Raw genomic sequence first — 59,993 nt, forward strand, 5'->3', positions numbered from 1 at the left:
TTTAGTTTGATATTGGGAGTCAAGATCAAACACTTGAACCCAGTTGCTTAGAAAAAAGTTTTTGTCGCTTTGAATTGAATGGGCGCAAAGTAGGCTGAACATTCTCACGTTTCAATCAATATGTGGTGGTTTGGAAAGATGTCCGAGCAATGTGCCGATAGTAGGCTATGTAGGTAAATTTGTAAATGAAACTGAAAAAGGTCCGTCACTTAACGCAATAGATTGCTGCGAAGCTTTGTAGGCTATAATAAAGATATGGAAAAATAGATTGCTGCGAAGCTTTGTAGGCTATATTAAAAATATGGAAAGATAGGATCAGCTCGGGCAACACTTCGAAATATCAGGGTTGTCAGACAGCTTTTGAGAAAAAGAGCCAAACAATGTCGAAAAAAGGGCCAAACTGATTAAAAAAGGGCCAAATTGTTTAATGATGTTGATAACGTTGCTAATAAAACATAATAACGTTAACAACGTCAATAACGTTACAACATTGCAACAACACAGTCTAAATTCTACAAGAACAATTCCAAATCTTCATCTTTTACAATGTTTCCACTCGAATCTTTGGCATTGGCATAAATATTGTCAGCCAAACACTGTCTAAAAAATCGTAATAACACTTTTCAGTCTCAATTTCCGAAAGACATTTATTTATATAGCTAGTTTGATAGTATGTGCCAACTGCTTCCAAAAAGAGCCAAATATTGAAAACAAAGGGCCAAGGGGCCAAACATTTTTTTGGGGGCCAACTACCTCTAAAAAGGGCCAATCTGGCAAGCCTGCGAAATATTGCTGCTGCTGGAAAAATCATAAAACTACACAAAAAAAGTTTGTGCGAATTGTGTTGCCAAATCTTTACGGAAATACCATTCAGATATGATTGCAGCTTTCTTAACAAATTTTACATGCACATCAGACAAGTAGCTCATTGCGTTTGTTGTCTTCTATTTGAATTTTGCCCACCTTTCCTTTATAAACATAGCCTATAGATAGGCTATATCTAACGAGAACTACTCAATAGGCTAAAATATTGAAGCCTTCTGTCGTCATCAAACAATGATTTTAAACTTAACTTGGTCAGCGCGTGACTTCGTGAACGAAAAAACTTCATGATCAAGCGGCGCTGGTTCGAGTCTCGGGGTGTGCGCTTGAGCAACGCATTCTAAGAACTGCTCTCCATTCAGTTGCACCTAGTGGATGGAATAATTCCCCGGCAACAACACATCAACATTTGGACACTTTCACTCTGTCAATCTCGGTAACCGGCCCAGCGTCAAAAGCCTCCACAAGTTGGCTATGCAAAACTACCAGGAATACCCTGTCAAGACTTTGTCAGTCCGAGGATAAAGATTCAAAATTCAACCGAAGCAACAACTTTTTAAAGCAAAATTTTAACTCCAATTTCTGCAGAAATCGACTTTTGCTTTGATGATTATAGTAGGCTAAGGACTTTATATTAGGCCTACTAGTGATAAAGTCCCTAGGTTATAGTCAAACAAAAAAATGTGAAACTCAAACAAAAAAATATTGGCTTATTGCAGTGGTACTGGTATGTATTCTATGTAAATTTGCATCAGAGTTTTGCAAATGTTTAAATTGCGCAATTTAAGTGATCTGTGACCCTTCACCCTTTCACTTCTGTGATTTAGTCACTTTTTCTAAACCAGCAAAAATTCAACCAAATTTTATCATTTTTTTTTTTTTTAAATATGAAGAAAAACATTATTGTAACTTCGAAGTGATTGGGGGCATTTTCCCTCCGATTACTCTTAGAAACTATACCCTACTGTAGCCTATAAGTTACTACCACTGCTAAGCTTTTGAGCAAATAGACTATACTGTATGTGTAGACTTACTCGCCTTGGTTCAACTTCATACGAAGTGTCATGGAAGTATAAACAGTTTGAGTTTATCTGTCCTGAGAACGTGATTTGTATTATAAATGTCAAAGTCGTAATCAATATTGCATGAATACAAACATATAGAATGGATTATAAAAATTGTTAGTTAAAAAAGTCTTAAAGTGTATCATCGATTGTTTTCTTAAAATGAATAATTTATGAGACTTTTAAATAAAAATAACATGTTTATACCAGAGACTGACAGTAGGCTATATATTTTACTCACGTTCTTAACAAGTATTAAAACGACAAGTAGGTTAAACATTTTAACGTAGAGCATATCTTTAAAAATATTTCAACACAACAAATACAAATCCACTAAAGTCGCTCAGTCATAAAAGACACAGATAACTACAGGCCGGCCATTTTAGATCAACCATAAAGACAAGTAGCCTATATCAAGACAAGAACTAATGAAAAACTTATCACAGCACATTCTTCAATAACTCACAGGATGATGATAATCTTAATAGGCTACATAACGGTGTACTACATCCAACTTTTTACGTTGCAAATTCCAGACCTAAACAGTTTATTTTGATTGTTATTAAACGATTTTTTTAATCTCAAATAGCTTTCCAGATAGCCACTTTATCTGTCTGGTTAAATCATTAGGCCTACCCGATATGGTAAAGATTTGGGCCAGATAAAGTGGCTGTCTGGGTTGGAACTGAAATAGGTTTATCCAGCAAAGTTTATCGTATACTGCACAGAAAGCATTGAAAAAACATTGTTTATGCTTGCCAACAGGTAATTAGGTTTACAATGATGTTTGTAAAAGGAAAAAAACTAGCCTAATCCTTCATATAGGGTGTATAGTTTTATGATAAACAGTGATCCCATAAAAATAGCGTATTAGGCTGCGATTAATACACGACTTTATAAATCAATTGTTATACGTAACCCAAAAATACAACACATAAAATACAATTAGCCACTTAAACTGATCAAACCCACTGTTTGTAGCTTCTTCGCAAGAATAGCCCTCAGTGCTATCTTTCTTTCATACATACAAAACGTGAAAGCATCTTGTTTTAATAATTTTCAAAAACGCAAATTAGCAAAATATTTAAATTTGTGCTTGATTGCTCCTTGTTACAAGTTAAAAAACTGTCTCCTTTATTTCAAACTTAGTCAACTTCATTTCCTGATAGTGAACCTTCTGACGTAGTAGCAATGGAAGCTGGAGGCGCAACAGGCATGGATGTGATGACCACTTCCAAACGTGATCTGTCGGTGAAATTTCTTTCAGGATTTTCCTCGTCATTGGATGGGGTTCCTAAATCAACGGAGGCGGTCATGATACGAATTTCAGAATTGCTCAATGACCCAGATGCTTCTTCTAGCACAGCTCCGGGAACTGTGACTTTAAAGGAGCGATTACTTTGAACAGATTTTGGGGTAGGTGGTTTCCGAAGAGGTTGGTTGACTTGCAGACGGTGATCTGTGTTATTGATGGCTACAGGTGGCGCTTCAAAAGATGTCGAAAGATGTTGGTTGGTCGATTTTTCAAACCGAGGTGTAGACAAAGTAAGGGAAAGCTGTGCACTTTCCTCTAATTGATTTACTTTCTGTTCAGCGGTCGGAGGTGGGGTGTTTTCAGGAATTTTCTTTTGAATGGCAAGAAAGTTCCCATTAATGTTTTCCTTTGGAAGTACAATATTTTTTGCTGTTTCTTTTTCAACTTCTATGTCATTATTTTTATTTTCTACACGAACTTGAGGTACAATTGTGGGAACAAGACCTTTCAGTTCTGGAACTTTGCATTTTTTACTTGCTTTGGATTTTTTAATAGTTTTTAGCATGTTGTCTAAATGCGATTGGAAAACAGAGTCCACATCAGGAATCTCATCCAAGGCGTCTGTAACTTCCTTGAGCGGATTTCCAGGTAATTTAAAGTTGACTGTTTTCACGAGGTCTTTTGCTCCAAGCCCCATCGGCTCCGTGTCGTCAACTGGAATAGGAATTTTTCCAACATATTCCAAGCTCTCTTGCATGGTCTTGACTTTTTCCAAACCACTTGTAAGAGGAGAAGGTTTATTTTCATTTTCACCTATAGCTGATAATGATGGCTTCAGTGGATATCCATTAGACGTTTGATGAGGAGCGTGGAGTTGCAAATATTCTTCCATGGATAGTAGCACTGCAAAATATAAAATATAGATAGATAAGTTTTATACTAAAAGATTATAGTTGAAATTAAAATGAAAAACATTATACAGTAAATATGAACTATAAAAGCTAATAAATTCACATTGGGCTATTGAAGCCATTTTAGCACTCGCATTGTCAAACTCTTTTCAGTCGATTGACATAATTATGTAAGTTGAAATTCTTTTATAGCCTACATAGCCTATAACAGTGGTTCTTAACCTTTTTTCTATCAAGCCCCCATTCAATAATGGTCATGTGCCTCGCGCCCCCCTAGATTTTAAGTAAGTATCATATAAAAAAATTGCATTTTTGTCTGTTTATTGTACACATCAGTGAGATACTTGACAATGCTTCTTAGCGACTAGATTTTTAATGCGAGGTTTAACTCCAGAGAGTGAACAATGTAAGTCTCCTTCAACTCTCAGCCTGTTTCTGTGAATAGTACCACGTGACTGCAACTAGGCTGGGGATAGGCCACTGAGCTAAGCACTCTTGTGACCTGATAAGGTGATCGAGCATTAAATAAAGTGTAAAAATGCAATCGAGCATTAAGCAAATAAAACAGGGTATTATAGTACCGGTAATATTAAGTAAGGTGATCGAGCATTAAGTAAATAAAACTGTAAAAAAGCAATTTGAACAAAAAAGTAAAAATGAAGCAGCGTTTAGAAAATTTGTTAAATCTGAAGGAGTTCAGCGCAAAATAGTTTTGTAAAGTTCTGGTCTAACTAATAAAGCAAGAATTACTGAATACAATATAAAATAAGATAAAATATAAAATATGACGAACAGCATAGGTCGTAGGACATTAAAGTAATTTAAAAAAATTGAAATTGTTGTTGAGCTCGCGCCCCCCCGGTTAAGAACCACTCGCCTATAACTATATCTATATCATATATGTTATTCAATTAAATAAATAATTAATTATTAAATTATTAAAAATATTTGACATTTTTATTTAATAATTAAATTATTATTTATTAATTATTATTAATTTAAATCAAATAGTTTTATGGAATACAAAACTTTCTTTTTAGTCTATTTCTAATCAAATAACCAACGTGTAATTTAAAAGTGTCAGACCTTTTGGTTTTGTTTTTGAAAAATCTTTCTCTTCTCTTGAACTTTCTTGCACTTTTGCGTAGTTGTTCATATTATGTGAAGGAAGTTGATTGGAAGTTTGCCAATGCAGTAGATGGCGCTGGTTTCCTGGATCCATGCCAGCTCCGAGTAGTGTTCCTCCTTCATGATTCCAATGATAATGGGGATGTCTGTTTTGTCTGGGGTGATGGACGTGAGTATAGCGAGTCAAATCAGTCAGGACAAAATCATCAGAGAAATCTGGACCTGATTTATGTTTCTCGAACAACGACAACCCTTCTCCTATGTCAATGCGATGGAGCCGAGACCGGTCTGACTTGGTATCGGCATTTAAAGAGTCGGTTACTTCTGACGCTGATTCATTGTTGCTTGACAGAGCTTGTGAAACTTTTGTTGCTGAAAAAATAAAATAAAATGTGCTTTAAAAAGTCAATTTTCTTTCTTGTAGCTTACCTGATTAGAAAAATGTTTTCCATTTCTTGGCAATTTTTTGTAGATTTGTATCAAAGAATTTGACTACGTGAAGTCATCCCCAGGACAAAAACTTGATAAAACAAATTTATTACTTGCAGAAAAAAGAACCCAACTTGAGTAAGAAAGATCTGTCAATCTTGTTTGTAACACTAACTCGAGACAACATAAAAATCTTCCACTTCGACATGCAAGCACAAACATAAACTTACTTTTATCATTTGTGTTTAAAAATTTCTTCTTTCTTTCCACCTCCCCTTGCTCGGAAGTTGCGTTTAATAAACGCGTGGTTGATGGGTTGACATCCACATGTGTTAACTTGGGTCTCATGTTATTTGATTCATCTCTGCAATACGTATATACTTCAATAATCAACAACTACTGCAGAACACAAAAATTGTACATAAAACTTAAAAAATATACTCCACTGAAGGTAACATTAAATGAAACTGTATATATTGCCTGAGTGGTAAAAAAACCTGAAGACGCTGAAAAGGAAGTTGGTTCGACATCGGTTGAAAACACACTGCTGTTTCTGGAAAAGACATTTTAAGACATTGGGATAGGCAGAATTTTTGAATGTAAATTTTTTGATGATTCCAATTGCTTGTTAAAATTCATCTGCCACTGCATGGTGGCCTACTTCTTACAGTTAAAGTTACTAGGAATTTAAAAATAAAATTGACATTATTATCAAAACAGTTAGACGTGAAAAGCTTACCGTATTAAATGAAAATGTCTTTGAGCGCTGTTTGCTAAGTTCACTTTATGAAGAGACAACACAGAAACCTTTTTCATGTACTCGTTGTAGGTTATCATGCCACTTTGCAATGCTTTGCTGTAGTCAGCTATTATATCCATTTTATTCATTGGACCAATCAAATGAGATTTTCCTGTTGCCGTGGTGGTTGCTCGACGAGGAAAACCGTTGGTGCCCCCAAAGTTATTAACTTCTTGTCGTACTGGGAACTGAACCGTTGATGCTTTGCTCCTTTGCTGATTTTCGTTCACAGTAGCCACGACTTTCCGTTTGTTAAACTTGACCCTATTATTGTCGTAGTCTTCATCTCGCTTCATGCCAATACGTGGTAAGTTGAGTTGTGTTTTTCGCTTTTGGACGGAGTATATTGCGGGCGTATCTTGAGCAGGAATATCTGGGTTGTAAAACCGCATCTGACTGGTTTGTGTCTGCTTTCTGTCCATACTTCCGATTAGTGAGTTTCCCTCTACTTTTGGAAGAAAAGTGAGGGTTGTGTTGCTGCGTAGACGATTAGCATTCCTTGATACTGCCGCGTGATGACGCGACAGAGTTAATGGGAGAACAACTCCGGAGTCCGAAGGCATTCTTTTCTCAAAACTTGGAATCTGAAACATTATAAACACGCTTTTTTACAGAGTTTTGATAAACTTTTACATTATTCACTGAACAAGTGCTAAATTTTTCAAGCATATCATATTCTTTCGTTTTTGTTAAAATGTTTTCTGCTTGACAAGCTGTATCTTTTTGTGAGGGTGGACGACTTGCAATCAATTTTAAGAAGAAGACCCGTTGTTGTGTTGCTAAGAAGATGAGGATCAGAAGGCAAAGCAATAATGGAAAGCATGAAAGTTTAAAGTTGACTTGGAAAGCTTAAGATTCGTTTTAATTATTTCAATTATCGGTATTCTTGTTATCTTGTAAACAACTTAAAGCAATCTATCGTTGTAGAGGTTTTAGTTTGAAAATCTTTGCTCAGTTGACTCTTTAAAAAGCATTTACTTGTTCAATATCATAATATGAATATGTCTACTTGTTATGCTATATTTGAATAATTGAATTTGTCAACAATGTTAATCGTGGTAACGATAGAAATCCAATTTGTTTTTCATTATGATTACAGGGAAATAAATCCAATCTTTGACAAAGAGTTTGCTTTGTTGTAAGCTGTCAGATAAACAAAACTAAAACAGCGTAGCAGAGTTTAACAAAGGGTGAGTGGTAACTCACTTTGTATTTAACGGTAGTTTTTGTTTCTGCAATATAAATTTGGATTATACGCATTTAGCCAATTTATACGTGTATTTAGCCATTGCAAATACAGTAGGCCTAACACTATAAACTCACATACTGTAGGCTATGTTGCAAGGCTATATCAAGTCACCACATTTCAAAATCTGCATGTTAGTTTTTGTGCGACACGGACGGTGTTAAGTAAACTTGAGTGGTCGCACTCAAACATGCAAGTAACACCAGAAGAGAGTGAAGGTTTTGGTTTGGGCAGTTAAAAGGACAGTTAAAAGAATAATATTGTTGATATAGCTATATAGCAATTTGTTTAAAACGTTTATTTAGGCAATGACGTACTTCCAAGAAAGAAAATAGGAGCTGTTTCTAGGTCTTTTTTAAAGTTTTTTTGCCTTCTCAATCGTACTCCGGTGCTTTGGTACGAAATATGACTAAATTTTTTACTGTACATGCAAACTTGGTAATCGCACACGTAATCATTTGTTCAGCATGCATAGTCTTCATTATATAGTGCACTTAGTAAAGTAAGGTTCGGCTGACATTTCAATTTTTTGTAGCGTATCATTGCCATCATACCATGATATCAACCACACGGAGTCCCACGTCGTTAAAAGTTTTGTTTTCAGGGTCTTCTTTTCCTTGCAAGAAAGACTTCAGTGGTTCATAGTATAATCTTTGTTCTCTGACCTTGATGATATAAAACTAAAAGTCAATGACCGCAACTAGGCCTACAGTTAAATAAGCATAATATGTTAAAAGAAAAAGGCATCAAATCAGCATTCCTTTAAAACTAGTGGCGGTCAAACATTCTAAAATGACACATGTAAGCTACATATTGTTACGTTCTTTTCTGCAGCATCAGACACAATACGAGGCAAGATACCTTGTGTAGCCCAAAGTTTGACCGGCTGGTGCTTTCCAAAAAAGTTTTGGTTAAAAATCACTTATTAATATCGTGACACTTAGGCATTGCAATATCACGGTAAGGCTGCTTTTGCTCGTGCCCCTCCCCCCAAAAAACGCCCGTGGTCTCCTTGAGTGGTTGAGAACACGGCTGAGAAACTCTTAACTAAATCAAAATAAGCTAGAACAGCGTGGTCCAACTACAGGCCCGCGGGCCGCATGCGGCCCGCGAGCTTTCACAGTATTGATTTAATTTGTATTTATGTTACAGAAAGCAATTTTAAATAGAACAAGTATAGCATTTGGACAAAAAGTGTCAAAAATTTAATTCAAAGTTGTAGACAGCAGGGCCTATACTGTTTCAACCTATCAGGTCTCGTCAGTACAACTGGGCTTCTTAAAGGCTGATATATAGCCTACCTAGTGTTAAAGGCTGATATGTACCTTATGTACCTAAACTTCCTGTGCAATCTTGCTTTCCTTACAGACATGACAATGCACATGAATGTGTTAAACCTAAATTTGCAGGGGCAAAATGAAACCTCAGAGTGCTTCTGGAAATTAGTCAGCAAGGATAGATTTCCCAAACTGAAAATTTTTGCATTAAAAATGCACTCAATGTTTGGAAGCACATAGCCTACATGTGTGAGAGTACATTTTCTAGAATTCAGCAAGTCAAGTCTAAAAACAGAAATCGAACGATAGACGAAACACTGGAAGATAGTCTCCGACTTGCTACCACTAACATTGAAATTGATGTAGAAACGATAGTATCAGAGAAACCTCGACCACAGGCATCTCACTTATAGAGCTTTGAAATAAATTTCAATTTGCTATTAATTTTAACAATTTCGATTTTTAACAACTTTAACAATTTTGATTACGCACTCACTATCATTTTATTGGAAATGGCCCGCATGTTGTCACGTTTTTGTAAAGTGGCCCGTAAGTTAAAAGTAGTTGGACCACGCTGAGCTAGAAAAGCATTAAAAAGTGTAAAAACTTTCAAACCTCAGGATCACCGATGGCTTCCAATACGCTGGTTGTCCCGGCACGAGGTTGTCCACGAAGATGGTGACGCAATTCTTCGATTATAACGCGATCCGATGCGGTTAGTTGACTTTCTTCGTGTCTTCTTTTACCAAACGCTAGTTTCTTAGAAATGATTGATGCAATTTAATAGGTTGCTGTTTCAATTAGCCGATTTGTTGTTTTGTTATTTGTATATTTTATAGTTGTTTGTTTGCGAAATTCTAAATAACAAGTTAGTTTGCAGGCAGCGTTACTCAAGATTATATGGTTACTAAAATTACCGAGAAAAGCGCAGAAGGGACTATAAATGAAAAGCCGAATGAAGATGAAATTCAATCAGACCATATCCCTTCGTCTATGACATTTGCACACAGAGATGAATCCATTTGCACCCATGCAATCCAGCTAATTGTTTTAAAGGGGGAGATGGGGCGATTTCAACAAAACGCAATGATGCATAGGTCTGCATTAATCTGACCTTGCAAAAACACGTGAATACAGCTACTTTTATGTGTTTTAGGGTGAGCGTTCGCCCCAACCACCCACCGTGGATTCACCACTGCTCGCACAATCGGCCTGTCTTTACCAAGACAGTCGTGCGTAACTGTCAACCCACACGGTATCGAGATTTGTTGCTGAATTAATGGAGAATAGCATCTTTCTCTTCCTGTAGAAGTGGCTCTGAGAAAGAAACGTGAACCATATCATCAAGGATTGCACCCTTTCCAGCAGCTCAACAACGCAATTGTGTGTTTGTGGTGATAAGAGACCAAAGACTGGTTGCTTTCCAGCAGCCTTTCAGCGTATAGAGCATGGAACTATTGTATATTAAACTATGGTAAAAAAGATGAACCCTCAGCCCCGAAGGCCCAACCTTAGTCAGTCCATCAAACCAAAAAAAGACAAACTTTTATCATTGAAATCAGATTAGACTTAGACAGTAATTAGAAACTACACTCGTCAGGTTTCCCAGACAGCAAAATCCGGCAAACCTAGACAAATCCAAACCCAAACAGCAAAATCTAGATTTAGCTGTCCGAGTTTGCATTGTGGTTCAAAACCTTTACAAGTCTACAAGTATGCAAAAGTTTTTTCAGACCAAAGATCGTACAATCAATCGAAAATAACAATTAGTTAAAGTTAGCTACAAGTTTTGCTCAAGTTTTGTTTTTAGAAAGAAAGTTCAAACTATCAAACCAAAAATTCAAAGCCTACCTTGTCGTGAGGAAACTTTATTTTTTTGCTTATCGTAAGTTCTACCGTTGGCAGCTGCTTGTCATTTCTTTCCGTTGAACTTTCTGGCTCAGTTTCTATTTTTGCTCTGCTCTTTAAAAGTCTTGATTTCAATTGCTCGCTTGCTGGAGTGGTAGATGAAAGAAAGCGAAGAGCATAAAAAGGAGGCGAAGAAGTCTCAAAAGCATCAGAATTGATCCCTGAGATTCTTGCAGTGGTAACACTAAGTAGAAAGCATAGATGGTAATTGTGATTATACGACGATGACTACTATGATTAAATATCAGCCTATACATCGTTATAAGTCTTTAGAACATAAATGAACTACTGAACAACAGTCTTCCGATGGTCACTCATTCAGCCTGCAGAAACAGTAGGCTTACAACTTTGAAAGTTAGTACTTTTCAATTTGCCGGTGAGGTAACATGTTCATTGTTCAACATCATTCACCTATTAAAAGGACTTAAATTAAACTGTTCTTCTGTAAGCTGTTTCAAACAATTGCGTGTTATAAATGCATTCCAAACACTGAATAGTGAGTCATTTTCGTATGAAATGAAAAATACTCATACTCTGTTAATTTTATGCCAACCATTGGAAGACAACTTAACCTACCTACATGTTAAATATAGGTGTGGCACGCAGACCAATTCGTTTAAATGTATTTGGACTGCAGATAAAAACACTTGCACACCCCTGGGCTAGACCGTGGTACATTAAAAGAAATCGTCGTTTATTCAACCCTGCTTTAACCTATTTTCAAGGTTTGTTTGCATCCTTTGACTAAGTCCTACCTTTTATCAGTTATTCTGCAATTAAAAGTAACCCTTAAAGCTGTACTGTATATTAATTCTAACTTGAAATATTCCCGCACTGTTTAGACATGATCAATGATTTTTATGACTAATTCAGTAACAAGCGCAAGCTTAGACTAATTAACGCTTTTTCACAAGCTGCTGATTGCGTCTTTGTGTGTTATGGGCGGTTGGGGCAGATCATCTATCGCCACTACAATGGTGCTTTGAGAAGAAGAAAAGTGTTGACGAAATGGTAACAATACCGCCTTTTATATTATGTTTCATCATTCCATTGCCAAAGAGATTTAAAAGCTATGTAAAGGTTATGTTATTTTATCTTTTAAGCGCCGCAAATCAACAAAGATTTGCTTCGTTTATACTCTTCTGTCCACACATAACTGTCTTTGACAAGACACGCATGTCACTCAACCTGTGTTGCTCCAATAGCTTAAGTCAGCACAAAAACTCTTTCGTGTCGTTCAGTGTCAGCTTCAAAGTTGTCATTTCTATTTTGATACATGAAAAACTAACAAGGAATGATTTCTTTTATCAGTTCACCTTTTGATTATAGCCTAGCCTACATGTTTTAATCAAAAATTTATTTAGCTAAGATTTCTGATATAATTAGCCTACTAAACAAGTTGTATAATTCTATAAAAATCATGAATTATAAAATCATAAATTATTTCAATTGTTTATTTGATCCATTTCTTCAACAATTCCGCTTGCTACTCGGCGATGATATTAAAGCATCCATTCGACGCAAAAACATGCGTTTTTGTCTTGACACGACAAGTGACAGCTATCTGGTGTAAAGTTTACAGTACGGTAGTTCAGTAAATAATAATTTACAATGCGATAGTATTCAGGAATCATAAGGCCGTTTTTATTACCCAGTCGATTTGGCTGCACAACTTTTCCACCAAAGTATGAATATTTTGTAGACAGATTCTTTTCAATATTCTCGAAATGCACTAGCACACACAAAAACTTACTTTCAGCGGTAGGCTGCGTTATTATAGCCTACCTATAATTATTTCTGAGAAAACAATGACTCTAAGCAAATTCTAGGCGGAAAACTGTCATGTTAGAACACGGTTCATTGCTGCTAACACAAGTCAGATAACAAGCGATAAAACAACTAAGCTAATGAGTAATGACATTCACATTTTGTGTCTGTTTTGTTTGTTGGTTCTTTTTTGACTATCCAACTTTTCTTCACAGTACAATTATTATGTTTTACTTAGTTACATAGTTTATTCTTATCGGAAAGTTTTTCACTTTAGTTTTTATTTAATTTGATTTGCTTCAGCACTGCTGCGCTCTACAGTAGGCCCATGGCGACCTTTATACAGCCGTGGCCGAGTGGTTAGCCGAGTGGTTAGGCCGAGCCGAGTGGTTAGTGGGTTGGGCTCGCAGTCGAGAGCCTGCATGTTCGACTCCAGCCACCCGCACTTGCTGTTGTTTCTCTGGGCAAGAAACTTTACGATAATTGCCTCTACCTAGTGATCGATTTCGAGTAATGGGTAGTACCAAATTTAAGTGATAAGTAGAGTAGACAACCGGAAACAGACATTGCCGTCGGCTGCAGCGTGGGTCAGGTGTACGTCGGAAGGCGTACACCGATGCATAGCGCTCAAGTCCGCTTTCCCGCAATGCAGGATAAAGATAAACAAACAAACAAACAAACATACCATGACAACGTGCAGCTTAAAATTTGACTAAATGCCGATCTGTTAATAGCCAAAATCGCTAGCATAAGTTGGTAGTTTGAGTGTTAATTAATAAATATAGTCTTTGTGTATACTTTTTGTGATTTTGAGTTATTTTTGTGCTATTGTTACCATTCAGATTTTGGACTAGAATTTGGCACTCGTTCTGGATATCCAAAAAGCGTCTGGCAACACTGGTAAGGGAAAAAAAATTGTCATTTGTGATCGTAAAAGGAGGAGTTTTGCCGAGGTTTGAGATTCAGTGATCACACTTTAGCAATTTGGATTCTCAAAACATCATTTCAAAGAGATATAAAGTAAATTTAGGCTTGAAATCAAAATCGAAATTACATCCGCCCTAAGTCAGGCCTCCAGTTCGCACGTTGTCAAAGCCTGTGTATATAGATTGCTATGAGTATACCCTACACACAATGCCAGGCAATGCTGAGTAAGTCATTGTACCTACCTTGGTTTAACATCAATTAGATCAGGAGGAAACTGTAAAGCCTTCGCCTTGATCGCTTCAAATCCAGCAGCTGTCTTCACTGCGTCCGATTTCATGTTTTGTTTAGAAAGACTTACTGACGTTAATCACACAAAAAGCAATTTTGGAACCTTTCATTCATTGTATAAGTTAATACACATTTAATGACAAATACTATTGTTCAAACTTCTAAAAGATCAATCTATGTTAGTGTTAAATGTAAATCGCTGTCAAAGCGTAGTAGAATTTACACCATACAGCAAATTCTTTTACAAGCATCAATTAGCGGTGTTCTAATTCTGCAATCATCTCAATGTTCCCCTTTGACACAGCGCGGTAGCTGACAGAACAGAATAACCAAACCGAGGTCATGTAGTTTTCACAATCATTTTTCAACGTCAAATGCCATGATAAAAAGAACTAGGCGACGTTTGACAAAAGCAACATATTTATACAAGACAAGATTTTGTCATGCTTTGCGATAAAGGCTGAGCGTCGTCTGTGTCAACAACTCTTCAATGGTAACTTTGTGCTACCAAGTGTAACAATGAGGTGTTTCGAGACGTATGAAAATTCTTATGTGATTAAAGGAATTGATTTATTGCAAAAGCAAGAAATCTCAACATTTATCTCATATCATGTAACACAATAACTCAATTCGCGAACCAGCTTACACTGAAAAAAAAGTACTTCGAATATTTTTATTTATATTTACTTTCATCTAAGCTTTTATTTTTAAACAAGCAAACAATAAGTAGGCTAGGCTAGATTTAGAAACTGCCGGAGTCTTTTACAGATGTTTACTACAAAACTACACCTGCAACTGAATTTGGTGTATGATTTTCTGACGAGATTTAAGCAAACTCGTTGACTCGTTCAATACCGTTTGAACTTAATGATTTTTCAAAGTTTGAACTAGGCTATTTTGTTTTAGATTGCAAAAACCTGACTAATACTGTTACAGCGAATAAAATGTTTTTGTGTTTGCGTTGACCTGATCAATTGATCTGTGTCCTCAAATGGATACATTGTTTCCTTGTAATATATTCTAATCATCAGTATTGTCAATACAGAAGATCGACTTTTCGGATCAGTGACTTTGCATTCATTATTTCATAAGAAATATGATCCTGATCACACGTTTACTTTATCGTTCTGTACCGCCCAACTTATTACGGATGAGAGTCACTTTTCGGCTATTTTTGAAATTAAAAACATATAATTCTATTAAGTTTCTTTGGAACGCCAAATTTGTATCAAATTACATGCCACAGGTAAACATACAGTAAGCTATTTAGGTAGGTTCTGTAGCTTTCTATGCGCTAGTCCAATGGTTTTCAATCTCTTGGTTTTGGTGGACCTCTTTTGGTGTCTTCGTAACTGTCGCGGACCTCTAAAAATGTTTGTCTTAGTTTTTGGTACCGTTATATCGCATCTCCTAATGAAAACAACAGTTTCAAGGGGACGTAGACTACTTGAAAAATTTGCTGAACTCGCGACGCACTGATGAGTTGACGATTGATATCATTGACGAAGTTATGTTATGGACTATATATATTGGAACACAGGATCAAAAATCAGTAATATTTCTGCTGGTTTAATGTTTTTCTATAAAGCTTATCGAAATTAAATGGAATTTTTGCGACCTTTAACTGACACTGGGAGAAATTCTCCCTTTTTTCATTTGTGAATCAATCTGTCGTTGTAATCGCGATAGCCGCCGCCACGATAGCTCACTTGGTTAGCGCGTGACTTCTGGAACGAAGAAGCTTCAAGATCAAGCGGCGCTGGTTCGACTCTCGGAGTGTGCGCTTATGCAACGCACGTTAAGGACTGCTCTCCGTTCATCGGCATCTAATTAATGGAATAATTTCCCGGCAACAAAACTTCAACAATCGGAAACTTCACCAGACCAATCTCGGTGACCATACCTGCGTCAGTGATTCAAAGCCTCTGCAAGTATGCGAAACTGCCAGGATTAAGCTCTGCAAGAAGCTTTTTCAGTCCGAGGATAAAAATTCAATCAATCAATTACATATCATGGCAAAACTGTGCTGATAGACTGCTGCACCGCACCATAATGCAAGGTTTTAGCATATGATTTGTATTCAGGACAAAAATTGGAATAAAACGGCAATCAAATCAACTCAAACAGAAAAATGTCAATTAATTTGCATACAAAATCAATGTCAGTGGAAAATCTCCTACTGTTACGCTGCCTGTAGCCTATGTGAGGAAGACGAGATATCAAAGAAGTTTCTAAAACACGTAGCTCTGTTTCGGCATCCAGGCGATTTCTTTGCTTTGTTGTTAAAGCTAGAGATGAAAAAGAATTGTCGTAGTTGAAACAATTACCATCATTTCGATGGTACGAATTCGTTTGCAAGAGATATCCAAAAGTGTTACAATGATGTTTTTCAAATCTTGACTGCAAAGTAGAAGCACAACATATTGTAATTCAATCAGACTTTCTTTTTCATGAAGATTAAGGTCGCATGTCTTGATATCATTCATCGATGCATGGATTGTTTATCCAAAAGTTTCCATGTCGAGGATCTTCATGTTACGCAAAATGATCGTCAAAATTGTTAGCCAACTCTTTCAAGTGTTGACTCACAATGCTCAGCACCTCTTTTTACTTTTTTCATCACTCCATTTTAACAGAATTTTCCACAGCAAATCGGCTTGTCTTTATTCTATTCTGAAGAGCAATTTTCCGCATAGTCTTTGAAAAACAAGATCTTTGCTTTCTCAAACTCCGGTTTTGGCAAATTTCCATTGTAGGCCTGACTATCCCGGAACTTCAAATTTATCTAATTCCAAATTTCTGTCTCCAACGACTTTAAAATTTTTTTAAATTAAGGACAAAATTCCCCATTTGGTTATGTATTTCTGTGTTTCAAAACTTTTTCAAAACTACGCGCAACTTGTCACAAAAACATTATCAACGGCACAGAATTAGATCATCAAAACGTTCACCTTTATTATCAAACAATTTTACGTGGAGATATGTTAGTTTTACAGCTGTGCATATTTCACAGTGCAATCACAATTTTACAATATAATAATGACTTCACATTAAAATAAGCTCTGCAGAAAGTAAGATCTTCTGCGGACCGGCAAAATAATTACACGGACCGGCGGTTGAGAACCACTGGTCTAAAGCATGTGCAGATTAAGAATTACCGAAATGAAAAAGTGAACTTATTATTACTATCAGGTTTCGATCAAATAGGTTGAGTTTATTTTTATCAAACAGCATCTCAATTCAATTGAAATTGCAGTTTCATAGGGCTATAATTTTGATACTTTTTTATTTGTCTTAATCTGGCTATAGCCATTGCAGTGTAACAACAGTATCTTTAATTTATGGTTGAGGCAATGCCTACAAATTGCTGTTTATGTGACAGTGTCAGTGACAAAGACTGTGTGCTTTCTTTTCACGCTTTCCCACAAAACAAGGAGCTGAGAAGAAAATGGTCAAAGTTTTCTTCAAGTGTTCGAAAGTGGGATGGGCCATACAAAACTAGTCGTATATGTTCTCTTCACTTCATTGAAGATGATTTTGTTAATACCACTCAAGTAAAAATGGGCTTGAGCAAACTTTACATTTTGAAGAAATCTGCCATACCATCTATAGTTTTGTAATTTTTGTACGAAATTAGTTTTAGTTTGTTTCTTATGGCTTCTTGTTCTATGACAACCTTGCCACCTTGTTAATGTTTAGTGGTACAAAACTCGACAATTGCAGAGAGCATATTAACTGCAGTACAGCAGTCACTTCTTTTACTCTAGGTGGTGCGTTTGCCACAAGTGCCAGTCTTTGCCCCACATCGCCCCAGCCCAATGAATGTATATGTTGCCATGAAGTGCCACAGACGAAAGAACTTTTAAAGAAGGACGCCTCTAGTTGTGTTACACATTTGACCGATTTTGAGGCACACTTACATCCTGCAGTTCTGAGGACTTTTTTTTATGAGGAGCAAGAAGAACTGGAGAAAACAAATAAACCGACAGGAGAAAACGGAGACCTATCCAAAGAGTATGGAAGCTACATTTGGCTCAAAATACCCTAAACGATAAACTGGGCCATCAGGAAAACGGCTATCAGGAAAACTTTGAAAGAAGAATATAGCTGGAGTTGTTTTTTGAGCAATATTTTTCTATATTAACACAGACTTGGAACAATAGGGTTTGACAGATTTGTGGCATTGACACCTGCCGCGGCACCTGTCACTTAAATTGGCGACAATCACTTTGTCACAACCTCGTCTCTCAGGAAATCAAAGTTCCGTTCACAAACATTCCTACAAAGAGACAAATCGATTCCAACGTTGTATGTTTCAATATTTGTACGATTTTTAAAAGCATTTTTTATTGTTGCAAGTTGCAACACGGTTTTTAAAGACGTGTCTGATGAAGACAATAACGAATAGAACATCACACAGCTAAGGCAAAAGAGAAAATTGAATTGAGTGATTGAGTCCTGTCTTTGTTATGAGTTACCAAGGGAGGTGGGGGAGACTTATATACCAGTCCAAGGTATACAAGTCCCCTCACCCCTCTTGGTAACTCATGACAAAGACAAGACTCAATAAACATGGCTCTTTTGCCTTAATTGTGTGATGTTCTAGGCGTTACCGATGAAGACGTCACGTTACACAATAACAGTGTTGCCAGATATTTTTTTCATGCGACACTCAGCACTGTAGACCAAGGATGCCAGAGCTTGGTTTTTCCACCTAGTGTTCCCGACAATTTTCACCAAATCAAACGTCATATAAAAACCGTTCAAGTCTACTGAATATTACGTCATAGAAATTCCTAAAGCATGTGCCAAAATTGCACCAGCGTTCACAAGAATTGTGTCAAACCTGTTTGGGCCTGTTTGGGCCTGTTTAAACAGGAAATATTACATCAGCTTTAAACACCTGTTGGAATGACTTCATAATTGTCTTTCATTATTGCGTCACAGTACTGCATACGTGAATTTGAGATATTGCTATCTATTCTGGTCATTCGTAAAATGATTGTTTGAAAGTTGGCCGCACATTTAACTGTTGGCTTAGTGCTTGCTAGCTGGACAAAGGTTCCGTCTTTTATCCAAGTAATCTGTTCTGTAGTGACAGTTTTTCAGTGGTGTAAGGCGTTGCACCCCCTCGTTTTCGGTAGCCGTGGGCTAATTTTACAGAAATACACTGTTTGAAAAGAAGTTCAAGTGTGTGTTTCTTCGGTCATTATATACAGACGAACGGATTCGGGAACTTTATGTTAAAATTTTCCCAAGAAGAGATTATGGTTTACCGCTGTGACCACCTAGATCTGGGTTTTTTTGACGACATCTGGGTTTTAAGTTTTTTTTTTTCAAATTTAGGTAAATCTAGGTTTTTTTGGTTTTTAACTTTGTACAGAGCTTGCACGGTATTAAGGCACTGGGAACCTCGGTAAATGGTCCACACTGCAACACAAAAATGATAAGGTACCGGTAATGTTTTTTGCATTAGCTACTGTAGTTAGTCAGTGAGGTACAGCTGGTATACAGTAGTCAAGTGAGTTGTTGTGAGCAGGTTTTAATTGATACATATATTTGTCATCATTTATTACGCTTCTCAGGGGTATTGGTATTAGGCTGCCTAGACTATAAGACTCAGATACGACTGTTAGTGTAGACCTAATGTTATAAACTTAACTGAACTCTTCTACAGTACCGGTATTCTTAGAAAAATGAGTGATGAAAATGAAACAACAAAAAAGAAGCAAAAATTGTGGTATGGACAATCATTTAAAAAGGACTGGCTAAAAGTACTTGAATTCAAAGATTGGTTGCAAATGAAAGAAGCTGCTTCAAATAAAATCAACAGTTAGCCTATTGTAAATGTTGCAAAGTCATACTGAAAAATGCTAATAAATCAATCACAGCAAGACTGAAAAGCACAAACAAAACTACAGTGCTGCAAAGCCAAAGTCTCATGTGAAAATCAATAGGGGAGATGTGGGACCAATGAAACAAAATGGGTATTTTTTCCGTTGTCGCGCGTGATTTTCGCAGTACAGGGCTACTTAAGCGTTTGAGGGAAGCACATCTTCTTACTGTATTTATGCATAGCTAAGGCTTCGGATTGGACCACAGATTAAAAAATTATTTCACTTTTTAAAAGTTCACTTTTTTGTATCATTGGTCCCACCTGGGTGGGACCTTTGCAACACACCATTGGGACCAATGAGACAGGTTTACTACTTACACGAAAACTGTACTTTTTCTGAAGAAAGATTGCATTTCGTGTAAAACCAAAGAACAAGAAGTTTCTAGAACGAACATGGACAGATGGAAGAACGAACAAGCTGATTCAATACAAAATTGTTTAAACAGTAACAGTTGGCTGGGGAGGGGTCGTCACAGACAGCAATGTGATATTGTGACAAGTTTATTGCAAATTTCAAAACACCACACAAGCGTTTCGTTTTGGCAACAGAGGTTGGGTCTGGCAGAAGACATACAATATCACAATGAGACACATAAGCCACATTTTCATTTCCTGGGAACACAAAACAATCCTTCATTTTGTCCGATGTTTTCTCAATTTAGTTTTAAAAACTCCATTTCATAGTCATTATCTTGATCAGGTCCATGTGCAAGCCGGCCGATGAAATGTTTAAATTTAACATCTGCATTTGCATGAACTTTGGCCACTACATAGGTTCCAGCAGAAAGACAATCAGGAATTATGTTTTGCAATGCATTTTCTTTACATGAAACATCACTGGTATCGGTGCAAACACTCTCAACGTCAGTTTCTAGATGAACTTCCACAACACTGCTTGTGTTAGATTCTGAAGATTTTCACAACTGATTTACGTTTTCGTGATTTTTTCTTTCTTCCCTTTGCAACTGCTTTTGGATATGGCCGTATTGAAGATAACAAAATCGAATCATTTTTTTGTAAGGAAGCTGAGGTACAAGGCTCAGTTTCTCCTGTTTGGTGATGCTCATCAGAAGTTACAGAATTCTCACATTGTAGGCTACGTTTCCAGAAATACCTAGATTGATTTGGAGAAATTCATAAATTTAATGAAGTGTGACAACACTTCAGAAAATGGCTCATTTTTCATCCATCCTTCAAGTATCTGCCAAAAGTGGTATGATCAAATTTATGTTTTTTGGCAGCTTTTCTCACAGATAAGTTATATTAAACAATGTCATGCAAAGCATTATTTGAAGCTTCATTTGAAAAATTCCTTTTTAAGCCTTCGGATGGCTTTAACATAGGCATTTTCTGCAAAAAATACTTTCAAATTCAAACAGGGACCTTTGAGACATGGTCTCAATTAACAGTGTCTCAAAGCTCCCCCATCTCAAAAACTTTGAATTAAACGATAGTTTCACAAAACTCGACTTATTATTTCTCATAAAGCCTACCAATCTTGTAAAATACCTTCCTACGTAGTACATGAAAAACTTAGCATTTGCTATAATAAACACTTGAACATAATATTGAAAGTTTTCCAGAAGTACTACATTTTACTTTTGCCTGCCAAAAACATACTTTTGTCTCTCATTTCTGCATTTGCAACAACCTAACTTTCAAACCTCGTGGCAAAGAAGGTTTATGTAATCTCGTTCCAATAACTATCAAAAAAAAAGTTAATTTTTAGTAGGGATCAAAAACGAGCTGTGTTGTATTGGTCCCCTTGTATCATTGGTCCCACATCTCCCCTACCTTTTTAACACAAAATTTAGCTACGCAGTCAGATCAAATTGCCAAAGCAGAATTATTGCTTGCTGGTTATTTTTCTGAGCATCATGTACCATTCACTCACATTAATCATCTTGTTGATGTTTGTAGGAAAGCATTTCCTGATAGTGCAATTGCAAAAAAATAGATATGAAACGCACCAAGCTTTCATACACTATCCAAGATGGTTTAGCTTGCCATAAAACGTTGGCTATTGATGATATATGTCGAAGTCAAAAGTTTTCTATAATTATTGATGAAAGCACTGACATTTCTGTTACGGTACTCAAGTTTTGGCTATTGTAGTACGATACTTTGACCAAAATGAAATGGATGTTGTTGATGCCCTTTATTGATGTTGTTGATGCCCTATATGGTATAATTATATATATGTGTTATTATTTGCAGCTTTCTAAGGCTTCTGTGTAATGATTTAAAGTGATGCTAAAAGCATATGTATATAGGTTTTTTTAACTGCTTTACTACATATTTTCTGGACCTGGGTTTTTTTGCCTCATCTGGGTTTTTTTTAGCACACAATCTAGGTTTATTGGAAATTTGTCGCTGGCATCCCTGCTGTAGACTACATAGCATTCATTTTAGGACCACTGGTACTAACTATATGTATAGTTATTTATTTAAAATAGCATTTTTAATTTGTTCTGTCTATCACAAAATGCCTGAATAAGATGATGCACATGGATTTTTTAGACCAGTCAAAAGTTGTACACTGAAGTCATAGTCACAGCTCAGTCAGTAGTGACAGGTGACAGCCAAGCAACAGAAAAAGAAAAATTTAAATTATGTAGACACTTTTAATTAGGAGATCAATGAAGACAGATACTTTGCAACAGTCACAATCAAATGTTTTGAATTTTTAAATCAGCCAAGCATTTCCTTGAGAGTATTGTACCTACTGTATTTGTTTCCCATCAAGTAGACTAAAACTTAAACACTTAGAGAGAAAATCTGATCAGGAACAGATAGCTTAGGTTGTTAATAAGATTACCAATTCTTTTTTTTTAATTACGTGTGTCAATGTGCGTATTTGTGACCATCGAGGTAATTGCGTCCACTTCACAAATTTGTAAATATTTTGCAAACAGTAAACAGTTTATTTATATATCAATTATGTTACCGGTATCAGAACTTGTGTTTCAAGTATTTTGTTTTTATGCTAATTACCGGTATGTGACTTGTTTTTTGGTTTTCAAATTACATTTTTGGAAAAACTCTGTAAAATAAAAATTAACAATGACATCTTGGCTTGCTTTAAAACAGCATAAATGGGAGCTGGTATACAAGTCCCCCCCTTGGTCACTCAGGGTGCAACCTAGTTCGTACCTTGAACCATTCGTACAGTCAGTTCGTACCCTGAAAAGATCGAGAAAAAAATTAAAAAAAGCCGAAGTCGCTGGTCGCAGTTTAATAGCACAAAGCCGAAGTCGCTGTTCGGAGTTTTGCCAAACAATTTGAAACAAACTCGAAGGTTAGAGTTAGTGGAAACTGCGGCAAAATGTTTGTGGAAACTGCGATCAGCGAGGGTTAGGGTTAGAGCATAGATTAGGCTACTCTATGGTTAGAGTTGGGGTAAGCGGAAACTGCGGTTAAAGGAAACTGCGGGAAAATGTTCAATCAATCAAAATAAAATGATTGATTGATTGAAACTGCGATCAGCGAGGGTTTGAGCATAGATTACTCTATGGTTCAGTTCATTTGTTTTTATTTCTGATCATCATATCAAAAACAATACACGTCAACATAGCAAAGGTCGAGAAAAAGATAGAAGCGACAAACCACAAACGGTTAAGGTAAAGGTTAGCGGAAACTGTGGAAAAATGTTTGCGGAAACTGCGGAAAAATGTTTGCGGAAACTGTGATCAGCGAGGATTAGGGTTAGAGCATAGATTACTCTATGGTTAGAGTTAGCGGAAACTGCGGAAAAATGTTTGCGGAAACTGCGATCAGCGGACTTCGGTTTTGAGCTATTTTTTCTCTTGATCTTTTCAGAGGGAAAATTTTAAAATGATTGCGGAAACTGTGATCAGCGACTATGGCTTTTTTAATTTTTTTTCTCGATCTTTTCAAGGTACAAACTGACGGTCCGAACTGTTCATGGTACGAACTAGGTTGCATTCGGTAACTCATGACAAAGTGGAATTGATCAAAACATGTGGATTGAAGTGTGTGAACAGTAAAGCAAAGGTAAAGTAGTTTCACCCTATATGTTTGGTCGAGTCCTGTCTTTGTCATGAGTTACCAAAGGGGGGACTTGTACACCAGCTCCAAAAAATGGTTTTGGACTTATGGTTTTTTGGACTTATGTCCAATGTCTATTGACTATCCATGTAATTTTAGTTGTAAGTCCATGTTCAATTACTGTAGTAGTGAAGCAAGTAGTGAAGTTTGCATTGTATCAACATCATAATAATAACAATCACTTTGCCTTGCAACAAAGCTATAGCAGTTGGCCTGCACTTCAATTGGCAGCATGGCAGGTACGGTTTATTTGGACAAGTCATATGCACATTATATCTATGCGTTCGGAGCTTTAAGCAACTTTCAAATTACTGTAATTGTACACCTGTACGTAAGATACGAACAGAAACCACACAGTCTTGCCATGATCTCTGAGGTAATACATATTTTATACCAATACAGCATCAGAAAAGATTGTTGGTTATACCTCCTAGCGGGGAAACGCACTTTCATGACAGTACAGGAATGAATCAGTCATTTGTTTGTAATAACTTTAACATTTTTTGAACAATCATTTCCACTTATAGCAGAGATGCACAGAATGTATAATATATTGAATGGTGCAGTGAACGTAAGTTTCAACCAGAAAATTATTCCACATATTACCAAGTATTAACCCAACAATTCAATCTGAAATTTCACAAACCAAAGAAAGATCAATGTGATAGCTGTGTTGCTTTTGATAATACTCCAGAACATCTTGTTACCAATCAAATGAAGGCTGATCAACAAAAACACCTGCTGAAAAACAACATGCAAGAGAGCATAAAGAAAAAATGAAGAAGGGAGCTTTCAACGATGCATCTGTTCTTACTGCAAGATTCGATTTCCAGAAAAGATTGCTTTCACCTCATGGAAAAGCATCTTCATTTTATTACAGTTTAAGGTTGAAATATTACAACTTTACTGTGACTAATTTGAACTCTAGAGTCTATGCAAACTGCTTGCTTTTTGTGGAACGAATGTCATGCAAGAAAAGGTTCTTGTGAAGTAGCATCATAATGTTTTCTTAGTTTTTTATCAAAAGCAAACACCAATGGTGTAAAGAAAATTTACTTTTTTTGTGATCGATGCTGTGGCCAGAACAGTAACTGTATATATGGTTTATATCATGCTGGCTATTGCTCTCGAGATTTATGGCTTCGATGAAATCACCTTGAACTTTTTGGTATCTGAGCATTGCCAAAACGAAAATGACACAGCCCATTCAATCATAGAAGATGCTGCAAGCAAAATGATCATTTACACTACTGCACAATGGGAAACTTTGATTATGACTGCCTTCAAAAGGCATCAACCAATTGTTGAATGCGTGCAACATAGTGATGTGATTGATTTCAAAAGCGCAGTCTTCGAAAATGATGACAGCCAATGTCAATGATTGCAATGGAGAAAGAATCTACTAGTCCAAAATCATGTAACTAAAAATCACCAAAGCAGAGCCAACAACATTTTTTTATAAAATACAGCTACAGTGAAAGCACATTCAGAAAACTAGACCCAATTTTCGAAAATACAGGAAGACGAAGCTGAGCACTGCCACAATGTCAAGGTTATATAAATCATTTCCTGGCACTTTAATGGATAAGAAGAATGATTTGAAAAAACTCTGCCTCAAAGGCTTGATTCCAATTCAACATCATGACTTCTTTCGAAATCTTCCAGTCACTCCCAACAAAGACAGTATTGAAGTATAATTTCATAAACAAGCTCAGAATTAAGTGACAGCACTTCTTTGCAGACACTTTTGATTTAAAGTTATGCATATTGATTATGACAACATCAAGTCAGCAATGATAACGCATCATTCTGTTATGTCCAGTGAACTAGTCAAAGCCATTACGCATTATGGTGGTATATATAAGTTGTTCCAGTAGTGAAGTGAATGAAAGTGCATTGAATTTAGCAAATATGATAGTAATGGAGTAAATTTAATAAGATGATTGTGCTGGTGAATTTTAATCGAGTTGGCAATAGTGGTAATTAATAAAGTGCATTGGATTTAGGAGCAAAATGGTTGGAACGCCTGGTTAATCTAATCAAAAAATAAAGAGCCCAAAATGTAGATACTAAACTCATGTTCAGCAAACAAACGTTTCGAAAACTATAAGACAGTATAGTTTTCGAAACGTTTGTTTGCTGAACATGAGTTTAGTATCTACATTTTGGGCTCTTTATTTTTTGATTGCATTGGATTTGATAAACAAATTAAGTGCAGTAGTTACTATGTGCTATACAGTAGTTGAGTTAGCAGTGGTAGTTGTTTAAGTACATTAAATTTAATTAGTGACTGAAGGTTCAACTGCACTAACTGTATGAAACGGCAACATATTAATTGAACAGAAAAAGATAATTCAGCACAACTACACATCAGTTTTACTCTCTTTTGGAAAAATGTTGCAAATTTACAGTTAGTGTAAGAGTTTGTTAAGAAGAAGAGTTGTTTGGAAGAGTTTGTGTCAGTGTAATTAAATAATTAAATTTGTGATAAAGAAATTTTGAACATAAAAGTTTGAGTAAAAATTACGTTATTTTTTTGTATGCTATGATACCTTACCTCTAAAAGTGATTCATCAAATAAAAATGAACGATGCTGCACTGGTATTAAACAATTCATTCGTGTTTTTCAGCATGTATGTACCTTAACTTTCAGGATAAATTAGACTTATGTCCATTTACATAAAAATGAATCAAAAATATTTCGGTGCAAGAAAGACTTAAGTCCAACAACATACAAAAAAAATTAATGGCACCACCTAGTGGCAAAGTCTTTGGTGATTTTTGTGGACCAACATATTGCCTATCACTGGTAAATAGTAAGTCTCTGAGTGCACATCCATGTCAAAGAAATTTGTTCAGTTGTACAGGCAAGTGCAGTTATTTGCAATTATCTCAAAATGCTAAAAATGGACTTAAGTCACTTTTGAATTCAAGCGGCGATATGTATAACGAAAATGATGCATTTTTTGTTTTATTTTTAGAAGGTTTAAATGTTTTTTGAAGGTTGAGGTGCATGTCTGTGCCGAAACAGAAAGATGCTTACCAAATTTGAAAGTAAATCTGCACGTGTAAAAGGTAAGCTATAAGTAACTCTTACATTGCTTTTAATTTTGGAACAACTTCTCTTAATGGAGCTTAAACAACTAGCTGGCTCCAGCCTGGTTTTATTTTGCATATCAGTCTGAACAAAACACAAACCCAACAATTTTTAGAAATACCCTAATCGCTGGAAATGTATTAATTTACATGCAATTGACGTCTACTGTGTATATTTTTGTTGAGTCAATTTGTTGCACTTGGATGTTCAGTCCATGACAATTATCTTCAATTGGTAGTAAAAAAATGTTAACACCCTTGCTCAGGCCCGTGGAGATAATATTTTTGGCCTGGTACTAATGAAATTCTCAAATCATGACACTTAAGAAAAACGTGTTATATTCAAAGAATACGATGTAATTTCTCAAGTTTTTTGGCCTCTAAAATCATCTCGGGTCTAGGTCCAAAAGTGCCGTACCCCCTTGACCCCCTGTCAATGCTACTGCCCTTGCTGTTAACTTTAATTTTTATTTTTGTTTTAGATATTTCATTCCACCCCAAGAGGCCGTGGGTTCTCACATCGCTTCACAATGGATGTATTCAGTTATGGGATTATCGCATGTGTACTTTGATAGACAAATTTGAAGAGCATGATGGTAAATGTTATTTTTTAAAATTTTGTTCAAAATTTGATCAGTTGTTATGTCAAGTGGAAGCTGAAGCCACTGATGATTTTTAAGCTTTTAACAAGTCATTTATTGTTGAACTTTACTTAACACTAAGTCTAACAGTTCATGCAATTCTGTATGATTTTGAAGATAAGATCATTGGGTTCTAATAATGAGCAAAATTGAGTATTTTTTGGATTGCATTTCAGTGGTAGGGTAGTACCAACATGTAATTTTCATTACACATTAGATTTTGCAAGAATACTCACACTTTGTCCATTAAACTTTTTCAATTATATAGTTGGAGATATTGTCGAAAATAATTTGAGTTTGGATTGCATACCGGCACCTGGATACTTATTACTCAGCACATTTTTGCCTAACACTACTTTGATCTTTATTGGTTAGGTCCTGTCCGTGGCATTTGCTTCCACAATGAGCAACCATTATTTATATCTGGAGGCGACGACTATAAAATAAAGGTATTTCAGTATGTTGAGGGTCTCAATAGAAAGGGTGTTTATAAAAAACTATAATATTGTTTATCTTTATATGTTGTCCATATTTAGCATGAATCCTTCTGCCATTTGATCTGTGTTATGTGTGTGACTTGTGTAAAACTTTCAAGATATCTTAGACTAACTGTTATGGTTTTTAGATGTGGAATTACAAATTGAAAAGATGTCTCTTCACGCTCCTGGGTCATTTGGACTACATTCGATCAGTAATGTTTCACCATGAGTATCCTTGGATATTAAGTGCGTCTGATGACCAAGTAAGATGGCTTGAAAAGCTGAAATATAATTTTGGTTCAAACGTTTTGAAATTATTTTACTCTATAACTTGTTATCATAGTCAAACTTATGTCTTAAGTCTTGTTCTTAAAGACTTGATTAAATGCACAGGAAAGCAAATACGCCTATCTTTGTACTTTCGTTTAATGTATTATAATATATGAAATTATAATCATTATGTGTCTTGCCAAACTTCTCATGCTTTTAATAGCTTATGTAATATGTATCCCACCAATGCTCTTCTCAGCAGCGTATGTACAATACATGCACTTCAACCACTCGGCCATGCGGTCAGGTTTATGACAATTCAATTGACTGGCAAAAGCAGCAGTTAAGAACTCTGTGGCATGAATTAGTGGCATGATACTGAGGATCCCAGCCTCATGAGCGAAACATGTCTATCGTTGTCAGTTCTTGTTACATTCAATTGCCGAGAAACTTATTTGTAACTGTTCAGTGTTGGTGCACCAGGTGTTTAATGCATCAAGTGCTTTATAGACTGTTCGTATTTGGAATTGGCAATCGCGGTCATGTGTTGCTGTCTTGACTGGCCACAATCATTACGTCATGTGCGCACAGTTTCACCCCAAAGAGGATCTTATTGTAACCGCGTCTCTTGATCAAACTGTGAGAGTCTGGGACACCTCGGGTGGGTATAAAAAGAGATATTATTGTACTTCTATGAAGACGTTGTAATAATTTGAAAAGCATGAAAACCTCCATTGTAAACCACAACATGTTGCATTCACAATTCACATGTGAGAGATGAATTTTTTATTTCTAGTGTTCGAATGCCCCTCTTCACCATGATAACACACTAAAAACATAGTGGTTCCTTACAATTCATCAGAATATGTCTATTATTGACGTAGACTACTCTAACTTATCTAAATATGCATTGTATGTTTGTTTTGAAGAAGTTTTTTATTCCTTTGATGGTTTAAAGTTAACGTATGTTTCTGCCACGCGCGTGTTGTTGTGTGTATCACCTCGAACCACAACAATATTGTTGTTGCAATGAAATAGGTTTGAAAAACAAGAATATCTCGACCGATTCTGAAAGTGTAGCTGCAATGCCAAAGAACCCGGGTTTTGCTACCACTGCCTCCATTGAACTATTTGGTGGAACGGACGTCATAGTCAAGCATGTGCTTGAGGTACGTCAGGCTTTTTCAAGAGTGAAAAGCTAAAATTCCTTTTAGCAAACATACAACCGTGGCTAGTGAAACTGATTGGTTATGACTTTTCAGAATGTGATTTGTTATGACTTTTCATTCTTGGAGTATTAAAATTTTACATAATTTTAAAGGAGAAAATTAAGTAATTTTATTTTCAGATAATTTATCCAATTTTCTATGTTGTTAACTGAAAGTGTGTGAATGTTACAAATTGTACTAATATAAGCTACTACTGGTCTTAACTTAGGTCTGAACTTACAGTGTACAAATTAGTTGAATATACATAATTTCCAGGGCCATGATAGGGGTGTGAACTGGGCGTGTTTCCATCCCACAATGCCTCTCGTGGTGTCGGCTTCTGACGACAGAATGTTGAAAATGTGGAGAATGAACCAATCCAAAGCATGGGAAGTTGACTCGTGCAGAGGCCACTTTGAAAACGTGACTTGCTGTGCCTTTCACCCACGCCAGGAGCTCATTCTGAGCAGTTCTGAGGACAAATCGGTTCGCGTTTGGGACATGGGGAAGCGCAGTGAAATGCAGTCGTTTCAGCGTGATCATGATCGGTGAGTTGAGGCTTTGTTTGGTATTCTTTTAAATTTAAAGTAATCAATTTAATTAAAAACTGAAAATTGTATTGAACCTTTTGGATAGCACAGGAGATTCAATTAGTTCAGTAGCTTGTACCACAAAACTTCCGTCCACTTCAGACAGTGCCAACTTCAATATTTTTTCTCTAATGCTCCTGTTAATCTTTAACTGTGTTGAATACAATTAAAAAAAATTGTTGCAACTTGACTGGGTGTCGAACTCATGTTTATCACTCCCTATCCACTGCACCAGGGGTCGGGAACCCATGGCTCGCGAGCCATATGGCTTTTTTGGTGATGGCATTTGTCTCGCAGGGAGTTTTATCTCAACTTTTCATTACAATGTAGAGCTTAAAATGCGCTCAGAATGCACCAATTTAAATGTGATTGTTCAAAATTTTCTGAGAGAGGCCCCTCGCCCTATTTCTCATCTCCATTCGACACTTTTACAGCTCACCGGTTCCCACTACATGTTAGTTGTGTTAAGTGTTAAGGCATTGTTTGGCTCTCTCACGGTCCACGGAAACACATTTCCAAATATGTAGCTTTCATGGCTTTCTTACCTTAAAAGGTTCCCGACCCCTGTACTGAACACTAAACAGCATCCAATTAATTTCTCGTGGTTTCTTCAATCATCATCAGGTTTTGGAAGTTGACTTGCCATCCTACGTTGAACTTATTCGCCGCCGGTCACGACAACGGGTTAGTGGTATTCAAACTGGAGCGAGAGCGGCCGGCCTTTGCTACCAATGCCAACTTGCTTTACTATGTCAAGGATAAGTACCTGAGAAGGTTAGACCTTACGACAAGCAAAGACGCGGCGATCATGCAGTTACGAAGGTACGTTGTGGGGCTGTGCGATGGACTGGATGTCTAATCATGCGTTGTATGTTCTAATGCCGGCTATAGTTTCTTTACTAATGCAGACTCAAGTCACGTAACAGTTTGTTTTCGAGAAACCTAATCTTGCACAGTACAAGTGCAAGCCGGTCGTATATTGAAAGCTCAAACCGAGATAGAAGTTCATACTAGACGCCTGAGCTCGAAGTGTTTTTCGATGCTTGTAAGTATGGATCAAAATAGAATGACAAGAAGCTTTAACAGTATGTTCTAAGTATCGCTTTCCTAACAAGCAAATCAGTCTTTTTTAACGTTGATCTTCTTTTTTTAACAGAATATTAAAACTGATTTGCTGTCTGAGTCGCTTTCTGCAGGTTTTATCATCCTGTGCGTAAGTGCAATGTACAGACTACAGTATAGCCTTGCAAAAGCACCTGAAGTGGAAAATTTAATATTTTGTGGTTACAGTTGTGATTACGGCTCTAATCTGACCTCCTAACCCGGTCTCAGCTACACATCTTTGCTTTCAAAGTCGAATGCGACATTTTTGAGGTCCACGATGAAAAGACGAATTCTATTTGTGGCGTTTTAGCCTTTTTTCACTTTCGTTGTCACGGAAAGCGAATAGCTCTTCATTAATGCACAAACATAATTATTTCAGCCCTTCAAAAGCCAAAGTTTTCTCCCTGTCATACAACCCTTCTGAGAGCGCTGTGTTGGTCACATCTCGTGCGTCCAATATTGAGAATTCACATTACGACCTCTACATGGTTCCAAAGTCTTCTGACTCGTCTAACCCTGACGGTATGCTTTCATCAATTTACTTCTACAGTTTTCTGGCTTATGTTTTTAAATCAGATTTTGTTGTGATAGTGACAGTATCTTTCAATCGACACTCCAACACGGAGGATTGTAAGACGTTACATTGCAGCTTCAATATCAAGCAATCTTGTGCAATTTTTTTGGTCGCAGAAGATCGTCTATAGTTCATATTTTTATTTTACTTTGTAGCGTGTACGATGTAGTAACCATATTTGATAGTTGAAATGTGTGTTGCTTTCAAAAGACAATTCATGGCTGGATCATTCTCCATAAGCTGACTGGGGGTTGCTTGTCGTTTTTTATATCAATTCTCGAATGCTGGCCGTATCACAGCAATCTAATAGGGGCAATGCTGATAAGCTCAGCCTCATAGGCGAAACACGTGTCTATCGCTGTCAATTCTTGCTACAATCGGCTGCCGAGAAACGTTTGTTAGACTGTTATGCATTTAATAAGAATCGATTTTGCTATAGCAATAACAGTTTCAACTGATTCAAATAGAATTTAATTCTAATCTTGCAATAACTTTTCAATCGTGTATCTGCAGCCGTTGATTCCAAACGCGCTTCGGGTCTTTCGGCGGTATGGGTGGCTCGAAACCGGTTTGCTGTGCTCGATCGAACCCACACCATTGTGGTAAAGAACATTAAGAATGAGATCACAAAGAAGATTCAGTTTCCAGCCGTCGATGAGATTTTTTACGCCGGAGCGGGGTCTCTCTTGCTGAGGAGTACGACTGGCGTCACATTATACGATGTGCAGCAGAAAAGGTTATTTTTTTTTATTTTATAAATGGGTCAGGCCGATAGCGGCTTGAGCAACTGCATCAGTGTTGCAAATACCTCAAAAAATGGTCGCAATGACTGGAAACGTCATGTGTCATTAGAGCTTAAAGTGGATTAGCTCTTCGTGGACAAGGCAGCAAAAGTACGAATTCATGGAATCATATGCATGATCACATATTGCTATCAATCAGAGATATTTTTATTCCGTATATCTCTGATTCCAGCCTGAAATCAGTCATTTTTCCCTTGATTTAAACGTCTGCAGACTGTTGATAAAAAATCATAATGTAGTGGTTATTCTGGCTGGTGTAAAGCAAATTCGCCCGAAAATGTCATGCTGAAGGGGTTTTGTTCCAACAGAGCATTGGCCTCGGTCAAAATACAGAAGCTGAAGTTTGTGATCTGGTCCAACGACATGTCCCACGTCGCATTGATGGCCAAGCACAACATCGTCATCTGCAACCGAAAGCTCGAACAGCTGGCCACAGTGCATGAGAACGTGAAAGTCAAATCCGGCGCCTGGGAGGAAGGTGGTGTTTTCATCTATACAACGTCGAATCACATCAAATATGCACTCCCTAACGGGTATTTGACATACTTTACTTTCGTATGAATACTTTCCTTTTTTATGTTATATCAGCTGGAAAGTCTTAAGAGCTTTTAATTTTAGATTTTGTCAGATTAACCAGCAGGAATTCGCTATATTTTGCCTTAGTGGCAACAAGTAGATTTCTTTTACTTCTCATACCTAATACACAAAATTGTTGTTTGCATCATTTCAACGCCTGGCAGCCAGCCTTTATGAACAGAAGCTTTTGTTATTTTCAAATAACTAGGACTTTATTTTGCAGAACTACTAGTCAATTAGCAAATCAGTCCTTTTTTATATTGATTTAACGTCTGATGATATTGCGTCAATGTAAAAAATTACTAATTTGTGTCTGGAAATCAAGCCAAAAAAGTTTTCATCTCATATCACCCAAACAGCGAAATCCGTCATTTTTTACATTGATTCAACTAGGCGTTGAATCAATGAAGCAGATTTTGCTGTTTGGAGAGGTTACATTTAGTAAGTAGCGCAATGACATTATTGTTCTCAGCGACCACGGGATCATTCGAACCCTGGTCCTTCCGATCTACATCACTCGAGTCCGAGGAACGAATGTGTATTGCCTCGACAGAGAGACACGGCCTAGGGTGCTTGCTATAGACCCGACTGAGTTCAAGTTTAAGGTCAGTATAGTTAAGTTTTAACTTTGTTCGTTTGGTATTGTAAATCGTGAGTTAAAGTTAGAAAATCTAAATTAATTTCATCTGTGTGAAGACTAATGAAACAGACAAAAACGGCAAGACAACCTGGCAAAACATGACACAACTTCTTTTTTTTGCTCTCTATTTGAGAGTATCCAATCTGAAGACAATGCTATTCGTTGAATGAAAGGCGGTTTGCCGGTGTTTCACTTATTGTTGAAATATACATAAGAGAAACATTTAATGCCGTTGTGGATGTTTCATATCTGCAAACTATTTGCGTTACGGCTCGATGTCTGATCAATAGATTCTTGCGGTTTTCATTTTTCAGATTTCACAGACTATTTCCGCTTTCACGATTTTTTTTCAATGTCTGTACGGTGTACACAATGCAATGATATGATATACACAATGCATACATCTTTAGACGTTAAATCGACGTATAAAGCCTCAGTTTTTATAAGATGTAAACAAAGAATGTCTAGAATTGTGAACAAAGAAAGCCTAAACTAAGAAAGCCATCAAATGAAAACCAGTCAAGAAGTTGATCTATAGCTTTCTAAAATTCTTGCTTGGATTAGATGGCTTTGGTCAATCGAAAATACGACGAAGTTCTTCACATGGTGCGGAACACGAAGCTGGTCGGGCAATCGATCATCGCCTACCTGCAGCAGAAGGGCTACCCGGAAGTTGCTCTTCATTTTGTCAAAGACGACAAGACCAGATTTTCTCTTGCTTTGGAATGCGGAGATATAGAAGTGAGTGGAATCTTTTTTAATGCAGTAGCTTACTCAATCTTAATTTGTGTCTTGTTAGCTCATGCTGAGTTTGTAGACCTATGAAGATACCCTCGGAATGCTATGGGACATATGAATTCCAAATTACAAAGCCTCTGGACGTGGTATACTTTAGTTTCGACTCAGCCACTGTCTGCGCATGGTTTTTGGGCAAACTCTGGTCAAGGGCATTAAGTGTGACCCAGTGTTTTGCAAACTGTATAACATAAGCGTCGAGCTTAGTATATTTTCGGGCAAGACGAATCCGGGACTTCACATAATATGATGTGGATCCGACTCAGAGTGACAGAATCACATCGAATTAAATGCACTGTAGATACTAATATTCAGACATTGCAGGCCATTTGTTATTATTTGATCACACGTGTTTTTTTAGTTTTTTTTTAGCATTATACACAATCTTTTCAAGACAAAAAATTTACGCGCGTGTGAAACCGTCTGCTTTACGCGACGCCCACTCTCAAAATTACGGACTCGCTGGGCATGGCCGCACTTGGTGCAATTGCTTTCCAGTTTGCAGCGGAACATTCCGGTTTATGTCGTCACAAAACTACGTTGAACGTTTTTCGTGGTATCTCGAAGCCAGGTTCTTCTGCAACTACGTGAAATCTGTTTTCACCACAGGTCGCCCTAGCAGCTGCCAAGTCGCTGGATGACAAGCAGTGCTGGGAAGCACTGGGCGAGATGGCCCTTGTCACTGGAAACCATCAAGTGGTCGAGATGGCTTACCAACGAACGAAAAACTTTGATAAGTTGTCCTTCCTGTACTTGATGACCGGAAACTTGGAAAAACTTAGGAAAATGATGAAGATTGGTGAGGCCTATTTTTCAACGATTTTCTTTCCCTTTGTATTTCATTCATTGATTTTTAACCCTTTTTACAGTTTTACTAGCAAACAATATTTCCAGATTTTTCTTAAATCCAATTACACTCAATTTCGTTTCACTCTTTTCAGTTTGTTCAAAGAAGCTTGGTCTTCATCTCGAAACATCAAGGTCGACCAGATTACTGTCGGCCTACACTCAATAAAATTACTAAAAAATAACAAGACATTCCTTAGTCAATCATAGCTTTAGAACTAAGTTGTTACGGTAGCTTTGCGCATATGTTACTGTTGCTGATCTTGTTGATCATACCATTCTGGAAATAACTGCTGATCTTCGTGCAATCTCTTCATTGCGATCGCCATGTGGAGTGCACATGAGCCAAGTTTGCACTGTGCATACGCCGCTGTATAAATGTTAGGCCTACTATTATTGTGAAGCTCTGCTTCAGGCTTTACATTAATTGTAGCGGCGTCGCTTTCTTGCACGGTTGCGCCTTTCTTTATTGCAAACACACTTGTTGAGTTGCTCGTGAAGTCGCAGGGATTTTGATGTGTGAGTCGTTAAAAAAAGCCCGACTCCAGCTTGATACCAAACGACGAACAATAAAATTATTGCTGGTACACCCCTTCATTTTCTTTGAATAAAATTATTGTTTGCAATTGTTTTTTCAACAGATTATTTTTTCTACGAATTTTGCTCTACCCGAAAATAGAAGTATTTGTTCTTATCAGTTTTAGTGAAAATGAAATTAAATTTGAAAAAGGACAAAAAACATCTGGCAACGCTGAAATCAGAGTCGGCCCGTTAAAAACGGGAGTCGTATAATTTTATCCCGACTCCAGAGCCCTGTTTAGAAATAAGAAGTCGTTTGAGTTGAGGGGGCGCCAGTGGTGTTCATTGCTATCGTTACATGAAGGAATACTTACGTTTTGCAGATACGATGTTTAGTTCATTAAAGCCTAAAATGGTAAAATTAAGCATAAAATTTGATCTGCAATTGTTACTTAATTTGTTAATCAGTTGAATTTTTTTAGGCTATTCAGTCTTTTTTTTCAATCTTAGCTGAGATTCGCAAAGATACATCCGGACATTATCAAGCTGCTCTTTACCTCGGAGACGTTTCCGAGAGAGTAAAAGTCCTCAAGGGATGCGGCCAAAAGTCCTTAGCTTATCTCACTGCTGCTGCGCATGGATTGGATGATGAGGCGGGTGAGTTGCGAAGTGAATCTTCCCCAGATGTCCCAAAGGATGCTACGCTCCTCCAGCCCCCACCACCGATCAAGCAATGCGAAGATAATTGGCCTCTCCTCACAGTCAGCAAAGGTGAGTGATGATATGCAACGCATCTGAAGAAGTTTTGCACGAATGGATTTTTAGCATTACTTTGGAAACCGTCATTACAGTTTGCTTTAAAAATTGAGATTTCATGCAGCGAAAGCTTTCATTGTCTTCAGAAATGAAATTGTTCAACTTTTTCGTTTTAAACGCTGGTAAAAATACTGTGAAGTTTTCATTATTTAACGTTGTAATGACGTTTGATGTGTTTTTAGGATTTTTTCAAGAAAATCGCATGAAAGGGTCCGGTAAAGGAGGAGCTCTTTCTGCTGATGTTAACCTAGATGAGGAAGCAAGAGGATGGGGTGATGATGCGGACATTATTCTGGATGAAGATGGAGTTATTATTGAAGATGAAGACTTTGGAAATGCTGCAGAAGATGATGCCGAGGGCGGTGGATGGGACGTTGATGATGATGACCTTGATCTTCCTCCTGATTTAGATGAAGTTGTAGCTATAAGTGGTGAAGGAGAAGGCTACTTTGTTCCTCCAACTAAAGGCAAGTACTATACACTTACGTTAATTGACGTTTTATTTATGTAGTCGCTTTTGCGTCCAGTCTTGTGGGGTTATTGCTCTCAGTTCACCAACTGACCAGGAAAAAAAAGGTTTACCATTTTTGTCTTAGACATGTTTCCTCATGTGAAAGTACTTTCTTTCCTTGCTTATTGTTTATTCTGCGCCCTCTGTGTTTTTTACTTTGATTTTTGGATTTTAAGAATGCGCTTCACATTTTTGTTTGACCTGGGTTCGCTGTTACTGAGGCAACTTAGTTTTAAAACTCTTGTTGACTGAGATGAAGACATATTAAAAAGAAAATATGTTCAGTAGCCTAACAGTGCTCTTTTAGTAGGGTCATCCAAAGCACTCAGATTGATTCTTTAAACTTGAAGAGCTTTATGTGTTTTGAGAAAACAGTAGCAGATTGCCATGCTATGGTGTGGAAATAACTAAGACTTCTCACGGCTGTGAACAATTCCTGCTTGTTTTTGTTCATATCTGTTTTTAACCAACTTTTTCAGGGACGTCCCAGACGCAGGTTTGGTGCAACAATTCTCAGCTCCCTGCGGATCATATTGTGTCTGGGTCCTACGAAACAGCTTTCAGAGTAAGTGTTGAGACTTTATCCTGGAGTACAGTAGCTTTTGTGTCAAGCAGAAAGTCAATGATATAACAAGTTCTTGAACAATCGTCTTTGTTGCATTTTTGTCATGCAAGAACGAGGACTCATCAGACTTGAGTAATTTTATGAATGACGATGCAGTTTTATTTTCACCCATGCTTGAAAACCTTACGTCTGTTTAACGCACTTTTCAGCTTTTACACGATCAAGTTGGAGTCGTCAACTTTGAGCCTTACAAGACTCTGTTCACTCACGCATTCGCTCGCTCTCGCACCGCATTCCCTGGTATCCCGTCTTTACCCCCAATGTACGGCCATCCTCATCGCAATTGGAGGGAGGCCGGGGCGAAAGCTGGCCTCCCTGTGGTGGGGTTGACATTGGCAACACTAGCTTCCCGCTTACAGGTCAGTCACACACATTAGGGCTGAAAAATATAAATTTTTTAATGTAAAGAAAAAGTTGTTCTAACAAGCTGATAAATGGACTTGGAAATCATTTCCCAAAAGGTCAAACCACCATATCTCGAAAACTACTTGGGCTGGAAGAGTCAAACAAAGTTTAAAAGAAACAGAAGCACAAAGTTTCTATCTGTCCTAAGAGATCTTTTTATCCTAGTTGTGCTACAAATTAGATTATTTGAAAAAAACATTTTTTATGCTAAATCGAGGGTCAAAATCTCTACTGCGCATGGTATTGTTGCCGAAAAGCGCTTTCGTGTTGTGACAGCTGTTATTATTGAAACTTCATTGCCCATGTTTTTCAGGAAGCTTACAGGTTGACAACACAAGGCAAGTTTGAAGACGCCATCGTCAAGTTTCGTCATGTATTGCTCTCAGTCCCTCTACTGGTGGTCGAAAACAAGCAGGAAATCAGCGAGGTGGCGATAAAGTTTCAAAACCGTTTATTTTCACCTTCGAATGTTAATCGCTCATAGCGAACCTTTGCAATCATGTGTTTTGAAATACTGCACGATTTTCCCAAGCAAAGAGTGTGGCTGCATTTAACAGGAAAATGATAGAATAATGTCGCTATTTTGGGTTCACGCATGCCCGTTTAACAATTTCAATGCCAGATTCTTCTTTGCTGGCTATTTTATTTTACGAGACCGACTAGGCGGCGTCATTAGAACGGTCATTACATAACTGATTTTGAAAAAATTGTTAGCCTGAGCACTGGTCCTTCGGCGGATAAGTATGGGCGGATAAGGAAATTTTGTGTATTGTCGGCTATTACTTGTGTGACATTCTTACAAAACATGAGGGCATCTGCAGGTTTTTGCAAAAGTGGAAGTGTTTTGGAAGACATGTACCCTTCTTCAATTTGCTATTTAAAAACGCAATACTTGCTTTTATATAACTGTTTAAATGAGAGTGCAGAGTCGACGACTTCCTACGCCTTTTTAGGGCTACGGTCTTTCGCACTCTCTCATAGGATGCGCCCTGTACGTTTTTGTTTTATGTACGTTTTATTTTGTGCATCCAAACAAAAATAAATGACCATCCATCCCTTCTGGCATCTACTCAATTCACTATCCACACCCTTTTTCCTACATCACTTCAGTAGAACGTTTGCGAGTAACCATTCCGTCATTTTTACATTGATTCAACGTCTGCATATAGTGTGGTGTCTGCAGACGTTGAATTAAAAATGACCGATTTTGCTGTCTGGGTACTTTTCTTTCTTAATACTTGACACGCCCGATTACATCTTTATTTTCATTCAGGCACAACAACTCATCTCGATCACACGTGAGTATATTGTTGGTTTGAGCATGGAACAGCAACGCAAAGGCCTTCCCAAAGCTAACTTGATTCAACAGAAGCGAATATGCGAGATGGCTGCTTACCTAACCCACTGCCAGTGGCAACCTGTCCATCTTATGCTTGCTTTGAGAACGGCACAAAATTTATTTTTCAAAATCAAAAATTACAAGGTAATATTGGCCTTCTAATTAATTGCAAATTAAATATCTTGACTGATTACTCATGTAACCAACGAAAGCCAGACCTCTACATATGAGAGGCATTGCATGAATTTTTTGTCAGCCGGGGTGAAGGAAGTATATTTTTAATCTTACCCCAGTTAATAAAGTTTTTACTTGCCTTGAGATAGCAAAAATATCTGCGAATGTTCCATCAATGAAAAAGGCTGCGATCTTCATTATACGTAAAGAACTATACGTGTTTCATAAAATGACCCTCTTATATATCTCCCTGTATTTTGTGCATTTAGTGCCGAAAACCAAAACAGAAAAATGGTAGAAATTACAATTGGGCGATAGCTGTCAAGTGTCAACTGGGTAGTTATGCTCTGTGCGATCATATAAACGTAAATTGAGCCTGCGCGAATGCTATGACATGTTACTTTCTATCGTCTCCGTTAATATGTATTTTTCAAATGCTCAGACATTTCCGTCATCTTAAAACTTTGGTGAACAACATTTGGAGTAGAGTTTTTATTGCAGGTGTGAGGTCGGTTTATCAGAAGGTGGCTTGGCACTTGGCTGTGTTATATTTGTAACATAAGTTCATTTGCTTCACAACCTGCGGTACTGATACTATTGTTTTTGACCTTTCATAGAAGTATGAACTGTATGATTTGTGTCGCCTGTGGACCTATTGTCGAGTACGTTAAAGCCAATTTACAACAAAACGGCAAACTTTACAATCCAGACAGCAAACCAACCGCTTTTTACATTCATTCAATGTCTGCAGTCGTTGAGTCAATGGTTGATTCGTTGTCTGGGAAGATGTCATTGTGACGTGTTTCCTACTCCCTTGACAGACCGCGGCCACCTTTGCCCGTCGTCTCCTGGAGCTTGGTCCGAAGCCGGATGTGGCCGCACAGACCCGGAAGATAATCGCAGCCTGTGACAAGAATCCTCGCGACACTGAAGAGCTGGCGTACGACGCGCACAATCCATTCGACATATGCGCCGCCTCTTATGTTCCCATTTACAGGCAAGTTTTTCATGTATTTATTTTCTCCTGCAATCCAGTCTTGGATGATGATATATTTTATTACGTCATATTACGCATTTCATTACTTTTGCATTTTAATTGATAGTGACTGTACCATTTTGATCCGTCATGGGGCAGTTTTGTATCACTTGTGTGCGAGGATGGCTTGCCTCTCCAGAATCCTTCTCTGGCGTTTGTCACTCCGTTTCACTTATGTATGACTTAATTCCCTTCATAATTCCAATAAAAGTTGGTACTACTGCTCGCAGACTGAATTCATTTGTTTCTTATCAACCCAAAAAATACATAATTACCAGGCGGTGCATCCTATGGATCCGCAATTGGGCTTCTCTCTAGCGCCAGCTTGCTGGGCGTGCAGTTGTTATTTATTTTGCCTATTCCATTATTTTTCGATGATTTTCACTGTGTTTTTGCGGTCAAACAGTTTGCTACTGTCATACATTTAGTTCAAGCTGCACGTTTGTTTGCTGTTGTGTTTTAGACAAGTTTTTGCGGTTGTTGAAGTATATTATTCATTATTCAAGGGTGTATCACACTTTATTTTTCAACATTTGCTTTTGAAGTAGTGTCAATGCATATCCTCGACAATTGCCAATTTTGATTCCTTGTATGCTTAGTTCGTGAAATTAAAAAAAAGGTTGTCCAAGTGATTGCGAGTGAAATCTGCCAATGCAGTGCGAGTAACGGTTAACATGTAATGCAGTGCGAGTACCGAGTAATGCAGTGCGAGTAACGGTTAACATGCTTGCTCAATGCTCACGGACCAAGAAACTTAATGGTTAGTTGGTGACTGACGTAACATATTGCAACAATACATGTTCACTTCCGAACTCAACATGGACTTCTTTTTTTTTCAGAGGAAAACCGGTTGAAAAGTGTCCGCTGAGTGGCGCCTGTTACCTACCCGAGTTCAAAGGTCAAATTTGCAAGGTGACGACATGTACGGAGGTTGGCAAAAGCTGTGTGGGGTTGCGAGTTAGCTCGATACAGTTTCGTTGAAGACCTCTTATCCTGACTGGCCGGATTATCAGATATTACTGCTCAAGTTATCCACAATGCTAATGGAGAAGATAGATTGCCGTCAATGACTGTCCAGCAAAATCCGTTAATGTAAAAATGACGGATTTCGCTATCTGTACAGTAACTTCATTTCTATTGCGCAACTTTATTATAAAGTTAAGTTTACTATAGGTTTTATGCCCAAGATTGATGTTTTTAGTTGTTGCAATAGCACATCATGCATTACTATAGACCAATTTAAATGCTTCTGGTTTAACCTCCGAAGCGGACATCTTGAAAACATGTCAAAGGAACCAGGGGGGCAGGGGGGGCAATGGTGCCCTTTTAAAGTCATGTAAGCTACTGCACATTTTGCAATCTAACAATTTCTGCTATTCGCTTTTAGCCTAATTATAATCTTTCATTTTTGCCTCAAAATAATATTTACGGCACAAAATTTTGCAACACAGTACAGGCCTTAAAACTCGTTTTTTTCCGGCAGCCGTCGTGGCCTACCGGGAGCTCCTTCTCGGCGGCCAAATCTGCGTGCTTGGAGACCAAAATACAAAATAAAAATAACGCTAGCACAAGTAAATAGAATTAAACTTGCAACAATGCTAAAATGATCACTTGGCGATGTTGAAGTCTGGGCCTGGGCGACGTCCTATACAATAGAATCGTTGCACCACGCAATAACTGCTTTATCCGGATTGTGATCCAGTACTGCGGGACTATCTAACGACACTCGCACGAGTGTCTCCAATGTGGCTGATTTTAAAGAAGTTTGTCACTCCCCTAGAATTCTTTTTAGCAACGAAAAACAACGTTCGAAATGTGTTGACGATGACGGCAAGATAATAAAATAAGTATTTCAATGATGTGAAGGACATTACTAAAAGAAGCATAATTTTTGCAAAATATGATCCAAAAATGTTTTCCCTGGGATGTCAACTAACCTAGTTCTCCTTTTTAACAACGATTCAATGTCCGACAACATCGAATCGACATAAAAACGACAATATTGCCAGCCGATGTAAATTAGCACTTCGTATTAAGACTTTGTTAAAATAAACGTCGGGAATTACAAATAAGACTGATGATCGCAGATGGATATATTCCATCAATAACAAATATTCCCGTACAATGCAACAGTGGCGATTATGACGCGCTGACCTAATTTTGCGTCACTCTTTGATACTACATATTTTCCACAGTTAATCCACGATCATTCTATTGCGAAATTAAATAATTGGCTAGAAGAGACCGGCGGCCAAACTTGGCCGATTGAGAAGGTAGCACCGGCGGTCATTCAAGCACTACTTTGCAGCCATGGCCGCAGGCTGCTTTAAGGCTTGACAGTCGGTTACATCATGATAACATAGCATGATGCCCTTCTTTGTATACCGGACACATGTAGGCTAAAATTACTCAATACATAGTAAGCTAATAGATTAGCATTATCGCGATGTCTTAAAACTTGAAAAAAAATTGGCCTTTTAGTAAACAAAAGTGCCCTTTTTTCGTAATCTTGCCCCCCCCCAGTCAAAAATCGTTCCGGCGCCCCTGAAAGGAACCAAATATTTAATATCGAGGAACTCTTAATATCATATGGCTCCATTTTCTCCTCTCTTTGTACCTATTCATTTTCAATCAATTTATCACCAATATGGCGGTTCTCACACTATAGCTTCTTAGGTCAGGGCTGGGGAAAGACAAATCATGCATCATACTCTAAGTTGGGTATAATAATAATGCGTGTTTTGTAGATATAACGCTGTACCGTACTCATATTATTTCATTACTAGATGACGCTTATACGCTATTATACAGTATAAAACTGTTCAAGTATTTCACTATCCGTAACAGATGCATTTTATTGTCACTTTCATAACGTCTGAATCTCAAATTAGTTTTGAGCGTCAAGTTCGACATCCGACCGGCGACCCCTAATGACAATAAAGTTGGAGACATTGCATGGTCTCCAACTTGTGGTGAGCCATAATGTTTCGACTCTGCTGCTGCCCTTATTATTTTTTCGCACATTTAAGCGTACTTATATCGTGGAAGGAGCCGATTTTTGATTGGCATTTGAAATACTCGTTTGTCACTTCTGCAGAAGTAATTTGTGTTCACACAAATATTTTACTAAACTTGCACTCCCCTTGTTATTTTGTAGATAAGCATCGAATGTGTGATCGTGTTTGAATATGTACTCGGCGAGGAAATATGCCCGTTTTTACTTTGAATTGACGTTGCAGATGTTAACGAATCAAGGTAAAAAAGGACTGATTTTATGAATGGGTGTTGCGCATTATGCAGCAAGGGATTAGCTTTACTTTCTGCGTATTGTGGTACCGTGTGCTGCAAAGTATGTCGCAATTTTAACGTTTTTCTTACTACATAAAGCTTATTGATTTGGTAGCGACATTTGCAGAGAAAATTCCAGGACTGTTTGAGAAAAAAAAATTCACATTGAATTGTCCAGAGCTTGGGTTAATTCCGGTCGTTACTCTCCCATTTGCTTTAGACGTGTCTTGTGCCAACCGATCAGCTTGCACATGTACATTGTACAGTATATCATAGCCTATGGTTGATAAAAAAAAAAACTAATAAAATTAAACGAGCGATAGGCTACCAGCGGGTGACAACACGATTCAGATTTAAAAGAAGACTGTCTCAAAGCTGCTATATCATGTACTTCGATAGTACACTGATTTTATACGAAATGCAGTCTACATGTTTTCTGTACCAAACCTAGCAATATCTTGCTGTACTGACACCAGAAAATAGTTATCTCGTCCTCATAAAGTGAACCATTCCTTCTGATGTGTTTTACTAACCATGGCTTTATGTTCAGACACGCCCGGCCACAAACGTAAATGGCACTTTTTGTCATGGAATATTTCCGGATGCTTATTTTCGTCGTTTGCAATACAATGCTCTCATAATGGTAGCATACTAGCATAGCCTTGTCGTACAGGTACTGCAGTTTATGCATATCGTTTGTGAACTTGCTACATCAGCATAGTTCTGTGCGAGCCGAGTAACCAATCAATCAATCTAGTGGCTGCTCGACACCTGCCGAAACGTCTAGCCCGAGTCACCGCCACGATGCAAGGGTTGTAAAAGGCAGAGCCCCTCGGCGTGGTGAAGAACGGTTCAAAGGAAAAACATGCTGCATTTACATGGTCAATCAGACGGAAGACGTTTGAAAAGAATTGCCCTATAAGGTACAAGTCATTGAATGCGCATGTCTATATTTCAGAAATGAAGGTTTTCACACAGGTTTATTCCGGCTCCGGAAAATAGTGACATCCGTCGCAAGACATTGTCAGGTGTAGTAGTCTTGGGGAAACTGAACTTCTCTCGACACGACGTGTTCTTTTTAAAATGTATTTTCAAAATTTTACGCTGACTGCAACACGTAACAGTATCGAGGTCTAGAGAAACAACACGAACAGCAGACAATTTGACAACACTTAGCAGTAGCGTTAACAAGGGGTACATTTGAACTAGGAATGTTTTTAGGGGCCACCGCATATTCTTTAAATATGGTGCGTTTTTCTTAGAAGTGACTTGATTTGGGCCTCAAGAATCTCATTGGTAAAACCACGGATATAAGAACACATTGAATTGCGACATGATGTTTGAGAATACGCAGCAAGATCTTCAATAGAAAGTCTACAACAGGGGTTCCTTGTTTTTTTTAGGGAAATTGATTTCTTGCTTCACTATTGATGCGTTGTAAATTTTTTAGATCACCGTGCCGCATGCACATTCCAAGTAGGATAGTTGCAGTAAAACAAGAGGTTGAGTGCAGTCAACAGCAGAACATGAAACATTGATAGTTGTTGCGTCACTTGTTGATTGTTATGCTGCTAACAAAAACGTTATTGTTTTAATCTAAATTTTTGTTAGTGGGGGTTCCGCGATGACAAAAAGGGCGAAGAGCACTGGTCTACAATTAGCGATAGGCTATGGCACGGCAATTCCATCCAAAGTAATAATAAATAGTGAAATGCATCGATGGAGACTGTGGACCGTTTTAAACAAAATCACGCCGGTTAACTATTGCAGTTAGTTAGGCATCACGGGAAATTTAAACGTTCTCTTACAAAGCAATAACCACCTCTCTTCTTGCGTTTGAGACTTCCATAGGTCACGCTGTTATATCCAGGCACAGCAGCCAATGGATTGTCGTGTTTATCGAGCGTTGTTAGGTCCACATATCTACCCTGGTGTCGGGCTATACGCAGATAATGTGATGTGCAGTCTGAAAATCTGAGTCGCGTGCACAAGACAGGGAGTCGGCGAGGCCTCATTGGAACATGTTTCTATTGAAACGGCCTACCCAAGTTCGCACGCGATTGAGCTTCACTCATTCCTTCCGAGGTAGTTCTGATCCGGGTGGAGCATTGGTATTGGGAAGGACTGTGAATGGAATAGCCTCATATATTAGGAACTCTGATAAGTGGAAACCGATTGCTCCGACTGTGAAGTTGAACGGGCAGCCACAATAACCACTTATCTTTAAATAGCAGCAAAAATAAATTGGCATTCAAATAAAGCAATGTCATGTACAGTGCAACATCAAAACAGCAGACATGGTATTTTAGAGTAGTAGATTAATTTTGGAGTTATGATGCTTAATGTTTGAAAACCATAAGAGAAATAGCTGCTATCTCCGACATGCTAAATGCTTCAAATCCTCCAGTAAATGGCACTACCCACGCAAGTTGTAACGGCAAGTTTTCAAATGCAATTAAAAAAGTGAATTTATCGTGTAAATTTATCACTTCTTCTCTTTTTTCATCTTTTCAATTTGATTCATATGATCCTGAACTTTTTTCAATGCCTGTTGACGCGCATCTTCCTGCATTTTTCTAATCGAGGACATAGTCGTAAAATTTTTCATTTCATTTTTAACTGAAGGTGGGTGGGACACCATTTTCGGAATGCCGCATGCCTTCTGGACGCTTGGTTGTAAAAATAAAAGCATTAGAAAAAAACTAAACACATTACTCGTCATCCAAAATATAAACATACAGGCTGGCTGGAACATCAAGAATGGAATAAACGCAAATGGACTCCACAGTAAAACCTTCCTCATGAAGGGTACATGTTCCATGGGGCCAATCTCTGATGATGCTCCACCATATCTTATCAAAAGATGCAAAGTAGTGCATGTGAGTACTGGCAATAAAAAGTAAGGGTCAGGGATTGTGAGATTGGTAAACCACAACGCTCCTCCGTTGACTAATGAAGGGAGTTTAACAGAAGTCATGCCACGAAGGGCAGCGAAAAATGAAATAAATATTAAACCCGTCGGAAGGTTGTAAAGCAATGGTTTGAATGGATTGATTTGATTTTTATTCAGAAACTCCATGTATTCCAGTGCTTTTCGCTTTTTCTCGATTGGATTAGGATCATTGATGTTCATTTGCATCCTCATCTGTTCTGGCATGTGGTTATGTGCTCGTGCTGTAAACTGACGCATTTTGATATAAGCAGGAATAACGGAAACACGAACTGCAACGGTCAAAATAGCAATGGTTGGAATCCAACCAATATCCCAGGAGTTATATAAATATTCCATTAAGCTTTGAATCCAATGATGCGGAAAGTCCCATCCACCCAAGCCGTAGTCCGCAAATGACTCCACTGAAGGTGAATTGTTAAGCAAAGAGGTTTCAGTCTTGGCGTCACTCATTTCACTGTAGAATACCGCGTTGTCTGTCATGGCTACATTTTCTGGAGTGCTTTGGACACCTTCACAGAAAGCTGTTTTAGACAATCCACTATGTTGATACCTACTTGAAACTGCAAGAATGCTTGGAAAACATTTAGGACTTTTTGTCAGCAAATGATCTCTTTCAGGTCTCTGTTGCAAATGATGTGAGAGAATATTTCTTTGAGAATAGCAGCCAGTTGAAAAATTCTTGCTTTTCATGATTGATGACATAATGCGGATCTTTGTAAAATTGTATGGTAAATAAGAAATCATCTTCATATCGGATATATGAAAAAACCTTACAAAATCAAGGTGACTAACAGTGTACCTTACATACCTCACAAATATACCAATTTAAAGAAAACGGTATGTATGAAATGAAGTAATAAATGCTTACATTAATGTTATTGGTACAACAAAACTTACACAGCTACAGAGATACAAAAACACTAACTTTATACATGGGAATACTCTTTTTAGGCTATTTTCTGCTAAACACTTTGTTTAAAAACTACTGAATTACCGGTATATGAAATAAGAGGAAGATCGTTTTTTTTTAAATATCCTCGACCAGAGGTTCTCAACCTTTTGAGGTTCAAGAACCACTTAAAAAAATTGTGTCTCAGTTACGGACCACTACTTCCATCCCCTTCCTCCTCCCCTTGTAACGAACAAATGTCACTTATTGCTTGCTAATAAGTGATAAACAATAGTTGGTTTTAGAAAGATTGCTACATTTAGTGCAAACCTTGCGCTTGCACATTTGAGCACAGTATATCCAAACGAGGTGTAATACTTGAAAAACTCAATCAGAGTTCATCTTCTGCTTCAAGTTGAGAACAATACTTTGTTTTTATTGTAACCAATGCAGAAAATCCACATTCACAAAGATAAGATGTCGCAAAAGGTAAAATTATTTTCAAAGCTTTCTGAGACAGTTGTGGATACTCATATGAAGCTTGTACATATCCAAAATTTTATCAAGCTCACTCTCAGATGGATGCAACATATTCAAAGTAGTGTCACTGGTCAGTTCACGGACTGGAAACCCATGAAAAGCTCTGAACGTTCAATTCACCAAAGTAGAAGTTAAATTGATCCTGCAGTGACTGAGTATGGTCAGAAATAAAAGTCATCAACAGTTGTTTTATTGATTTCAGCATATTCTGGTTTCTCAGTGAATTTGTACAATTGATCAAACATGTCAAGGTTACCCTGCAATAATCTAGTCCTCCAAAGATAAAGTTTTTCTTAAAAGCAGACACTTTATCACCGAGGGTAATTAAATTTGTCTGCTTTCCTTGCAGCGATGAATTAAGTTTATTCAGTTGTTCAAAAATGTCAGCCAAATAAGCCAGAACAGCAACCCAAAAGCTATTGTTGAAATGAGCAACAAGCTTGAATTTTTTCTCCAAGAAACTCTCTCTCAGCATCAGGTAACTCAAACAGTCTGTTTTCCCCTTGATAACCAGCAAACTTGAGTATGCATCAGTAGCTGTTCATGATCAAAATCCTTATTCGAACATAATGAAGCAAAAAAAACGACAATTTAGTGGATGAGCTTTGATAAAATTAACAACTTTTATGCAAAGAGTTAAAAAACAACGACTTCAAACTTTGCTCGAGGACCACCAGGCAAATGCCCGCGGACCACAGGTTGAGAACCGCTGTCCTAGACTACAGGGTCATCAATAATTAACATTACAACTTCAAACAACTGTATTTAACAAATAGTAGACAATTTTTGAGTAATGAACATGTAATATTTTTGTCAAATAAATAAATATTTAGAAAAAACAAGTTTTACTCAATGTGTTCGCCATTTGCGTCAATAACAAGTCGAAGACGCTTCAAAAAGGACATGCAAGAGTCATGAATATCTTATTGAGGTATTTAGACGCATTCTTTTTTTTAGATTAGCCTTCAGTGCTTCCAAACTTTGGTGGTGTTTAGTCAAAACCTTGTTCTCCAGGTAAGAAGAGATGCAAAAGTCTAGGGGGTTCAGGTCTGTGGATGAAGGAGGCCATTCTTCCTTTAAATGAAGAACGGCACATTAGCTGAAAGCCAGTTTTGTGTTCTCTTAGCTCCATGTGAAGGGGCAGAATCTTTCTAGAATGACCAATTACGTTTTTTAAGTGTTTCTTTGCCCAAGACAACAATGAACCCTCAAGACTATCATTTTGGTAGTTTTTTTGGTTCAGTTTCACTCCTTGGTCTACAAAAATCAATGGACTCCTTTCTGATTCGTTGACTGCGGCCCACACCATCAATGATGCCACCCCATGTCTCCGAGTGACTACTCAGGGTTCCATATCACCATTTCTTGACCAAACACGATCATTCTGACTGCTAAAATGATGCTGGACATGAAATTTCTTCTTATTGCTTAACACAAGGTTTGGCAGCGTGCCTCATCCTTCAATAGTGGACTTGACGCTCGAGACATATGACTGCAACTGACCTGTCGCATGGTACAATACATCTCAGTCTCGCATCACAACGATGAGTCTCTATTATTTTTTCAATACAACACCAAATAGTTTCAAATCTTACCATACCGTATTTTCAAAATCTAATCCTGTCCTGATAGTCTGTTACAACAGGGTGCAACCTATTCCGTTCCCTGAACACTTTGTGCCCCAATTTCTTGATGGAATCTTGATCCTCGGACTGGGGAAGCTTCTTGCAGACTGCAGAGCTTAATCCTGGCAGTTTCGCATTCTTGTAGAGGCTTTGAATAACTAACACAGACCCTGTCACCGAGATTGACAGAGTGAAGTTTCCGATTGTTGAAATGTTGTTGCCGAGGAATTATTCCATTCATTAGATGCCGCTGAAAAGAAAGCAGTCCTCAACGTGCATTGCTCAAGCGCACACCCCGACCCGGAGAGCCAAACCAGTGCGGCTTAATCTTGAAGCTTCTTCGTTTTGGAAGTCACGAGGCACGGATGCAACCTAGTTTGTACCATGAACAGTTCGGACCGTCAGTTCGTACCTTGAAAAGATCAAGAAAATAATGTAAAAAAAGCCGAAGTTGCTGATTGCAGTTTCCGCAATCATTTTCCCCCTGAAAAGATCGAAAGAAAAAATAGCTCAAAACCGAAGTCCGCTGATCGCAGTTTCAGCAAACATTTTTCCACAGTTTTTGCTAACTTTAACCATAGAGTAATCTATGCTCTAACCCTAACCCTCGCTGATCGCAGTTTCCGCAAAAATTTTTCCGCAGTTTCCGTTAACCCTTACCCTAATTCTAACCATAGAGTAATCTATGCTCTAACCCTAACCCTCGCTGATCGCAGTTTCCGCAAACATTTTTCCGCAGTTTCCGCTAACCCTAACCCTCGAGTTTGTTTCAAATTGTTTGGGGAAACTCCGATCAGCGACTTCGGCTTTGTGCTATTAAACTGCAATCAGCAACTTCGGCTTTTTTAATTTTTTCTCTTGATCTTTTCAGGGTACGAACTGACTGTACGAATAGTTCAAGGTACGAACTAGGTTGCACCCACGAGGCACGAGCTAGCCAACTGAGCTATCAGGGCGGACATCTGAAGTTGATAAACCAAACCTCATCTTCAGTTAGAGTTATCGGATTAAGATTAGACTCATAGAGTTAGATTCTTTGGATTTGGTTTAGTCACACTTGTTTTGTGGTGGCCCATAAAAATTCAATGAGTAATTCAAGGGAAAAAGTTAAAAAATGTTTTTAAAAACTCCGATCAGCGACATCGGCATTGTTTTATTTTTTTCTCGATCTTTTCAGGGGACGAAATAGGTTGCATCGTTACACCATCTATCTAACTATCTAGCAGCTGTGTGCCAGAACAACTTCTTCAAATTCAAACCAACCTCAATCAAGCCATTCCTTGCCTTGGCTCCTCAAAATCTTAAATCTCAGTACTAATCAGGGTTGCCAGATCTGAAATAATTCTGTAGCCAGACCAAGACAAGCTTCATTTCAGTTTAGCCGGGGTTTGAAAATTTCCTCCATTTCCAATTTTAGTTTCTAAAAACATTGAAATTTTCGCATTGCAGCAAATTGAAGACAAAAGTCCCCATCTACAACCAGCACTGCGGAGCCGCTATAACATAGGTCTCGTTCCAGCTCTAGAGCTGTCAGGCTTTATAACAGTAGCTCTGGCTCCAGCTCCGGAGCTGTCGGGCTTCATGCCAGTGGCTCCAGCTGCAGCCCCGGAGAGAAAATAAAGAAGTAAGTCCAAAATAAGTAAGCTACATTTTTTTGCAATAAGATACAATAAAGTTTTTAAAAACATTTCCTTTCAAAACAATAGCAAATATAAGAATTATGGACGGTGAGGTAACTTTGTTGATAAGTAGGCACTGCAGTGATGGGCATTATCGGCGATAATTTATCGGCGATAAATTTCTATCGCCTATCGTTATCGCTCAATTATTTTTCAGTTATCGTTATCGCCAAAGGCAATATTTGATTATCGACGATAATCGTCGATAAATTTTATTTTGGATTAACACACAAGTGGAAAGACCATGAAAAGTGATATTTTTACTAGCCATCTAGTTAATGAAACTAAAATTGAAACCAGTTCTTCTTCAGTGCCTGAAGTGTATGTGCACAGGTTGTTGTCAAGGGAGGGGGCACGCCCCGTGCAGCGACGGCCCTGACAACACAATAATTTTTAGAGTTGCAAATTGCAATGCAATGAAGTGCATGCAACAAGTCTCTTGTTGTTTTGCTGCAATCGGCAATCGCGAGTGAATTTTACAATTAAAATGTAAGCGCACAGACAGTACAGATTCCTTTGAAGCGAAGCGAAAGAAATTGGCAAGTGGTTTGTGAAAGTGTCGCAATACGAGGCCGCTTTTACATCGGAAACATGGTCTTTCGCGCCACCTCACGATCAACTATTTTATTCTTGTGGTTTCTTTTTTCGTTGGAAGTGTTAGTTTTTAGTAATTGTCGTAAAAAAATAAAATCTCTCTCGTCAAAACATGAAACTTATTGTTTTAAGCGCATTAAATCTTTAAATGAGTAAATTAACTAAAATTGCAAGAACTTGCCTTGAGACGTGCGGTTACGTCACAAACTCAGTTTAAAAGACAAAATTCACACACAATAACAACACAAGATCGGTTATAGACTATAAGATCGATTTTTTTCTAGCTTGGCGATATAACTTTAATCCAAAAATAATAACCAAATTCGTAAGTGCCATTTAACTTATAAAGTTAACCCATTTGTGCCGAAAGTGAAAGTAGCCTACTTAAAAAATGTTTCGGAAAATTTAAATATTGCATAATTATGACCTAAAGAACATATCACAATTATTTTTTTCCTAATTGTGTTTGTACTTTTTGAGAAAAAACCGTCCTATATATAAGACGCTAGGCAAATCCGTTATCAAATTTCACAAGTTTCTTGTGCGTAATGCTTAAGCGATTACATTTTACTTATCGCTCAAAGTGATAAATCGGAAATGTCTTGTTCATGTCTTGTCATGTCATTATTGTTATCAATCATTTTATTGAAATGAAAGATCAAAAAATATGAAGATGAAAATTAGCAAAGTAACACAATATCACTGAAACAAGTCATTGCGGAATGTGATATTGCTTGAAGCATTTGACATGCAGACCGACATCACATTTTTTGCATCTTGTAGTACAGTGGTTCTCAAACTTTTTCAGCTTGTGGCACATTAGAAAAAATATAAAACGCACGCGGCACACTTGCAAAAGAAGGAAAGTTGCTTTAAAAAAAATTATTTTCACGTGTCAATGCGATGGATGTGCTTGTTTATACCAATATAAGCTTCGACTAAAACGAGGTTGCATTGTTGACAAACATATACCCGAATTTCATCGTCAATTTCAAGCAGTCTCTCTCGTTTACAGCTTTTAATTTCATTCAAAACAGAAAAGCCATGCTCACATAGCCATGAAGATGGAAATGGCAATATAATTTTGATTGGTCTTGCACGGGATCATGAAATAGAATTTGGAAGCAGACAGCCAAAACGCATCTAAGTTTTTTTGTGGAAACAGCGTTTAAAAAAATGGGTCATTTCGTAAATCAATGAGCTGTTCTTCTTCTGCAGAAAGATTGCTTGATTCATTGCTTCCAAATGGTGGGAAGTAATGTTAGCAATAGCTAACATAGCAGCCCAATAGTGACGTGGCAATTACCCTGCTGTATCGGCAATGCCATAATTGGTTTCATCGTCACATGTGCTTATTTATCAGCTATTGAAGGAGTTAAAGCGCTTTTAATTAAGTCGCATGCTTGTCTGAATGGCTTATTTTAAATATTTATACAGTTCTTTTCCAAAATTTCAAAAATATTTGCGGCACACTTGAGAATCTGTTGCGGCACACTAGTGTGCCGCGGCACACAGTTTGAGAATCACTGTTGTAGTAGTTTTTGCATGACAATAGGCGCATCGAGTTGCGTGGTAAAATTATGCTAAATACAGTATAACCTTTCTCATTTACCTATGCGACCTAGCCTACCTCAACCAAATATTTTTATTCCCATTAATACAGTGCCTATATTGTAATTCTTATCTCAACAACTCAGCGTTCTGCCATTGCTTTAATGAAGGTGTTCACAAAGAAAACAAAAAAATTATCTGAAATTATCAGTAAATTATAATAATTATGTTATTGTTCTTAAACAAACACGACTAATTTGACAAGCTTGATGGATTTCACAGTATGCACATTTTTACTACCGTACCAATAACGTTTAAGATTACTGATAAATTACCGCAAAGCATGGAGCATCATCAACAACCTCACTGGGCGCTCAGCAAACTCCCCTCGTCAGTGCCCCGTTTCTGCTAATGCCATCGCTTCCCAGCTAGTGCAGAACGGGGTCTACAAGACAAAGGACCGCAAGGCATCCCGCCTTGTTGCCAAGGGAGTGTCTGCCCTATGGCGAGTGGAAACACCACCAGAAGAAACAATCTCTGGAGACTTCACTCCAGAGGAATTCGCCACCGCCCTCCGCCTAGTGAAACCACACAAGTCTCCAGGGCCCGATAAGATCTGCCCTGAGCTTGTGCTCCATGCTGGCCATGCCCTAAAGTCCTGGTTACGTAGATTCCTCTTTTCCTGCCTGCACCACCTCAAAATCCCAAAAATCTGGAGAAGAGCTTTAGTAGTTGCGATCCCTAAGCCTCACAAGCCACCAGAGGACCCAAGGAGTTATCGTCCGATATCCCTCCTCTGTGTTCCTTTCAAGATCCTCGAAAGACTGATCTATGCCCGCGTCAACCCAATCATCGACCCGCTCCTTCCAAAAGAGCAAGCTGGGTTTCGGCGAGGAAAATCCACTGTAGATCAGGTCACACTGTTGACCCAAGACATCGAGGACTGCTTTGAGGCAAAAAAGAAGGCCGGCGCTGTCTTTCTAGATCTCACAGCTGCCTACGATACCGTATGGCATCGCGGCCTTACTTACAAGCTGCTTCGCCTGCTTCCTGACCGACATATGGTCCATATGATTATGGAACTTGTCAGGAATCGAAGCTTCACCCTCACCACCGGCAACCCACGGCGAAGCAGACTGAGACGCCTGAAAAACGGCGTCCCACAGGGATCGGTCCTGGCTCCACTTCTTTTCAACATCTACACCCACGACCTGCCAACCACGGTCTCCGCAAAATACGCTTATGCGGACGATCTGGCAATTCTCCACTCCACAAAGTCGTGGGAAAATCTAGAAGACACCTTGAGCCAGGACATGCAAACCATCTCAGCTTATCTCCAGAACTGGCGACTGAAACTCAGCGAAACCAAAACTGTGGCGGCAGCTTTCCACCTACACAATCGGGAAGCTGATCGTGAGCTACATGTCCACAACAACGGAAAACCTCTGTCCTTCTGCCCCGAGCCAAGGTACCTTGGGGTGACACTAGACAGATCGCTCACATACCGCCACCATTTGGTGTCACTGCGCAAGAAACTGACATCCCGCGCTGCATTACTGAAGCGCCTGGCAGGCTCTAGCTGGGGGGCGAGGGCTGACACTTTGCGAATAGCAGCCTTAGCCCTTGTCTACTCTTCAGCAGAGTACTGTGCACCTGTCTGGTGCCGCAGTGCTCACTGCCACAACATCGACACTGCCATAAACAGCGCCCTGCGCACAGTGACCGGATGCCTGCGTCCCACACCATTGGACAATCTCCCCATTCTCGCTGGCATCCAACCTGCTGAGCTTCGTCGCGAAGAAGCCACTTTGTCCCTCGGTCGACGGGCACTGGAGCCTAATCATCTTCTCCACCACAAGATCTCTGCCTTCCCAAACGGGCACCCCCGCCGACTGAAATCAAGACACCCATTCGTGCCAGCCGCTCGGCTTCTGATCAACGAAGCTGATGAACAAGACATCTCTGCGGCTACTTGGGCGGACCATAAATGGAATTCTGAATGGAGGTCAAGCACCACCAGACTCCATTCATTCATCCCCGACGCCGACACACGCCCAATCGGCCTGACACTACAGAGACAGGCATGGGTGCGCCTCAACCGTCTCCGTACGGGCGTCGGCCTTTTCCGCTCAACCATGCACCAATGGGGAATGGCTTCTTCCTCCTCCTGTGAATGTGGTGCCGAGGAACAGACCGCAGACCACATCATCAATGACTGTACCATCTTCAAGCCACCTAACGGAGTGGAAGGTCTGCGCGTCATGGATGATGAAACTAAAGACTGGCTGCTTTCTAGCAGCCTTCCAGTGTAGTCCGGGAACATCGTGAATCTGGGGTGGTAAAAGGATAGACCCTCGGCCCCAGAAGCTCAGACGACGACGACTGATAAAATTTCAAGCATTTTGCATTTTTGGAATTTTTCAATTATTGCTGACTTTGCTGTAGGCTAAACACTAAACAGCCCTTTAAGCAGAAAGCAAAATACAAAGTTTGGAATTTTTTATGGTATTTTCATTTGATTTAATTATTTTTCCTACTGCGCGTAAGCGGCAGTGTAACTCAATTGATAAAAGCATCCAACTGGTATTTGAAAATTATAAGCACGGCGGTTACCTCAGTGGTTTGATTCTGGATCAAGAGGTTGAAGATTCGATACCTACTGCCGCTGTTGTAATTCTATTCATGCATAGGCTAACTTACAAAAAGTTTTGTCCCTTTACAGTATATTATGTTCGATCTTTCGTCATGTTGATGAAAACAGTTCGTGCTGCATGGGATGGGGCAGCGCTAATCAAGAAAAAAAATTATCGTTATCGGACATTATCGGCGATAACTTATCGCTTATCGTTATAGCTTAACTTTTTTTTGATTTATCGTTTATCGCTTTAGGCATTTTTCGTTTATCGATTATTATCGTTATCGCTTAACTGAAAAATGAGTTATCGCGCCCAACACTGCTCACCACCAGGCCCGGATTTAGGGGGAGGCAGAGGGGGCAGTTGCCCCGGCCCCCTCCCCCAATGTGGAAAAAATGTGATTTTGTGTTATTTTTTTCCTTTTGGCCTTTAAAGTTTCTGCAAAATGCTGTGCAGTACTGGACTGATGCTACTGTTAGACGTAGAGGTGTATTTTTGCGCCGTAGGCGCGAAAAATCTTTTTGCACGGGGGCCTCCCGATCTAAAAGTGCCCCGGGCCCCCCATCAGCTAAATCCGGCCCTGCTCACCACACAGCCAGTGAATTGAGCATGGAGTGGAGCCAGAGTTTGCCCGATTTGTAGAAAATGGAGTGGGTTTCTGAGTTTAATTTCTCACTAAAGTTTTGGAATTCGGAGTGAAGTGGATTCGGAGTTTAGTTTAGCAGCTTTGCGTTTTAGTTAAATGTAGGCTAATTAAGTCTCGTAGGCCTATAGTTCTGTTGGTGGAACAAAAAGTACACAATTTTCGATCCAGAGGAAATGCTTGTAGCCTACTGTAAATGTGTACCATTAACAACATTTAGGTGCTACTAAATTTGACAAAAATTTTTGCATTCCTGAGCTATTAATTTCGTGTTAGCCTATAGGCTATAGCCTACGCATTGGCTGGTTGGTTTTAAATCTTTATCCTCGGACTGACAAAGCCTTGGTAGGTTATTCCTAGTAGCTTCGCATTCTTGTAAAGGCTCATGACGCAGGGCCAGTTACCGGTACCGAGATTGACAAAGTGAAGTGTTTCCAATTGTTGAAGTGTTGTTTCCGGGGAATTATTCCATTCACTAGGTGCCGCTGAATGGACAGCAGTCCTGAAATGAGTTGTTTAAGCGCACACCCCGAGAGTCGAACCAGCGCCGCGTGATCTTGAGCCCGGCGGGTAACCACTCTGCCAACGGGGCGAATCGTAACTGGTTAACTAACTTCATTGAACGTGAGCAGATGTTAAATCAATGCATAAAAATGACAAATTTTGTTGTCATGGTAGGTTATAGACCTACACAGAACATAAAATTGCCAAAAAATGATTGATTTGATTTTCCAACTGGAAAAGCTTCTTTTGCGGGCAGCTTAACCTTGGCATCTTCACATTCTTGTAGATGTAGAGCAGGGGTCGGCAAACTGCGGCCCGCGGGCCAAATGCGGCCGCGGACAAACTTTTTACGGCCCTCGAATGATCTTACTTTTTGTGCATAAACTAAAGTTTCATCATTATCTACGCATGAATTTATTTTATATCATAACAAAAAGCCCTTTAACACGTGTCAACATCATCCTGTGAAACAACATCATCCTACACATTGATAAATGATAAGTAAATACAAACAAAGCATTGCGTTTTAATACGTGTTTGATAATAAATATGAAACGGCAAGCACAAACACGTCTCATTGTGCAATAGACACAGGAATAGGAGTTGTAGGTGAGCCATGATTTTAAGGATAATGTGGCGATTGTTTATAGGTTGAAATTTATGCGGCCCTCACGTTACCGGAAGTTTGTAGATTTGGCCCAGTAGTACAGAAAGTTTGCCGACCCCTGATGTAGACTAGAGGTTTTGAACTACTGACGCAGGCCCGGTCCGGTCACCGAGATTGACAGAGTGAAGTTTCCTATTGATGTTGAAGTGTCGTTGCCGAAGAATTATTCTATCCACTAATTGCCCGCTGAATGGAGAGGGGTTCTTACTCAAATGCACATCCCGAGACTGCCGAGTGTTAAACCAAGATCGCTTGATCTTAAGTTCAGCGCTTAACAAGTAGCCTAACCACTGTTCGGCGCTTAACAAGAGCCCAAAAACCTGTCTAAGCCGAATCAAATTTAAACAAAGGTAAAGAACCCACGTTCAACGATGGAAGCAACTGATTTCGGAGCGATCGAACTCTTGTGCTCGAAAATGCATTTTTGCAATTCCGAAAAGATTTATTTCATAAAATCATGACGAACCAGTATAGGCCAAGATAGTTTGATAACAAATTTTTAGATTTAGTTAAGATTTCGCTAAATCGACGAATATTTTTGATTGCAACAACCACCTGATTCTGGCTGCTTGGTGCTGAAACACAACAAAAATTGCTATAGTTTCATCCGGATAACACTTATCGTCAGACAAGTCACTAAATATGTTGTATGTAGGCCTATAAAAATTAAAAAAAACAAAAAACATTTGCACAAAAAGATTTTGTGCACAAAGAGGCAAGAAAAGCGAGGAAATTACGTTTGCCGGTAGGCTTTCTAAACAGCATAGGCTAGGCTACTCATATTTCACACGATTACAAAAGGAAGTAAATACCTGCACGCAGAGCGTTGAGGCTTCCATGTGTCAATGTTCACGCACAAATTTAAGGTTAGTCTCATCTTCGATCAGTTGCTTGCAAAGCGTTGAAGTTTTGTCAATACAGTTGAACACAGTATGGGCTACAATGAGTGGTAAAAAGTGATAAACTATGCCCCATTCAGTATTTCCTGCTGTAAAAAGTTTGTCGATCATTGTCACAAAATGTTGTCTTGCTGGCTGAGCTGATCAACAACGCATTCTTCACCAAACGACAACAATGATAAGGTCGTCAGAGAAGACAAATATTCTTGCCCCAGAGAGCAGAATATAGTCTCTTAGCCTAATCGTCCGTAGCAAGTAAACGTGAAATTTATGATTTTCAAAGACCGTCTTAGTGCGTAAACAATGGAGAGGATTCAATAAACGTAGTCGGTCGAAGCACCTTTTCGACTTAGGCCTACGTCTTAAGTCAGAACTTATGAAAAAACAAAAACAGCAAAAAAAAGTTGCAAAACTTTTTGGGAAAAGTGTACAAAACTGCATTTTAACCGGTACCGTCAAGTAAGTGGAAGGTTAATCATTTTTGGCTTGTTCACTTGCGTAAGCAGTTTGTCCTACTCCGTCAAGAATTTATCTTAGGCTACATTGCAGTTTGCGGTAGGATGGCTCAACGGATAAGGCGTTGGCTTTCCAATTATGCAAACCTGGTTCGACTCTCGGCTTCAGCTGGTTGTTGAAAACACCTCACCTCTACCCAGGGTGTAATAAATTGTGTGGGCGTAGTTGCTGAAGTAA

The 59,993-nt window shown here is 38.4% G+C and overlaps 3 protein-coding genes across 3 annotated transcripts; 1 reads left to right on the forward strand and 2 right to left on the reverse strand.

Moving 5' to 3' along the window:
• Positions 1–1,972: 1,972 nt before the first annotated feature.
• On the reverse strand, positions 1,973–13,870 carry LOC145783274 (uncharacterized). Its single transcript, XM_082595102.1, has 8 exons — positions 13,776–13,870; positions 10,783–11,008; positions 9,547–9,690; positions 8,209–8,319; positions 6,349–6,992; positions 5,840–5,973; positions 5,139–5,552; positions 1,973–4,044 (listed from the first exon to the last, which is right to left on the reverse strand). Exons 1-8 carry the CDS (start codon positions 13,868–13,870, stop codon positions 3,032–3,034), a joined length of 2,781 nt encoding a protein of 926 aa, XP_082451228.1. The 3' UTR covers positions 1,973–3,031.
• A 12,894-nt stretch (positions 13,871–26,764) lies between these two features.
• Positions 26,765–44,766, forward strand: LOC145782757 (coatomer subunit alpha-like). Its single transcript, XM_082594515.1, has 22 exons — positions 26,765–26,860; positions 27,364–27,477; positions 27,898–27,971; positions 28,148–28,264; positions 28,782–28,932; positions 29,310–29,440; positions 29,756–30,027; positions 30,694–30,891; positions 31,553–31,695; positions 32,261–32,483; positions 32,859–33,083; positions 33,599–33,731; positions 34,331–34,507; positions 35,171–35,360; positions 36,437–36,697; positions 36,925–37,209; positions 37,733–37,818; positions 38,028–38,237; positions 38,597–38,710; positions 39,557–39,766; positions 40,618–40,793; positions 41,672–44,766. The coding sequence occupies exons 1-22, from the start codon at positions 26,821–26,823 to the stop codon at positions 41,811–41,813; spliced, it is 3,672 nt and encodes a 1,223-aa protein (XP_082450641.1). The 5' UTR covers positions 26,765–26,820; the 3' UTR covers positions 41,814–44,766.
• A 436-nt stretch (positions 44,767–45,202) lies between these two features.
• Positions 45,203–48,114, reverse strand: LOC145783265 (mitochondrial inner membrane protein OXA1L-like). Its single transcript, XM_082595086.1, has one exon. It carries the CDS (start codon positions 47,821–47,823, stop codon positions 46,606–46,608), a length of 1,218 nt encoding a protein of 405 aa, XP_082451212.1. The 5' UTR covers positions 47,824–48,114; the 3' UTR covers positions 45,203–46,605.
• Between the last annotated feature and the right edge of the window lie 11,879 nt (positions 48,115–59,993).

The sequence above is a fragment of the Aplidium turbinatum genome, chromosome 14, assembly GCF_918807975.1.
Source record: "Aplidium turbinatum chromosome 14, kaAplTurb1.1, whole genome shotgun sequence".
NCBI classification, from domain to species: domain Eukaryota; kingdom Metazoa; phylum Chordata; class Ascidiacea; order Aplousobranchia; family Polyclinidae; genus Aplidium; species Aplidium turbinatum.

What these genes read in the sequence shown, in the direction of transcription:
- LOC145783274 (XM_082595102.1), bottom strand. Translation starts at nt 13,870, where the DNA reads ATGAAATCGGACGCAGTGAAGACAGCTGCTGGATTTGAAGCGATCAAG. An exon ending in AAGCCATCGGTGATCCTGAG is followed by an intron (nt 8,320 to 9,546) that starts GTTTGAAAGTTT and finishes TATATCATCAAG; the next exon opens with GTCAGAGAACAAAGATTATA. An exon ending in AGACATTTTCATTTAATACG is followed by an intron (nt 5,974 to 6,348) that starts GTAAGCTTTTCA and finishes TACGTATTGCAG; the next exon opens with AGATGAATCAAATAACATGA.
- LOC145782757 (XM_082594515.1), top strand. Translation starts at nt 26,821, where the DNA reads ATGCTTACCAAATTTGAAAGTAAATCTGCACGTGTAAAAG. An exon ending in TGGAATGCGGAGATATAGAA is followed by an intron (nt 34,508 to 35,170) that starts GTGAGTGGAATC and finishes TTTTCACCACAG; the next exon opens with GTCGCCCTAGCAGCTGCCAA. An exon ending in CCTACGAAACAGCTTTCAGA is followed by an intron (nt 37,819 to 38,027) that starts GTAAGTGTTGAG and finishes CGCACTTTTCAG; the next exon opens with CTTTTACACGATCAAGTTGG.
- LOC145783265 (XM_082595086.1), bottom strand. Translation starts at nt 47,823, where the DNA reads ATGAAGATGATTTCTTATTTACCATACAATTTTACAAAGATCCGCATT.